The following is a 63,718-nucleotide window of genomic DNA, read 5'->3' as shown; positions in this document are numbered from 1 at the left end:
GTCTAAGATCAAGAAAATGCAAAGGCTGCTATTTCTCTGTGATAGAAAAATGCAGATTATTCATAATATAACAGGAATGAATAGTTAAAAATGAAAGTGAGCACCCTTATCTGTATACTGGTACATCACAGGAATATTATTCAGCACCAACGCTGCATTGACGCTACTTTGACCACCTCAAAGAAAAAGCTGTATATATGAACACAGAATGATGACCATTTTACACAACTTTTATTGAACCAATTTTCAAGGATGACAGCAGTGAGATCAAATGCAATGCAAAGCTTTGACCAGCAGATGTCACCGTCAAACACTTTGAAACAAACTTTTGCTTTAATTAAATTTGCTTGAGTCACTAGTTTTCCCTCCTGATGAGAAGGTTCAGTGAGGTTCTGTTCTGGTTTCAGGAAATTGGTACCATCGACTGGACCCATCCAGCGTTTAAATGACCTCCACAAAACACAAACATTAGATCAACAGTGAAACAAGGACACAAGGTTTCAGAGAGCTAAAGAAGAAGTGAACAGATGTTTTTACTGTATCTGTGAAATCTAGTGAATATGCATAACCATGACACCTTCCTATGTTAACAACAGTCCACTGTGAGGACAGGACAAGATCCTACTAAGTTATTTGCCTTTCTAATTTGGACAGGAAAATAATAAATAAAAAAAACACCATGGAACGGAGAAGGCAGGTCATGAATCAAAGGCCTGTGCTTTAAAAACACTCTCACTGAGATATTCCAGAGAATCAGTGAATTACTTATTTGTGAAAGACAGTAAAGATCAGATCAGACATTTAAAAACATAACTTTGGACTCTGGGACATTATAAACAGGCATTTTCCCCAACTAATTTGTCTCATTAAGAGACATGATTAATTGAAAATTTGAAAGACATAATCAGATGATTAACCAATAAAACAGTAAAGATGCAGCCCTAGTTCTAAACATTTACACAAAATGTAAGCAAAAGAAATGAAATTTCACTGACATGAGGGCATGAAGTTACTGACTAATTGTATTTAACAGTGATGGGACAAGCTGGACTGAATGAGGCTGCTGGAGCAGCAATTAGTTCCTGTCACATTTGTCAACAATGCTCCTTTAAAATTCATCCTCCCACTGAAACAGTAGGTGCTGTGAATACTGTTAGGATTGTCATTGCAAAAACAAAAAACGTTATTCAAAGTAACAGTTTGATTGTTTTAAGACGACACTTCAGCCAAAAACAGAAAAAAAAGACCTCTCCATACACATTTTAGTTATCAGCTGTAGCTCTGATGACTTCACAGAGAGCAGAGATTCAATTATCAAGATCAATGATGCTCATGTTGACTTTGTAAGACGCATCTAGTCCCTAAATAATTCAATTATAATATTATCTCAGGATCTGTCATTATCGTGGATTAAATAACTGCATGTTCTGTCCTTTTTTTTTTTTTTTTAATCGAGTCGTTCTTCTCAGCCTGAAAGCATCGAAGAAGAAAGTGAACAAATACAAAAGTTCAGTTTTTTTAAATGGATACAAGCTGCACAGCTCGTGCTTCAGTGAGGCAGGTGAGCTGTTCTTGGGTTCAGAACCTCAAAACTGAAACATGCCAGCTAATTTCCCCTTTTCCCCTTTTTCCCCCAAACATTTCTCAAGTCTCTGACTGGCTCAGAGTCACAGTGTTACGGGCCTGGAAGCTACAGTAACTAAAGTACGAAGCTGTGGAAGAACAACATCAGCAGGAAGATCATTTGAAACAAAAGAGCAATTTTCCTCTCAAAGTAGAGACAAGCAAGACAATCCTATTGAGTGATAGAATGTTTCATCTTTTCACCTATTTGCATTTGCGTCCCTGAACTGGATCAAAACATTTCTCTGGCTCCTTGTTTCCACTGAGCTTTATCTGCTTTCTCAGAAATACTGCAAACTCACTCCAAACACGCAGACAGACGTCTCTTAAACTGTCCCTTTAAACCTCAAATGGACAGATTTAGGGAGGTGTGACTTTCACAGTAACCGTTTTGTTTAAAAAAAAAAAAAAAAAAAAAAACAGCAGGTTGAGTAGTTCAACCCTATAAAGAGGCAGTGATGGATTGTAAATTGTCCATCTTTGCTTTTGAAACAAACCACTAAAGAGCAAAAGGAACCTCGGAACTGTGCATGCGTTCAGACCGACTGATTGCCATCCACAAGTTGTCAAACTGTTACCAAAAGCTAAATTAAGACAAAGCATAGATAAACTGCAAACTAAAACTCTTCCCCCACAACAAGGGAGCTGTAAACAGCGACTAACCTCGTAAGAAGGCCGAGGAGTCAAACACAACCAAAGCAAACTGAAAGCCAAGAAGCTGTGATGAACACAAACATGAATCCTCCTAACGTGGCTCCCTGAAGACTGACGAAGAGCCGGATCACTGGTAGTTAAAACTGCTCAACTTTTATGAGGCCGCTGGATCACACGTACAGTGAAAAACTGTAGATTTTGACGCAGACAGATCTCACCAGAAGTCTGGAAAAATCTGGATCAATCATTTCCTCCCAGAGAGACAAGCTCACTCCAGGGCCCCATTTCCAATAGTGAATGCTCCCAGGGTTTGAGTGTTGTCTTTCCACTGAGCTGTTGGTTATACTGTATTTTAAAAAGTCTTACAAAGCCTTTAGGATACACCTCTTTAGCTCTAAGATTCTTTGGGGGAAATGGGGCCATGGTTATTTGGAGAAATGCACTGTGGTGACCTGGTTACTGGTCCAAAACAGAAAAGAGAAAGCACAGAACTATATACTGCAAAGCCACATAAGTACAGTAAACAACAAAGCACCGTCATGACTGTTTGGCTACAGTTTGGCTAATGCAGCCTGGAGAAGCATCTTTCAGCTTTAACAGTGATGCTGTGACACATGTAAATGTGACATCAATTTTGTCATCTGATCTGTTGATCCATTGTGTTGTTAAACCGAATATTTCCTCTGGAGCAACATGAACTACAGTTTTAACTAGTTTCACATCTCTTCCAAAACAGTCATGACAGCTGATCAAGTTGCTATTTTTGGCTCCGGGGTTGCAAATTGTGCAAATGCCAACTGTTCCATGTCACTGCACTCCCAGGGAAGTATGTTTTGTGTTTGCTTGTTAGAGGTGTGTTCGTGGATTATTTTTCATAACTGTGTTGAACGTCCTGCTCTGTTTTACGTCTGTGTGAGCCTCTCACTGAAAGCTGCAGCTTGGTAAATGTGATGTGGTGAAGCCTCTAAATGTTTTCCCCGCATGCATTTCAATACCGTAATTACCTTCTATATCTGAAAAGGTCTATGGCTGAATAGCAGGTTTTCCGGGTTGCATGGATAATTACTGCATGAAGGATACAGTGTGCAGCTGCGGAGAAATATGTAAGAAAATAATCCATTGTCACGTTGAAGAAATTCTGGGAAGAAATGAGTGACTTTCCGTTTTTTCCAGACTTTCCAGTTGCCCTATTAGCGCTTCAGATGTAAAAGGAAACGGAGCACACGAAAAATGTTCAAACTGAAGGTATCGGCCTGTGTGAGGAGCTCCTACACTCCAGCAGATTGGAGGATCCACCCTTGCTATTACTCTTTTAAAACTGAAGTGAGCTCTCAATACACAAGCACTTTCCAGCCGGAGTGGACAAAAGAGCAGCCAAAGAAAAGGGAGTCCACAGCTTGGTCCACCAGCCAATCAAACACCACCTCCCGGTTCCCTGAGCCAATGGTCACCCTCAGCTTGAAGTTGCCCCCCTCACTCAGGTTGTTGTTGCTGATGGGGAACAGGTTCACCACTTCCATGTCAAAGGTCACAGCAGAGCCCACTGTGATGGCGGGCAGCTGGTTGGTCATCTCTTTACCATTTACAAATACAGCACCTGAGAGGAGGGACACCGATGTAGAAATGTTACATCACCTCATCACAGTGTAGGAAATACTTAGCTCTCTTAATCAGTTTAAAGTCTAAATCTGTATCATCAGCCTTAGGCTCTGACATCCTGCTGCTCCCTAAAGGTAAACACCACCTGGTTTATATGCACAAATGAATGAAAGGATTTCCATCACATATCAATTTGTGGCCAAGAGATCAGGGCTGTTTTTGGTTGACAATTCTGAAAAATGTGAAGTCAAAAATGTGTCAAGTGAGAAAAGGGTACTAGAAATGACAAATGTCAAAATCTCATTCACGTTTGACCTCAGCATACCATTGGTGGAAATGCAGACGGCCTGGTCTCTCTGAAGTGACTCTGCTTCGCTCTCATTGTCCACGCAAACGCCCAGACTGTCCCTCCGATCTATCTGACCTGCAGCAGAGATCCTACACACACACAAATTAAAAATATAGCGAAACATTTCCAACTAATTTATACATAAAGTACAGGACAAAAGATAAGATAGCCACGTTTTGTGTGTGTGTGTGTGTGTGTAAAGTACAGGACAAAAGATAAGATAGCCACGTTTTGTGTGTGTGTGTGTGTGTGTGTGTGTGTGTGTGTGCGTATGTGCGTGTGCGCGTGTCTGTCCATGTATGTACATACTTGAAGGTCAGTGTCTGCCCACAGTAGTAGGTGGGTGCGTTGGAGTAGAGGACGGGGCAGCGTGATTGGGAGGAATCATTACGCAGGGCAATGTTTCTCCTGCTGCTCAGGATGTAACCCTCGGTGCCCGGACACCACTCTGTTATAAGAAAAAACATACACACCCACACACACATTAATAACTGCAGTTTTGGGGAGTAAAGAATCCATAACTGATCTGCATTTCATGTTGCACAATGTGTGCGATTAAAGGCTTTAGGTTTCTATGCTGTAATTCTAAAAATCCAAAAAAAAAAAAGAGAAAAGATTATATGCAGGCTTTTAACTATACAATATGTACATCTAGTATGAGTCATTCAGTCTCTTTTGTGTTGGGTCCATGTGCCCTTGCCAAACCGGATTGAAACCTTTATAATAAAAACAGTAGCACAGTGACAAGATGGGTCCGTGCTGTGGAAAAAAAAAAAAAAAAAAAAGACGTAAACATGTTTTTGGGGCATTGGAATTCACGCTGGAAAAATGGGACAGTACCCTGACAAGCATCAACCTGCAAATATGTATGTGTGTCAACTCGCAAAGAAAGCAATGGCTGTGTGTGTTTTGACGTGCATTGTATGTGCCTGTTTGTCGACAAAAAAAAAACAAAACAATTAGCCCAGCATATTCCTTTATGTTCAAATCATTTAACTGTGTGTATTCAACAAACATTTTTTGTAATATCATTTTTTAAGGCTGTGATCAGTGTGTGGAGCCACTCTCCCAGTTTGTGGGTCACAGCCCGGACGGTACCGATAACCGCCTTCACCTTCCACATTTTTTCTAGTTCTTCTTTCAGCCCTTGGTATTTCTCAAGCTTCACATGTTCCTTCTTTCGGATGTTGCTATCACTTAGGATTGCTACATCTACCACTATGGCCTTCTTCTGCTGTTTGTCCACCACTACTATGTCCGGTTCATTAGCCATCACCAGTTTGTCGGTCTGTATCTGGAAGTCCCACAGAAGTCCCAGAAAAGTCAGATGAGAAGTCGTCACTTACCATGTGGTACCAGTGTGGTATATCCTGTCTGAGGGATGCTCCAGGGGCTCCACTCTGTGCGACCGTCTCCACGGGCGCACACCCTGAACAGATACTCTATGTGAGGGTCCAGGTGGAGAACCAGGAACTCGCAGTCCCGACCAATGTAGGAATCCTCATACTGGCTTCCCCCAGTGCCAGAACGCCGGTGCTGCAACCGATAATCGGCTGCAGCAAAGTCCTCATCCACCTGACGCATACATAACAATGCTGCAAGTGCTTTCCACATACATAAACATATTCACTGTGTACGTAACTACATTTTTTTGCATTGGTGTCCCTTTCCCTTGCTGACCTTACACCAGCGGACCAGGATGCCGCCTGGCCTTTCTTGCAGCTCTTCTATTTGGACTGGTGGGTGGGAGGAGACTGAGCCATGGCGGGACACCCGTTCTCGCAGCAGCCCCAGCAGGGAGTCATCCAGCTGGGCTGACACACATGGCACATCCACCAATGCTGGCACTTCTGGTAGACTGGAAAACACACAGGCCCAGTTACAAAAGATTTCAATAGAATAGATAATTAAAAACTCCTATTATGAAACACAATGTGTCTGTCCTACCTGTCCAGCTGAATGTGCATGGCCTTCTTGGTGAAACTCCCGAGTTTGTCCTCCTTCTCCCCAAGTCCACAACGCAGAGCTGCTTCCCCTAGAGTGAAAGGAAGAGAGATGCTTATATGTATGACTTTTTAACATCATCAGAAGTCAAATAGTGGACTGTATTTACATTTCATGATTAGACATCATAACAATTAATACTGCAAAGCATTCCTTTACTTCGCCCTGAGAAAAGCACTTTGCAGGTGTGTTTGTGGTGTCTGTCCAATTACAGCAATGTTAGAGCTGTATTCATGGAACCCACCCTCTCTAAGCAGCTCGTCAGCCTGGCCCACTCCATGCTCGATAAGACTCTGGCAGTCATCTAGCGGACTAACACTTTCGGCCTCGATGGCGTCCACCTCGGCCAGCAGGGTGGTCAGTCGCTCAGTTAGCAGCCGAGTAGCTACTGCCTGCAGCTCTGCAAAGTGCCGGCGGAGGGCCTCACGGGCCTGACTGGAGCTTCCCCGGACCTACAGAACACAGAAAAGAGGAAGAACATAGGAAAGGTGAGGATGTGAACCTGCAAAGGAATGAGATAAGTAAACACCTCTCTGTCCTTAGTTAGTTTTATCTGTTTAGATTTAAGTTAGATTTAACTTAGTTTAACCATACTAGTGTACTTAATATTACTGACATAGCCCAGAAAAGTCCTGTCCGTTAAAGTTTGCTGTTACTCCCATGACTGCCATGGTTCCTAATGGAAATGTACATTTTTAATAGTTTTTAAAAAAAACGGTTCAGTAATTCCACTGAAATTTGAAGCAGGCAAACAGGAGGACAAAGTGTATTTTGGGGGTTAATTTCAGCATTAGATTAGCCCACATTTTGTGCCCCAGTGAGTATTTGGGTTGGCAGAGTGGTGGTAACAGTGGAGCTCTAGCACATAGCATACTGGGCTTTGGCTACACAAGCATTACTACTATAACATATACCATACACAGTGACAGCACAGGCTACCTCACTCACTGACAAGTAGTTTTGCCAGGAAGTTTTCTGGCTTGTCATCAGAGGTAGAAGTCATGTTTTCACTTCCTCCTCACAAAACACACTTTTATACACAGACCCACAGGCACACACATTCAAGGATTTCACAATGAGTACACCAAGCAAGTGTTACAGTGAGCAGCAAACGGAAAGACGGCTGACAACTGCTGCACTAATAAAGCAGTGTGATGAGGAGAACGGAGAACACACACATTGGGTTTTTGCCAGATTACACACTAAAGTTTGCATGTTTAAGTGTGTATGTTAGGCATACACAGGACATCCTCAAACAGCAACATCTCATCACTTCCTGACGACTAATGACAACCAATGATCAATATTATGGGCGTAGTAAAATAATAATCAAACTAAAAATATGACCAAATAATTTGTCATGTCAACATGGGACGATATGAAATGACATCAGATGAGACAGAAACAGATAGTTTTTCCCAAATATTTGGACTGTTTTTCATATGAAGACAAGATGTTACAGTGATAGCATTGTCTGGCTTTTGAAAAACACATTCTCCTATCTCGTTTCTTTCGTTTCTCACTCTGCATGCCTGTGTGTGTGTGTGTGTGTGTGTGTGGTGTTTCCTGGATTCCTACAACCTAGTCTTGAGTCATCCCCACTGTGGGAAACAAGGAGGTTATGAGAAAGAAACCCCACCTCACACTGAATCCAAGATAATGTATGACGGAGCAGCTGTGTTGGGGTGGAGGGAAGCTCATACACACAAACAAAAACATTCTGTGTGTTCGGCTTGTGTACAAAGCTTTTTAGCAATTCAGATGACTAGATTCTCTATCATGCAGTACCATGAGAAGGCAAATAATTCATTCTGCAGCATGACAACCAGCCCATCAGAGTCAGAGGGGCCTGGCATCAAACCTGGTACAGACAAAAATGTGTCTGTAGCTGTAATTATATTTATCATGATTGACAGTTATTTAAGAAATGTTATATTTGAGCTTCAGTTGGCTTAAGGTTTGGTGTCAATATTGTTTATACCATTCAAAGCAAAGCAGTTATATAATGACATATAGTTATGCATTCAAAACAAGACCCACTTTACTTTTTAGTTCCAGTGTATACGTAAGTGGTCTTTTAAAATTAGTCTAATCTCTGTGTTGTGGTCCTTTTCCCCTTTCCCTTCCTTCATTTCTCCTCTCAGGCTTGCTGTCCATCCATAGCAGCAGGAAATAGCAGCATTGTTTACTGTGAATGGTTGGATGGGTGAATCTACACAGCTAGAGGAAGGAAGAGATAGCAGACAGAGGGACAGCACACTCTCCTGGGACTGTTTTAGGTCAGGAGCAAACACACATCATGTTTAACTGGCCTGTTTGAGTTGAGTTGGGAGATGAAGTAGTTGAAACAGACAAAGATGATGGTCTTGGTGGAAAATCCATCACATCTCAGGCAACACTTTTGGCTGCAGAAACATGATCTACTTTTCTTCACAAGTGCACCAGAAAGATAACTCTAAAAAAGTTTTGAGCTGAAACATAAAGTGCTTTCTACACGACCAAATGATAACAGCATCCATACTGATTCGTCTATCTGAAATCTGTAGATGTGTGGAGGGACTGATAGGTGGCAGTACCTGTTTCCGGGCCTGGTTGAGGCCATGCAGGCGCTGCTGGAGTTCACTGCGGTAGTTCTGGGCCGCCTCAATGCTTTCATTTGCCTCCTGCAGCAACGCATCCACCTCTACAGACATCCTCCCCCTCCTTTTAAAAAAAAACACAACTAAAGATGCAGCACATCAAACTAGACACAAACAATTTCCCGTCCTGTCTTAAGCGTACTGGACACTAGCACTTTGTTGCTCCCAAAAACATTTTGACAGCATTTAATTCTACACAGGAACTACAAATAGCTTAAAATGCCATTCTTTTTAGAAATGTTTTAAATGTCGTGTTTACACGTGTTTAGTGACTACTCAATCAGTTTAATAATCAACATCTGTGAAGATGGAAGTTGGAAATATCGAAATGATCAAACAATAAAATTGCCTCTACTGTGTCTACAATGAAAATGATGCACCAGGAGAATAATAAAAAATGTTTTTGGAGACAAAAATTGTTTAAAAACCTGCAATCCCTTCAACAAAAACTATAAGGCACAACACAACATGCGGAGCATTTTGACTGATAGAGGATGTGTGGCAACAAGAAAACCACTTCCTACAGCTACCAGTCAGCAATCTACCCGTCAGTTAACAGCACTACTTGATGCTTGATTTGGTTTCTGTGCCCAGCAGTATGTGAGTAGACTGATACTGGCCTTCAAATACAATTTGGACAAGGATGACTCAGGGTGACACACTTCTGACACAACATCAAAACATAACAAAAAAACAACAACAAAACACACACGCACGCACGCACACACACGTACGCACGCACACACACACGCACACGCGCGCGCACACACACACACACACACACACACACACACACAACATAGGTGTATCCATTTTGTATACACAGCTTATTAATTCCCATCCTCTAACATCAAAGATCACAGAAAATGCTGCTGATACACTGGTAGCACCATCATACCCAGCAACTCTAACTAAACCTTTCACACTACATACAAAATGAAACTGAAGAGGACATGAATTTCCTTTTACACTACCCTAAAAGCTTTCCTGTCACTCTATTTGGTCAAAGAATCAAGGGGATATGAAACACCAACACATGATGTTATCATTGAATCTATGGAATATTTTGTATTACTTATTTCAATCAACACAGAATACACATTTTCATATTCGGTAGATTGGAACATGCAAATTGCATTTGTGCATCATTTTAAGTTTTCCTTTATAATGCTTTTTTTGTAACAATACCAGTTCCTCAGTGAATTCTCCATTACATTTGTTTTCAAGTGCACATTATGTGCTCAATATGTAAGATGCGCCTTTTGGGGAAAAACTTTCCCTACATCTCCCCATAGACACATTTCTGACTGTGGACTTTATATGATTTAACCTCCTGTACATCCATTTACCTGCAGTGTTCCCCGCCATATTTTCACGTAAATAAGCAAGCTACTAGAAAAAATATTCCCCTCAAACCTGCAGACTCAAATGTCTTTTACAGTCAAGATGATGACTGCAGATTGGCAGTTACTCTGCCCTGATGAAAATGTGTCAATCGTGTACTGGACTAAATGTCTGTGAGCTCACAATCCGTGTTGCTGTCAGCTTCGTCCTCCTCACAGCTGTCATCAGTGACACAACCTGGCCTCCTGCTCCTGCTGTGGTCGGCTAAGCTTCCTTTACAGCATCTGAAGAGGAAGTTGCTGACAGACCTCATGCTTCTGCCACATTCATATGTGTAGTATCATTATGAGGCTCAGGGGAGCATCTTGCATTACACAATGGTAAACGTAGCATCTCAACATTAAATATAAAAATTTGTTAATCAATGCTCAATAACCCAATGAAAACATTCATTTTTGAAAGTATCATAAAAATCCAAAACTGGAACGTCTCATTTAATTAATCTGAAAATCAACACTGGGTCCTACTGTACAATAATTGACTTAGGAATGCCAATATTACTACGGCTGATATAATGGCATAGTAAGTCGTCTGTAAACACTTACAAAAAATAAAAATCAAAGGGATCCATTTAAAGATTTAATGTTAACCTATCTGTTTATGTAAAGAAAATAAAAGTATTGCTTTAGCTCCCCATTACGGAAGCAGAGAATCTCAGCATATCTGATATTCTCAAGATAACAGCGTTTTCTTATCCTAACAGGATTATTTTTTCTAGTTCTGAGAAAACATTGTCAGCACCTGATCATGAGATAAAATAACCTGTTATTTTGAGACAACAAAGCCTATTTTCACAAGGTAAGATGATAAATGGCCCCATTATGATGAGAAAGCAGGCATTGTTATCTCAAAATAACTTAATAATTATCTTTCAATCTTGAAATAATAGGATAGAAAATGTTACTGCCATTCTCAGCTTCTGTACTTTATATGCTTTTTATAGGAATGCTAACAGAAAACCCTTGAAGGGACCTAAATCAGCCATCACAGAATATTTAATATTATATTTATATCACACACAGTGACACTGTACCTAAAAATACCTCCAGCATCCACATGAATAGAAATGTAGAGCCAGAGATGCACTCGCTCACTCGCTTTGACATAAAAACCCACAACTAACATTTGTTGTCCCCTTTCTCACACTCCTTTCTTCTTGCTAAACAAAACGGTCAGAACAGCAGGCTTTAGTCCAACCATTAGCAGCTACCCAGAACATGGATTTTTCTTTTCATTTTCACCCTTTAAAAAGGGCGCTGGCCCTCTCTCCTAATCCTGTAGTTTATAATCCCTTGTTTTCTCCAAAACCTACTAAATACTCTAAGTGAATGCTGGGCACTTAGCCAAGCAAACATCAAGCTGGGTTTCCAATAATACAGAAAATCTCTGCATATTTATATGATGCAGGTGTGGCTAGAAAGAAACTAGCAGAAATCTTCTCTTTTTATTTCTTTTATGCCTTTAATGTAAATACAAAGCCATGGAGTGCAGTCAGCAGCTTTTAGAGGTATTTAGGTCAACCTGCATGGGACGATGTCCCACTGTCCCACTTTCACGTCTGTGAGACCATTTACAGATTCAGACATATGTGCTTCATAAAACATAACTACTAACACTACCAAGTCTTACCTAAAAGGAGAAATACGAACAGAAGAAGATCATAATAATATTGATGCAACTAAAAATTATTTTCATTATTGTTTCATATTCAAATTCCCCGAGCACAAGGTGTGATCTTCAAAAATGTCTTGGGTTGTATTATTAACAGTGCAAAACCCAAAGAACTTTGAACTCAAAATAACACAAAAAGCATTATGTTTCATTATTAAGCATTACTGCTTAAAAAGGGACCAAAATGACATGCTCAATGACAAAATAACTGCTGCACAAACTGCACTAATTTGTTGTTCAGCACTTGATTGTCTCAAAGTGTTGTGACCCAAACTGAATTTTGCAAGTTTCATGTTTCAACATATGTCATGAATAAGGACTTTAAAAAAGCTGCATGAGGTTCCTTCAGGAATGCTGCACATGCTCTGACCAACAACACAGTTATGAAAGACACTGGAGTGCAATCACACAGTACATTATTAGAGCATATCACTGACAAAACGAGACAACAGGAGACATCAGACGTGTCTAAACTCGCTCTCAACTTCCCTATTTTGGCTCTTTGGTTATTTTCATCACGTTAAACGTCCGCCCACCAGCACTGAGTGGGGCTGCCCTCTTGGAGTCCAAGAATGTAAAATATGTAATTACACAGTCCACGGTGCATAATTTCTTGCATTTTCACGTTGGATTGATTTGAGGAGGTCGATGGTTCTAGTCACCGTCATCTTAATTTGTCAGGGGTTTGGCGAGAACGTCTCCCAAACCCCGTTAAGATATTTCGTATTTTAAAGTTATCGTTGCTGTCGGCAAAACTACATATACCATAGCAACATTAAGAAATAACTTTTCATAAAAATAATGTTTTTGGGTCAATTCGGCAAAGAAAGTTTCCCCCAAACAACACTTTAATCCATGAAAAACCAACTTTAGTAACTGGTTGGCGCTGTTTGTTACGGTGTCGTTTAGGTGGAACAAGATAATGACTATAACAGACAAACTTGCAAAGAAACGTGTATCAGCTGTAATTAGGAATGAAAGGGAGCTATTAGTGTAGCGGATATTAGTTAGAAAGCCATATAAAGTTTAGAAAGGGGCCATTTGTCAGTTCGTGAGGTAAAATTTAACGGACTTGTCGCTCATTTATTTCTAAGGTTAAAACGTTACGAGTCAGAAGGAAAGCTGGGACTAGCTTGTGGCCAAAAAACAATGAAACTTGAACTATGCTTGGGAGGGAAAACACAACGCCACTGTTAACTACAAAATCAACAACCGCCATTGAGTGAAATGTAAGGAGAAAGGTTTTCTAACGTACCTGTTTTAATGCTTTCTGGTGGCCATTTCGTTTCGAAAGTTGCGAATCAGCTCGAAGCCGCCGCCACACCACCACTCGATGTGCTGAAGTTTTGCTCGAGTCCAAAAATGACACTTCCGAGGCTTTAAGACCAGCAGCAAATCACAGGCAAGAGATTTTGATTGACAACAACGACAGCCAGTCAGATGGAGATACGCACCGTTCACCCCTCCCTAATGAACCGACCTCTCAAATCAAAGTTGAACTGATGAAATTAGATGATGTGTGTATCTGACTCACCAACCGGGCAAAGCAGGCCACTGCCCAGCCGGTGGCCCACGTGTACTCCATATCAGTGTGTCCTCATAATTTGATTAGGTACTAGTACTAGAAATATGGACACCTAGCACTAAACCACTTCTGTCCTTTATCCGATCTTAGCCTTTTTGTCGAGGACAAGTGTGTCATAGGCTACCTAAAATATTTTAGCTTATATTGAGGTGATTTCTTGTAAAGGTTTTCTTTATCAGTTTGATTACATATCTTCTGTGTGTCACATAATTAGAAATACAAAAGTGACACCCAGTACCCTTTTATTTTGTTGTAATAATAAAACATTTAGTGTATTATTAAAAATGCATTTAGTACATTATTAAAAATACCAACGAGTAAGGGGTTAGATGAAGGCAGCAGTGGCCTGACAGTGAGGGTGAACAGAAACAGCAGTTTCTATTTTTCTCATGAACTCAGCTAAGTGTGGAGTGACATCATCCTCTAGTGGTTTGTAGTTGGCTGCTTTACTTTGCAGGAGGATGTTAAGGAGCTGACCTTATTTCCTTATTCTGGAACACTCTGCCATCTGCCTTCATCATTGATTATTTATTGACATTCAGGGGCTTTTTAAAATTTGTATTATTTATTTATTTGAGCCAAAGTAATTGAAAAAGGCTGGTGAAGATCTTGGCCAAATACATTGGCTCCTCAAAAATCCACACGATCCAGATTTTCATACTTTAATATTTGCTAGTCCCCGTTTTCTACTGTACTTATTGGCCAAAGAAGAGCGATTTGAATCTGTTAATGTGGACTTTGTTGAATATTGTCTGATATTTTATACACTGAACAGTATTTGACAAATACACTGCCAATCTTGCCACAAGTTGCTCCGGGGGTAATTATTTAGTTCACACAGAAATCATTTAAAGAAACTGGATTTTTTTTTAAAAGAGCTCAAAATAAACTAAAACCATTCAGGTTTTAAAACTAGATTGTAGGTGTATGTGCACACCTCATAAACAAAGGTAGACAAAAAAAAATACATAACATTCTGAATAGTTTGTAAATCGTCCACCTGTTGTGGCAATGCTGTGCGTAAATTCACGCAAAGCGAGGCAGAGCAGTAACTGTGCTGAATGCAGGTTTGTGCGCCGCTGATCTGACAGTGCATGGACCGGCTGAATGTGCGGTACAGGGCTTTGCAAAGCAAACTGCTGCTGTTAATGTGGGCGACACAGTTAGACGGAAAGGGACAGCTGAGCAGCCCGAGACAATCAGATAACCTCAGATTATCGCTTGACACACAGGATTTGTTGTAGAAGCACTTCGATCAACTGGAGTGACACGACGAGTCAGAGAATAGTCTACAGAATGATCTAAAGTGTATCCTTATGTTCAGGAGCCTTTCCTACAAGCTTCTCTGTCTTTATGCTGTCATGGGATCCGTTTTACGCACGTAACTGTAGAACTGTGGGCTACTTTGAGAAAATCCATCCCCAAGTGATCAAAGTGGATCTATGGCAGGTTTTACACAGTGCGCAAATATACCGATTAGACTGTTTGATAAAGTTACTTGGCAGTGTCTGCCTTTCTCGATAGATGCTGAGACCTGATAATGTCCGGTATTTCTGCTGCTGCCATTGGAAACGTCTAATCCCTCTCTGATTACCCTGCATAATGTATTACGTACTGTCGGCCATTTGGCTTGATATCACAGCCTATAGTCAAATGAATTTAACCGCTATGCTGGGGCCTGGATTGTTCGATCTAAACCATTTTGTGCAGTTCAGCATCATTTTCTAAGTTTCTTCCTGCGGTACTAAAATGAGGAAGGCTGTGCTGAAGGAAGCCGTCAAACGATTCCCCTGGCTGGCCAATGTCACTTTGTACGGGTGCTTATTCGCCGGTGGTGACATGGTCCATCAGCTCATCGCTCAGAAGGACCGCATGGACTGGAAACACACTCGCAACGTGGCCATCGTGGCCATCAGTTTCCATGGAAACTTTAATTACTTCTGGCTACGAGCCCTGGAAAGGAGATTCCCCGGAAAGTCTGCCGGGATGATTTTTCGCAAACTCCTGCTGGACCAAAGCTTCGCGTCACCTTTGGCCACCAGTGTCTTCTATACAGGTAAGAGGACTGGGCTTGGAAAAGCTGCATTTAACAAGCTCACACTCTAGTTGAGAGTCGAGAGCAGAAACTGACGGGTAAAGCTCCTTTGTTATAACATACTTTCAGTTCAAATATCTATCAAATGCTAAATACTAAAACATTTTCTCTCACATCAGGACTCAGATGGACTAATCATGGCTAACGTGTCACAGCCCACATCATATAAAAACATCAAGTCACAGAGAAGACAAACGGAGAAATAAATATATGAGTGCTATATGGGAATATTTAAATATAAAGCCAAGAGGGAGTTGATGAGGCTTCTTAAGGTCGTCTCTCATCAAACATCATGTGGGCCAAGATTAGCGCTTACAAGTGTTTTTTGGTTGTGCGTAATGACGCAGTAACTGAAATCTCCCCAAACTCTTCCTGGACCTCTGCTCTGTCCTGCAGGGCTAAGCTTCTTGGAGGGCAAGGAAGACATCTTTGAAGATTGGAGGGAGAAGTTCTTCAACACCTGGAAGGTAATGAAGCAAAGGAAAGTCACCTTCCCTTCAGCTGATGCTGCTGTGAGATCACTACCAGATTAACCTAGATCGCGCACTGCGCAATAGCAGCAGTGGGCACCATGCCCGGCAGCAAGCGGGGTAATTCAATCATGACTACTGCCAGAGGATAAAAATGTCAACGAGTTTCAGGACGCTTAGGAGATGAAATCCTGCCAAATGGAAATCACAGTAGCCTACCATTCTGCTGTAATTAAAGTGTAGCATTCCTTGACTTCGAGAAATGATGAAAATGCTGCTTACACATTAATGTATCATCCAATAATATGTAAGAAGATAAAACTATACTTAGAGGAGCCATTTTGTTGCGCATGAAGTACTTCTGGTACCTCTGTCTGTTCATACACTGTACTATTGCTTAATATGCTTTTGAAAGCAGGAATCTTACCAAGGTTATAAAAAAAAACATGTACAGCTTTTCTCACCATAATGCATTTACAAATATATTTTGTTTCAGGAATAGTGCATTAGCTAACCAAGTGTTATTTTCCTGATACCAAAATGACACATCTATATAACCTCTATAAGAAGGTTCCATGCTCAACACGTTCAGTCTAATCATTGAAATTGCATTTATAAACCTTATAAACATTGATCTCTCGTAATATTAACTTCCAGGCAATATGTGGACTCTGACTTTATGCTCAAAAGTCTCCTAACTCATTTATTATGGTCATTTTCAGACTGGACTTATGTACTGGCCATTCATGCAGGTAAACATGTAAACAACTGAAGATTTTAACATAATGTGTGATAGTACATTTATGTGATTTAATTTCCCCATCCTGTTCCCTGTTCCGCTCATCTGATCTTAGTTCCTGAACTTCGTCCTGATGCCATTGTACATGCGAACAGCCTTCATGGGCTGCTGTGCCTTCCTTTGGGCCACCTTCCTGTGCTTCTCTCGGCAGAATGGTGATGGCACTGCTGCTGTGGCACTGGCCTTTGTCATGGACCCCCGTAAGACCCTGGAGGAGATGCGTGAGGCCCAGTTGGCCCGAAGAAAACAAAGGAACCAAAGGAAAAACTGACGGGAGGCAGAGGAGGGGGACAATGTTGGTGTCAGTCATCCATCCACCCATCCATTCTCTGTATCGCTTAGTACAATTCAGGACCATGGTGGGGCTGGAGCCAGTCCTAGCTGACAATGGGCATTATGTCAATCATGCCTTTGAGTTTTGATTTGCTAAACCAGCACCCAGAAATTAAAACCACTGTGGAGAACTGAAAAGCATATCACTGTTTGGAAAGAAAGACTGTCACTGAGTACATTGACTGTCACAGCAGTCACACAACAGTTTGGCTGAAAGGGATTTCACAGACCGGTTTAGACTTTGTCCTCCTTACTACTTCCTTACTATATCCACGTGCATCAACTGAACAACTTGAATGCTTTGTCCTGATTAAAAAATGCTTTTTTATAATTGTTTTTAGAAGTTAACAGCATTTGTTAAGAAAAGATCCTGATTTTTAACTACTGAAAAAGATAATGCTAATAGTCATTAATTATATTGTATATAATCCAAAACCCCAATGTAGGGCTCAAGATGTGTCTCAACCAAGCTGATGCTGTTTTCAGCGAAGGACTTTAGTTGTGAAGGATGACTGTAGCTGGTGGTTGTGCTGATGGCATCAGTTTGATGTGAACCCACAGTGCAGTGAAGCTCCTCAAATCAGATTTAAGGGTTTGATATTTTTCTTTTTCCCCCACTGTGCCTTCATTTGGTGAACAAACAAGTTGTCCTGACCGTTGGCCTGCAAGCTGGCAGTGTTTGGCTGCTTGATGACAGTAATAATCGATGCACTGACATATACATATATCTTTTTTGTGTGAACAATTTTAGTTTGTGCATTTATTTTGTGATGCACTACAGCACGCTAATAGCTTGAATAAGACAATAGGTGTCAGTAGTTTGATGTTGGAAAGCTCATATGTTATGCAAAATCAAAGAAGATCATTATCTGGGAAGAACATTATCAAAGAAGAAGAAGATTTATAGCTGATACATAAACATAGCCATTCTCAAGACACATTGTCACAGAATAAAGTGTGGTTCAAGGAGAAACTGGACATGATGGTGGTCCTAGAAAGAAAAATCAGGAGGTCCCCAAAGTACATTGGAAACAACATACTGTATAGGGAATATAAGATTGTCAGCACCTGAATCAAAACATTGGACACACAGATAAACAATAGCTGGATTTCTTAGAGAAAGCCATAGTATTATTCCCTTTCTTATAGATGGATAGGAAATTCCATGCCATGTTTATATCTGTGTGCTGTGTTTCCTAGTTGGACCTGTGAAGCTACAGAATCTTAATAATGTCCACTTACTTGAAACATCAGATATGTTGCCATCAGTCCAGATACCTTATCATGTAACATGTCACTTACTTAATCAGACCCTTCAGTGATTTATCCTTTCATGAAGCTTAATGGTTTGTGAGTTTTAGTTTTTTTTTATTTAACCAAAAGACAATCAGATTTGACAGTTTCAGTGGTTAATATACAGTAAAAATAAAAAGGTGAAATGCCTGGCTGCATTCTACATAAAAGTGGACTTTTATGGATATTGTTAATACATATTTGTCTGTTACACTAGAAAGGAGCAATTATAAATGCACATCTATAAGTTGGACACAGCTCGTATGTATATCTGTGTTAATTGAATAAGATCATTGAAAGATTGTGTAAAACCTTTTCTCTAAAATAGTTAGCACAATATCATCACATTAACTTTCCAATGAGTGAAAGAGTCAAACATGAGGTTTAGTGAGATTGGATGAGGAAACTGTGTCAGAGTTAAGCCATGAACAATTACACTGTAACACTATTACTGGATTACCAACCAAACAATGACAGCAACTACCCAGGAGCCCCAGACCGCAGGAGCCCCAGACCCCAGGACCCCTCTTAAGTCCCAGGTTCTCTCCATATGATTTCTTTGTACGTCATTTGATTAATCACTAATTTCTCAGTAACCTGCACCGCTGATATACAATTTTAATTCTGACAAATCCTCTGTCTGCTGTCTTGAAGAAAATCAGTCAAACTCTAAATTTAAGGCCTCAGTTGTTTTAGTTATACTGAGTTCATGTGTTGTGAAGTTGTTTTATCATTTGCGTAAGTTCTTTTTGTGTGTTAATTAACACCAAGGGAACCACAAGCAACGCTGTATTGCTCTATCACTGTATAAAACAATCAGAGCCACCTCATCTAACTTCAACACCTAAATGCTAGTTACACATTAATGCACTGGTTATAATAATCCACCCGAATACTGTACAATAAAACCCTGACTGTGGTCATTTTGGTTGAAGGAAGGATCTGAGTACTACATTGGTTTTTCACAGCTCTATACCAAAACCTGTGCTCAAACGTGGATATGCAGTAATATATATTGTTATTTGAGAAATAGTTCCAGCATGTAATTCCCTCTACAACCACAAATTCTAGTTTTTATATTTCTTCTTAAATAAGATACATCATGTTAACCAGTGATGTTTTAAAGGTGTTGGTAGACGTGTTTCTGGCTAGTGGTTTCCATCTGCAGGTCTAACTACATCCTGCCTACAGCTGTGTACCTAACACATAAACATGGGATTGATATCAATCTTATTATGTCTTCCTCAGCAAGAAAGCAACTAAGGATATGTCTCAAAATGCTCAACTATTTTAGTATAATTATATTTCAGTTTTATTAAACATGTCAGCATTCCCTTCTGGTATCACAACGTTTGTAATCTGCTCTCAGTGTAGACAAGAAAACATGCAGCCCAGATATTAAGCAAAGACAGAGTGGATTGGAGTTTTGTGTGTGTGCATGTGCGTGCATGTGTTATGCTCTAGTGATGGTGCATTTGGCTTAAGCAGGATCAGATAGACCTGCTTAATCCCTCTGAAAGGACAGTGTTGACCCAGTGTGATTTATGGCCTCAGCAAATGTACATGAAATTCCCAGAGTCAAAATTTAAGTCAAACTCTCTAAGTTCTCTGAAATTATGAAGTTATGCTTTAACAAATGACACATTAGGATATATTTCAACAATAGCAACCTCCCCAAATACCAAATCATATTATGAGAATCTTTATTATCCTACTGTATTACAGCTGTTTGTATTGAGCTGCGGGTTGTTGTACAATATTTTGATTTGGATAAAATATTTTTGTAACAATTTAATATGACCAGCATTTGGGTATGCATAAAGTAGGTCTACCACTGATACTTGGATTGTTACACTAAAGGAATTTATATTTCCTTTATATTCCTTTATATTTCCTTTACCTTCAGCTGACCACCCTCTAACATAGGAACACTTTGGCAACTTTATTAAGCCCCTGATGTTTCTGGCAGCGCTAGGAGGCAGCACCGGACTGTGGCAATCCATCAAAACGTCGAGAATATGCAAATTATGAAGATGCTCCTCTTACCCGATATGACCACTCTGATTGGACAAGAATCCTAATCCCGCCTATCAAAACATGAGTGACAGACAGTTGACTAATAGCAACAGGCGACGAGGGTGTCATCTAACTTGTGATTGGTGGATTGGTCGGGACAATATGAATGGTAACATGTATTGTTCGACGTCTTCCCAAGGCAGTAGTAGCAACTTTGAGGCTTCCAACTCCAGGCAAGTCAACCAGCTCATAGTTTTTTAATCGTTTGGACTTTAAATGTATCCGACAAACTTTGTTGGTAGTAACACCAGCAGACGAAGAGGTTTTAGAAAACGAAGGTGGTTAGCGTTAACGCGGCTAGTTAGCTGTTGATAAGTGTCGCTGCCTCAGCTGGGATTTAAACGGTTAACGTTTACTCCGCTAGCCCAGCCAGCTAGCGTTAACTAACTTATTTTTACAGGCTAACCATAAGATCATTCTTCCAACTTTTTTATGGTGTGTTGTCTAGTTAACTCTGAGACATTATTAGATGGTCGTTCAGGGTCATTGTCTGACAGCTTTATAAAGCAGGTGTAACTAATAACAAACCACATGACCCGTTATTTTCTAGGTAAAGTTGGATTAGTTAGGGTTGTTTCAGTTTTTAGTTCAGCTTCCTCCGTGTAAATATTGATGTATTATTATATTTTTTATTAATGAGTAGTCTGAGTTACACTTTATTGAATGTTATTAATATTAAATATGTTTTATGAATCACTTATTTCTGTCAGTTCGGCATACATTTACTATTTTGAGAAATATTATTTATTGACCTTGAAAACATATTTGCCATTTCCCCCCCGTTGTCTATCCTAACTAACGTTAAGTTAGCTAACCTAAGCACACCATCTTTACCAAATCAAGAAGCCGAGGTTTGATCTGAAATGTGTTGCTTCTTCGTGGTTCATTTATTTGCCGAATTAACCAGAAAATCCTAATCAATCGTGTGAAATCATGTCTCTTGATAAGTTAAGATTTGCAGTCAACAGGTGTCACGTTAATTTTAAATTGCACTGTTTCTTAAAGGAAACTCTACAGACCGGAACTTTTCTAAATGTGTTTTTAATTAAATCACTACTTAGTGTTGGTGCGTGACAGACGAGTAGGCTCTCCACCAGCTGGGCTGGAGATGGGGGATCCGCAGCCTCCAGAGTTTGGGTCCTTGGAGAAGGAGCTGGACTACTGGAAGGAGCAGGCTGCCAGGCACCAACAAAGGTGTGTCTGCCATGTTAATATTGTTTTCAAGTGACTGGATCCATTTTTACTGTTGTTTCTTGCAGTTCCTTTACCTAAAAGACATGAAAGATTCTTAAACTGGCCACAAAAAAGCTGAGACATGTATTTACACAGTATCAAAATATTAGGGTATATTTCTTGATTAATTTGCCTGCGGTGTTGTGTTAATGTATCTTTAACTCTCTTTATTGCTGACCATTTGAAATCATGTTTCATATTTTGACAGTCAAAATTAGGTTCTTATGCCCTCCGTGAATAAGTTATGCAACCCATAAAGTCTAGTTTTCAGTTTATATTTTGAATAAACAAGTTATGTATTAAAAAAAAACCCAATCAGTCTCTGTGTAGAAGTTTGAATTTATAGACATCTTGCAAGATCAGATATCATGAGCCTCTAGGTGTCTTCTTTAATAAAGCCTTGTGCTCCCCCTGTTTGTGTAGAAATTATGTGAGAATGTTATATAATTTATGCTGGGAACCTTGTTCTTAAACAGCTTCTTGGTGGTCAAATCGTTTTACGAATAATTGTTATCTTTTGTTTTCTTAATGTGCTTTTATGTTTTATTTTAATTTACTTTAGTTGATTTAATTTTATTTTATGTTAAATGTCTTTATTTTTAAATGCTCTTTTCAATGCTTTTAATGCTTTTAATGTAATTGTATGCCTTGTAAAGCACTTTGAATTGCGTAGTGTATGAAAGGTGCTATACAAATAAATTTGCCTTTGCCTTTGCCTTTACCCTGAAAAGTGAGAACTGTGTTCTTTTGAGCTGAAATAAGACAACTGACAGTTATCCCACCTGTCTGCAGCGCGGAGGAAGCCCAGGAGGAGCTGCGGGAGTTTCAGCAGATGAGTCGGGACTATGAGGTGGAGCTGGAGACAGAGCTAAAACAGTGTGAGACACAAAACCGTGAACTTCTTTCTGCAAACAACCGCCTCCGCATGGAGCTGGAAAACTATAAGGTACCGAGGACACCACTTTTCAGATATTATCCCAGCATTACAAACTACCATCAGGGCATTTAACACAAAGACATTACCCCTGGAGAGTGTTCAGGCTTTGAGAAACCTCTGTAATGAGATATCTCTATATGGTTTTATAGGTTACACTGAACTATAAAGCTGCTGTATCACAGTTGTTCAGGGTTGCAAAATTTAACCAAATGTCCAATTGTTAAAGTGGATTTGACTGAATATTTCCTTGTTTATCAGCTGTTATTTCTTATCAGTTTGGTTTTATGGCTCTCGTTTGCCTGTTGTGAATAGTTTCAGTGATGCCCTTGTCTGAGCATGCTCACTCACATTCACATACTTTCACAGAGGATTGATTCAGGGCACAAAAAGACAGCTGGTGACTCCTGCTTAGTCTGTGTCTGGAGGGGATGGCAGTACTTCCCATAAAGCCTAATACAGCAATGTCATAAGCCTCCTTTTTACTCACTAACAAAAAATGTGTTTGTCTTTTTTCTGAGAACATCGCAGGGACATTCCCTGGAATTTTGATGGGCAGTAGCTCAATTAATATGTTGTTTTCCAAAATACCTAGTGAAGATAATGCTTATAAAACCTGATTATTAGATATTTCAGGGCTAAAGCTTTGCACTGGTGCAAGGCTGTACAGGCTGTAAGTGACGTCATTGATCCATGTGTATTGGAGTCACTGGCTTCGCAAGTCATTATAGCACATGGCTGCAAACCACGCATTTCTTGTGCTTATGCTGTGTTTTGTGCTTTAATTCATGGTTTAGCTTAGAATAAGTCATGGTGGTAGGACGATTAAGACTTGTAGTATGTTTGTAAAATATATAAGTTGTGGCAGTCGTGGCCTAATGGATAGGGAGTCGGACTTGTAACCTGAAAATTACAGGTTCCAGTCTCAGGTCTCAGGTCCGGCAGGAATTGTCAGTGGGACAGAGTGAATAGCCAGTGCCCTGTTCACGATCACGAATACCACGATTGAGGTGAGATCCTTGAGCAAGGCACCAGACCCCTAACTGCTCCCCGGGCGCTGCAGAGTCGTCCGCCCACCGCCCCGGGTGTGTGTTCACGGTGCACTTTAGGTGGTAATGGAATTTCCCCATTGTGGGACTAATAAGGGAACCAAAAAAAAAAAATGTTTGTCATCTGCAGAGGCCTCCACCATTCAGTCTGGCAGACACTGTACAAATTTGCCCCCAGACTGTTGCACTTAACTAATTTTAAAACTTTTACAATTGCTGCAACAACAATAATAATTTCACCAAGTTAAAAATTATGAAAGTATATTTTAGAATTATGTTCATTTGTTTTGGTATCATGCATGAGGATATAATTTTTGGTGGTCAAAATGTGGTAGAGACACTTATAATATTAACTATAATATGAATAAGAAATATAGGAGGCAGTGCTATGCTTCATGTTACTGAAGTGGTCTTGTTTAGAAAACGGGTTTAAAGGAATCCAGTAGCATGGTGATGAACATCCCAGGATCAAGCCAAAGTATTAATAATCCAGTATAATCCTGGTTTTCTTTGAATAGTTTCTTCTGCTGATGTGTACTTTCTTTAAAATTGACATGGAGCTTCATGTTCCTGTACACCAGAGGATGGTGTTTGAGATATCAAGTTTTTGACTAGTCAGTGTAATAGCTTTCATCAGCCTACAGTTCTTTTAATTACTAAGGTCATGTTTTGTATGTTTTTTGGTTTATTGAAATGTTTTGGACATTTGAAGAGATTTAGTTATGCTTTGATGTTAAAATTTATCCTCTTGGATTTTTGATTGACTGTTCTGTCCGCCAGTTGTCATGTTTTGTCTTTCTCTCATATTCATTCATTGTTCTGTCTTCTCGTGTCTCCTCCTGCCAGGAGAAGTATGAGACGCAGCACTCTGAAGCCTGCCGGCAGATCTCCAGCCTGGAGGGAGACCTGGCTGAGACCACGGCCATCAGAGACCATCTTCACAAATATATCAGAGAGTTGGAACAGGCCAATGATGACCTGGAGAGAGCCAAGAGGTCAGGACTCAAACAAAGAGCTCAGTCAGGCCACTTAAGACATTAAAGAAGCTGAGATTTTGTGAAAAATAAAGTTATTTATGTATGTAAAATCTGTGTTTCTATCACAGTCTGAGTAAGAATATGTTAATGTTTGTAAAGCTAAGGCATGAGAAGTAAGGCAGGCCGTTTAACGAACCTTACTTTTTTCCTTTGAAGTAAAAAGTGAAAAAAAGCAGTGTTACTAATTTTTTAGTTTAAGGTGCACCTGCACTGCCTTTTCTTAATTCAAATAGTACAGTGCAATTAACAAAGAATTCAATTCAATTCAATTCAATTCAATTTTATTTGTATAGCGCCAAATCACAATACAAATCATCTCAGGGGGGGGGGGGGGGGGTTAATCAGTGCTGCGGTGGGCGTCTGGGGGCATAACTAAGGGTGGGGTTGGAGGCCCTACTATGCGCTTATTCAAGAGAAGGTTTTAAGTCTAGCCTTAAAAGTACAGAGAGTGTCTGCCTCCTGAACCCAGGCTGGGAGCTGGTTCCACAGGAGAGGAGCTTGATAGCTAAAGGCTCTGCCTCCCATTCTGCTTTTGAGAACTCTGGGAACCACAAGTAGGCCTGCACTCTGAGAGCGAAGTGGTCTATTGGGATAATATGGTACTATGAGGTCTTTAAGGTATGAAGGAGCTTGATTATGAAGGGATTTGTATGTGAGAAGAAGGATTTTAAATTCTATTCTATATTTTACAGGGAGCCAATGAAGAGAAGCCAATATAGGAGAAATATGATCTCTCAGACCAAGACCTCTTAAGCAAAGACTGCAGAAAAATATGTTTGTCCTGTTCATTGCAAATAAAAAATCAACATGTATTAGAATTTACTACCGTTAATAAAGATGCTTTCATTGTAGGCTTTCACCAATTGTAATGTCTCGTGTATATTCACAGTATCCTATTGCCTGTGTCCTTTTCCATAATGTTTGTCTTAATTTACAGTTCTGGTAACTACTACTAACAGTAGTAATAGGTTGTACTTATAACCTCTATTTGAGGAAAAAAACAATATAACAAAAAACTTCCACTGCACCCAGGGCTATCCTTTGCTTTCAGGATGTGTCTGGAGCTTTTTCCCAGGTTTGGTTCAGGAGCAATGAGGAGCTAACTTGATGTTGATGTTTCAGGGCAACCATCATGTCACTGGAGGACTTTGAGCAGAGGATGAACCAAGTTATAGAGAGAAATGCCTTCTTGGAGAGTGAGCTGGATGAGAAAGAAAATCTTTTAGAGTCTGTCCAGAGACTAAAGGATGAGGCCAGAGGTACAGCTTGGTCTGATTTATTTATTTTTTCTTTCGTAAATTAAAAAACTTACCATAACCTTCCTCATTTTTGCAGTATAAACAACTGATTATCATGTTACTTACTTTTATGAAATGAGTCAGTAACAAAATAATTTGGTAATCTTTGAACAGATGTAAGAAGATTGATGATGGTACCAGAGAATAAAAATCATTTTAATTAAGCAGATGGTAAAGTTGTGCAAACAGAATTTACAGTACATTTATAGCAAGGTAATGAAGGGAGCTATTAACATTCACTACAAATGAATTATTACATCTCAGAAAAAGATGGTAAAAAAAGTACATTAATGTAATTCAAGTCAATATGTTATTTTGGGTGTTTACTGTTTTGCAGACATATGTAAAGTGTATACATCATACAGCCAGACATCAAGAAAATGAGTAATGTTATGTGAGAATATAATTTCTTGTCAGGCAGCTTGAAGGCTTCTGATCTTCTTGTAAAGTTTCTGTTGCATGTCTATAACTGCTCTTTCTTTTTTATTGTGTGTGTGTGTGTGTGATAGACCTGAGGCAGGAGCTGGCAGTGCAGCAGAAACAGCAGGTACAGGACAAGAAGCCAACACTCAGTAGTGCAGTCAAAGAGACTTCATCATCCTCATCTTCTTCAGCTGGGCTACCGACCCCACCTCTCACCCCGCCAGACAAAAGGACTGAGGATAAAACCACATCTTCATCCTCTGCCCAGCCTGTCCACTCTGCCACCACACCGTCCCGGCCTCCAGCTGCAGAGGACCCCATCAGCACCCCACTGTCCTCCGCCAGCACTCCACTGTCCTCCGTCAGTACCCCACTGCCCTCCATCAGCAGAGGTTAGTTCTTGTGTGCTCTCCCAAAGGACACAATTTCCATTTCCTAAGGTTTCCTTCTTTTGCTTACATGTGCTTTCAAAATGTTATTTTATTATACACAAAAATGTCTTATAATAGTCACTGGGAACTGGATATGTTCATCAGCTGGTTTATTTCTTCAGGTGAAAGCCTTTCAGGGACTCCTCTCACCACGTCAGCGAGAATATCTGCTCTGAACATAGTTGGAGAGCTGCTGAGGAAAGTTGGGGTAAAAACCACATTTTTAAGCCATTTCTCTCATGGACCAAGGAAATTCCATGTTGAATGAATTGTATTGAATTATCCTGTTTGGGCTTTGTTTTTATCAACCGATAACTTACTATCATGTGACGCTGCAGGGTACTTTTGTGGTAACGCTTCCTTTTACAGTCCCCTAATTACTAAGAATTTATTTGGTAAATAAAGGGAAACTTACAGTATGTGATGGGTAACTACCATCTGTAACAAGTAGGTAAATACAGTGTAACCAATTTACCCATCAAGTACCTTTCAGTTGTAACTGGATTATGTTGGTAATAACTCAGACATATTTATAAAGTAAAACACAACTATTTACTAGGTAAGTGAGCTGAAACTGGACTGTAAAAGAAAGTCTCATCTGTTTTTCCCAGAAATTACTGCGTTCTTCCCACATCCTTTTAATATGCTTTTCTCTTTTAACATTCAAACTTGTTTTATTTTCACTTATTGCAGAACCTGGAGTCCAAGCTGGCGTCATGTCGGGAATATGCCCATGAGCAAGCAGCTAACCGCAGGGGCCACACTGGAGGACAGGGGGCAGCAGCAGGCCAGCACACCTCCTCAGATATCCATCCTAGCAATGGCCTGTACAACAAGGGGTGAGTCTCCTGTCCTACACAGTGCAGCAGTTTAACACCTTGTACCACTGTAGGAACTCTAAAATCATCATTCTCTGCATATTCTTCCCAGACTTTCTTATGTGTTAGTGAGTAGATTTTGAACTCACCACCATGTTACCATAATTATATGCAAGTCCTCTGAGTAAGAGTGGCTCTATGCAGAAACAGCTTTCTGAGTGTGTTTGCTGTGCTATACAGGCTGGTGAAGAGGTTAGACTTTGGCGCAGGACCCAAGCTGTTGCTGTAAAAGTGAAAACATCCTCTTCCATAATCCACCTCTGGACTGCTTCATCCTTCCTGCTCACCCAAACGTGTAACGGTACTGTGTGTCCCACATTATACGAGTGTTTTCAGACTGACTGACATACCACTCTCATAGGAAGTTGCAGTGATGAAATACATGAATATTATAGAGTGGATACTTTGAGATCTAAGTCTAAATTACTGGACTGGTGCTCAATATTACCATTTCACAGCTTGTGTTTGGGTTTACCAAATATATCATCTGTCCCTTTAAAATGTGTGTTTATACTGAATCTTTTGTGCACAGTGTGTTTTAGAGACTGCATTAGTGAGTCAGTAAAAAAACACTAACAAAGATGGACGATAGACTAATTTCAGTGTAACATTAAGAAAGGGGATAGACCCCAAAGAGGTTATTACCACAGAACTCGCACTAATGTATTAGACTTTGGTGGAGGAGCCTTCCAATATACTGTACCTTTCTGTAAGTCCAATTTTTTAATGAATTGTTTTGTTTTTTTTTATTACTATGGCAGACATTAGGGAAAAAAATAACTTTTAAAATAAATTTAGAATTTAAAGATATTTGGCTAGTTCACACCTTGGATTTTAAGATGTTTGAAGTGGTTCTGCGTCTTCTATCTGCCTTTAGTTGATATAACAATGAATCAAATATGAAAAAAGTTACTCATAGTTATGAGGCAATTTATCACCTTTTAAATGAAAATGGTGTTAAACTCCTTGTCAGGCTGTAGTTTCAACTTTCGTTCAATTTTTAGCAATTTCTTTTTAACTTCTCCTGCTCATAGTGCTTTAGTCCTTGACTATCTGTGGTTACAGAGTCCAATCCAATACTTCCATTTACCTTAATGGTACAGCTGCCAAGTGCACACTCAAGATACAACCTCAAAACAAGACAAAATGAAAGTAAAGATTCTCAGCACAGCATAAGATATGTATTGCTGATTACATTTGTACCTGGCATACTTAGTCGTTCATGAGCTTCTTGGTGCAAAATGATTTATGTATTCATCTGATTTAGTATGTGAAAGGTGAACTGGGAGAATGCAATTTATGTTGGCATCAGGTAGCTTTATTAGAGAAGAGAAATGTGACCATCTGGATCACCATCTGGACATTTTGAGACCAGGCTGTAAGAACACAAAGATCACTGACTTGTTCATTGTGTAGCTAATTCAGAACTGTAGAGAGCATAAAAATGTATCTTCTATGAAAGTGCTACCCTCAAAATGTACTCCCCCCTCTTAAGGAGTGTTTATGCTTGTTTACTCATCAGTATGTTTAGTCCGTCCAATACTTCAAAATTATGGCATGAAATGAACATAATAGATTTAACGCTCTGCTAGTAGAGCCTTATATTTTCAGTTTTACGTCCTTTTTGCACCATTGTAGCAAAATAAATAAATCCCTCTGCAGAGGTCCACTTCTGTCTTTCCAGGAGTGAAGTTGGTAAACTCCTCTTGTTAATGAGGAGATATGGATACTTCAGTGAAGGCTATTTGTGTTTTACGTTAAAAAAAGAAAAGTACGTAATAGATTGTAGTGTTACAAGCTGTACCTCGACTGTAAGGTTACTAATGTAGGTTGAATATATGTAGGTTATGGTTGCTTGAGTCTTTAGAGAGAACTGACTAACAAGTAGCTACTCAGGGTGAGGATAGCAGCAGCAGACTGGACCTTCACAGAAAGGTCAAAGGTTAGTGAGGAAAAACAGGTTAAAAAGTAAGGCTTGGATTTTTTTTTGCCTTATGTGACTGAAAAATACTTACATGCTCTCAAATGAAGTGCTAAGACCATTTCTGTTCTTTGTTGTTTTTAACTTGAGTGCTGCTTATGCTTGTGAAAAAGCAATAAAACTTGAAATTGAAAAAAAAAGCCTTTTTTTATATTTCAGAAACTGAATGGACACACACCTGTAAGGATTTATTAACAGTTTAATAGCACTTCACTGGTTCACAACGCACAAAGTCCTGCATCATGGCAGCTATTGCACAAATTAACTTAATTATATATTGTGTATCTGTGGTTTAAATCACACTAATCTCAAGAATGAATATACAGATCTTCACCGATCAGCCATAAGATTAAGACCTCCTGTTTAATGCTGCGCACATAGGAGTAAGTGCAGCAGTTGGCTGGCACTCATGTCATTTGTGACAGGTGCCAGTGGTCATGATGTTATGGCTGATCTGTGTAGCTTTACATTCAGCTTCCAAGCTATCAGCGTCTCTCTTATCATTTGTATCAGGACCTGCATGAAGAGGAAAGTCTGCCACATGTATTGTTGTTACATTTGAGATTCTGCCATTTAACAGAAACCTTAAAGTCTAAGAATCTACATGGAAGAAACTCTTATTTTCTAATCCAAACAAAAACTGGAGCTGACAATGACAGACTGTGTCCATAACAATTTGCACATCCTGAATAAATGTTTTAATGTGTTAATATATTTCTTGTCAGGCTAACGAGAAAAGAGATGTGGCATTTTTCAAAAACAATTTAAAATTATTAAAGTGTAAGACGGAGACCAAGCATTCTGGATTCCGTTTATTGACCCGGATTTTTCAAAGATTGGGTACTTCTTAGAAAGAAAAAAAAAAAAGAATTTATGATTGCAATGTAATGGGTACTACATGAAAGACATAAACTGAAGCTAGGAAAACTGACATTTGGGAATTTTTTAGATATAATAACTTAGATATAAATAAATATTAAATTCATTTAACTTATGTTATCAATCCACAAACATTGAAATAAAACATTTTCTTTGCTTCACTCTAAAAAACTAAATGAATTAAGATGGGAATCTCATTCAATCACTGGAATGAGAAGCTAAAATCCACAGCATTCATACAAATGCCTTGGTCATTGTATAATAAATATTTTCACACATGCTGGTACATCCAAAACTGGGGAAGTATAGAAAGTTTTTCCAGCTCTTTGGCTGTTTCCAACAGCACAGTTTGCTTCAGAGTGGTACATTCAGTATTAGTTATTCTGAGGTTGAGTTTACCTTTAACTTAAAATCAACATTTAATTCTTTCTTTACTGAAAAAAACTGGATTGAGGCTGCTGGGATTTCTTGCCAGTAATTCAGTATAAAACTGATGGTTTTAATTAAGATAATTAAGACTGAAACCAATGAAAACTATTTATTTTCCCTTTAATAAATGAAACATGTTTTGTAGGAGTATTTCAAATCTGGAATTACAGTAAAACTCAAAGAATTTTGCTGTGAAACTGTGGATCCCAAGGAGTGCTGATCTTTGCAGAAATTCAGAAATTAGATCACATATATTAAGTGTCAAGGAGTTGTTTCTAATGAAAGATTCAGTAATGTGCATATTTTAAAAATCAAAGAAAAATATACACAGAGCTTCTTAGAGCTACAACTAAAGACACTTGTAGATTAAATTCAGATTACTATAGACACTCATTTTGTCTGTAAAATGTCAGCAAATAGTGAAAAAAGCCCCAGTATAATTTTATATATGACAACTGAAAGCATCAAATTTTTAAAACTGAGAAACTGAAACCAGTAGTATTTCCTCAGAAATGGCTGAAATGATTAAATAGATTAATTCATTTATTTCATCCAATTCATTTAATAACATTTTCATGTCTTTAAAACATGTTGGGCCCAAATATAAAATGTACAATCAAAAGTGGCATGTCGGCATTAGTATGACAGGGAGTATAAAAATCTTTGGGGCTGTATCAAATTGTTAATCTATGCTGGATGTTGTTTTCTACTGTTTTAGGGTATTGCTTTTTTTATTTTCTCTTTCCCTCCACATTCTCAGTGCAAATCATTTTAATTTTATCACAAAGCTTCAGTGTTTTCAGGGGCTTCAGGTGTTTCTGTATTCAGCAGCACTGAGGTTGTGAGAGGACACCTGAAATTTTAAATTTAAAGTATAGATGTTTTTCTGGAACAGGTTGTCATGCTAACTTTACTTGTGAAACATTACATCTGCTCTGTCTACTCATCAGGGGAGCAGGCATAGGGCTCCTCACAGGCTTCCAGGGGGGGTGTGCAGGCAGGGGGAGACGGGGACAGAGGCTCTTCCTCTTGCAGCTCCACTGAGTTTTCTTTGATGGTGCTCCTCCGACTGAGGCCTCCTCCTATCCCGAAGCTCCTGATGCTGCCACCGCCACCTAAACCGCTGCTGCTGCTGCTGCTGCTCCGAGGACTGGGGCTACTGAACACACCCTCCCCGCCACCACGCCTGGGAACACCCGACACATCAGGAGGAACAGGAAGAGGAGGAAGAGGAGAATCAGAAGAACAGAGAGCGGCGAGAACTTGGGGCTTAAAGCAAAGTGAGATTTAAAATAAAAAGGTGAAGGCCCTGAAATCTTTCAGCAGAAGTAAACTGGAGAGATTAGGACAGCAATGAGAAAGTATAAAGCTTGTTAAGGAAGAGCAGAATATTCTCTAGAAGCTTTGGGGACAGTTTGCAGATCAGTAGTGTCTGAGGACAGGTGTGACACAGGAACAGCCAGACATAAAAGGAGGACAAGGAAGTTTAAAATCACAAATGATCTTATGCCTCTTATCTTTTCATCACTGTAAAACCATTATGTTTACTACTGCAGGAGAATCTGGAAGGTTTAATAAATAACCTAAAATAGACATAGATGAATTGAAACCTGCTGAGAAAACCCCAGATCTTTTCCTGTGGGATCTATTATGTCACTCTACTGTCTTCAGGTTGTCTGATTTTATTGTCCCTGACATAACAATGAGACATTTGAATCATGCTACTTTTCAATTTTGAATCCTAGAAGAGTAGAAACTTGATAGAGGACAGTTAGACTCGGTAACTTACTGGAAATGATACACTTGAGGCTGTCACTGATCTTAATATTTGAGTTTTAAAATCAGATTTAGTTTCCATAGGGTCGTAGTTACAACCTGCTCTGTCCCAGAGTTCAGTGGGACCTGCGGTACCTCAGTTTGGTCCTGAGTGACGCCATCTCTCTGTTGAGGGTGTCGTTGGCCTCGGTGGCCTCGTCCAGCTCTCGCTGCAGTTTCCTGCGAGCTGCTGCTACACGCTGAGCCTCCTCTTCCATCTCCTCCAGCTGGTGCTTCAGCTGCTTCACCCGCATGTTGCCCTTCTCTGCCTGCACGGAGCCGAGCCAAGCGATGCTTTTGTTTTGGCAGGCACATGACTTCATTGCTTATTATAATGGCTAACATTTTCAGATTACAGCCTTGTTACCTGGTCTTTGTATTGTTGTGCCTGCTTCCTCTCATCTTCCATCTGGATGGTTAAATCCTTCAGTTTCTTCTCCTTCTGACGCAGATTCTTGGCGTTGGTCTGACGTTCTCTACACCACACAAGTAACACAATCTCTTTATCTTAACATTTTAATTTTTAATCTTATAATGTTGTAGTGCAGTTTATTTTCTGTGTCCCCTTGCTGCATTAGTTAAATGTGAATTGGAAATAAAATGTACTCCAATGAACTCCATTTCCCACCATGCACTTGTACCTGCTTTCAATCTCCAGCTGCTCTTCAACTTCTCTCAGCTTGGCCTCAAGAGCAGCAATTGAGGATTTGAGTTTGGAGCGGCTCTGGCCCTCGGTCTCCTGCAGTTTGGCTTTCAGCTCTCTGTTCTGCTTCTCCAGCTGCTGCTTGGATCCCTCCCTGCTCTGAGAGGAGGCTCTCTCTGCTGCCAGCTCTGCACCCAGCTGCTCCAGCTGCAGCACAGCATTCAGGTTGGGACAAGGTTAGACAGAAGAAAAAAAAACAAGAAAAAGGAACATACTGTAGCTTGCATTCGAATCACACCAGCAATAATTTAGGCTTTTGCATCTCTCGTAATGTGGACCGAGGTCTGAACCTACCAGCTGCTGGCTCTTCCTCAGCCGGTCATTGAGGCTTTCCACATTGGCCTGCTCTTCCTCCAACTCCTCCTCCAACTGGCTGATTTTAGTCTCCAGACGACGCTTCTCATCAGACATCATTGATCTAAACAGAGGATGGAGAGACAAGAGGTGTCTTAAAATACAGAGCACTTTTTTTATTCTGACAGGAAATTACTGGAAAACAGTCAAATCTAGAAAATATTTTCAAAACCCTTTAGTCTAAAAATTGAGATGACTTGTCTTTACTATTATCATCAACAAAAATGATCACACAAAATTAATACATTTCAAAAAATGAGACACCAGACATCACAGAACCTGGTGCATGTGGATCTGATCTTCGTGAATTTTTCAGTGAGAAACAAGAACAGGAAAAATTCTGAAATTGTAATTTTCAGAAGTAACACTTATCTAATTTGATCTCATTCCCTGGAGACTTCATATAATGTTTAAATATAACGTTTATTTTATTCGTTGTTATTTGCAACTTGTGGCCATCAGTTTAAATCTACATATTAGACAAGATACCAACTTTCCAGAGGAGTTACTGGCCAGTTCCTCAGACAACTCGTCTCTCTCCACCTCCGCCTGTTTGCGAGCTCTCTCCGCTGCTGCCAACATCTGGACAGAGTGAGGAAGTGAAAGAGATATTGTTATGAGGAAGATAAGAAATGCTTTACCCTGTTTTAAGACATTGATGTCTTAAGCAAATTAAAATAAATACATGAGCTTACTGACAACAAGCTTTTACTTTGAAGTTGAAGTGCTCAGATGCACCACTTGACCTCACCTCGTGGAGCTGGATGATGTCGGCCTCCATTGCCTTGGATCTGCGCTCAGTCTCTCTGGCTGAGGCGAGGACGTCCTTTTGAGCTGCACGAGAGTCCTCCAGCTCTCTCTGGAGATCCTTTACCTGGCCCTGTGAGGAGGGCAGCAGGGCCTTGTCAAGTTTGCAATTGTTTTCAAATTACAGGTGCATCTCAATAAATTAAAATATCACCAAAAAGTTGTGGTGAATTTTGGGTTTGCATTAGCTTGAAGTTATAATAATCAAAATTAAAAGAAACAAACACTTGAAACATATCAGTCTGTGTGTAATGACTTTATATGAGTTTGACTTTTTAAATTAATTACTGAAATAAATCAACTTTTTGATGATATTCTATTCTATTTCTTGAGATGCACATGTATGTCACAGACTCTTACAGTTACTAGCTGATAAACCACTCAGAGAAGCATAAAAACATGACATCATATTTTAGGTATATATCTAAGCTAAAATTGCTTCTTATCAATGTAAAAATACTGAATGTTAAGGAGAAAAATCATAAATCTATACATATGTGCACACCTGGATCTTGCGCAGCTGCTTTATTGCCTCATCGCGCCCCCTGTTGGTTGCCTCCAGCTGATCCTCTATGTCCTTCAGCTCCCCCTCCAACTTCTTCTTCATGGCTGATGCCTGACCTCGCTGCTTTCTCTCCTCCTCCAGCTCCATCTCCAGCTCACGTACCTGACAGAGAGGAAGAAGAGGACACTTTCTATAAACACATAGCTTATCTTTTTGCTGTATATTAGACTTGAAAGAAGGCAGTGAGGTCATTGAGAAACTAAAGTGTCACCTCATGTAGCAGGATCAGCATAAACAGCAGCAGTTACAGTATATTTCACCTGCTTGAGGAGCTGCTTCCTCTTCTCTTCACCCATCTCATCGTGGGCCTGCAGCTCCCTGTCATGCTGAGCTTTGAGGGCCTGACTGTTGACCTCCAAGCGCAGTTTTGCATCTTCAGCGACCTGCAACTCATCCTCCAGCTCCTCCATCTGGGTCCTCATCTCCTCTATGATGGCCTCCAGACCACGCTTCGCCTTCTCAAGGTCATGGACCTGACAGAAGAAGAAAATATGATCAGATCAGAAATTATGTCAGTTTTTTATAATGATATGACATAATTCATCGCACTCTTACACTCTTTCCCACGTCATCTTTGGAGCTGATGAGATCCTCCATCTCAGCTCGGAGGGCCTTCATGGTCTTCTCTGCCTCCTCCAGAGCCCTCTGGCTGTCCTCAAGTGCTCTTGCCAGAGCTAACACGCGAGTCTCCTTCTCCCTTGCCTCTGCCTCGGCCCGATCCCGCTCCTCTGCAAACTTACAGGACACAGCTCGTTCCTCTGCCAACATCTGGCCAAAAAGAGGGCAAAGGAGATCACATGACATTAGAGGTTAAGGTGAAAGAAATGGTAAAAAAAAGACACAACCTCTTCAGTGTGTGTGGAAGGATTTCAAAACTTCAGACCTGATCAAACTTCTTCTGCTTCTTCTCCAGGTTGGAGACGAGCTGTCGCTGGCTGTCCAGGTCCATGAGGACATCCTCCAGCTCCTGCTGTAGCCGGCTCCGACTCTTCTCAAGCTTGTCATACGCCGAGGCCTTCTCGTCATACTCGCTGTTGGCCGCCTCTAGCTCACGCTGCAGGCGCTTCTTTCCTTCCTCCAGCAGCTCCACTGTCCCTGACATTTCATCCAGCCTCTTCTTATAGTCGGACAGCTGACACAAGGTGGGAGAGCAAGAACAGCATAAGTAGCAGCTTAAGTCTTTTGACTGATCTTCTCTCAGTGTTTCAGGTTTCATTTCTATGTGCAGTTACTGACCTGCATATTGAGGCTGGACACCTGCCTCTCTAGGGCACGTTTGGCCTCAGTCTCCTCCTCCAGCTGCTCCATCAGGCTGTTCCTGTCTTCCTCCATCTGACGCAGGCGTCCAGACAGATTCAGCTTCTGACGTGTCTCCTCTGACAGCAGCTCCTGAAGAACAACAACGAGCAGAAAGTGGAAAATATGTCAGTTGATATCAGCTCGACTAAGCAGAGGATGAACTCTAACTAACATTAGACATCCTCTGACTCTTCCTGTAGGGTAACCACGAGGGTTAGGTGGGAAACAGTTACTGGATGCAAGAAATCAATTCCAAAGACTCTGATGAGCCTCTGTTTTATTCTATAGCACCACCAGTGAATCAAAGTTTCCATTCAATGCAATATTTTTTTCATGCCCCAGGATGTTATAATTATCATTGTGATCATGTTTGCATGCACCTAGGTGGAAGCCCTGTGGTGCCTTTAAATGCAGCCTCACAGAGCTGCTATTAGGCTGTAGAGTCTTAGTCTTGTTAGATGTAAGTTTGTCCTGACTGCAGTGAAGCAACATCAACAAGTTCAAATCTGGCCTTGCTGTGGGAAGTTGGCACTCCCTCTGTCTGTGTGGGTGACGTGTATATTATTTACAGGCATTTACTGTATTTGGTGTGTCCCTCACCTGTGTGTCCTGGAGCTGAGAGGACAAAGTGGAGATGTCTTTACTGAGCTTGATGTTCTTACCCTCGGTCTCGTTCAACAGACCTGTCACGTTGTCCAGCTCCATCTGGTGGATGGGAAAGAAGAAATGAGATTATTAAATGCAACACAGATGAATGCTTGTTTGAAACTGTGCTGAAACGTTATTGCCTAATTTCCAATTTGATTTATTGTTTTCAGCTGCTTATTATTTAGCTTTCAGCGCTGCTACACAGTATATATTTACAAACAAGCACCAGCTGATATTTAGGCAGTAAAGTGCTTCAGTATTTATATTCATTAGAATTTGTATGACTCACAGTCATCTTTGAGACTCGTTCCCCCAGCTCAGTCCTTTGCCGTTCACTCTCATTGAAGCGTGAGTGCAGGTCATTCAGCTGACCCTCCACCTTCTTCTTCTTGTGTTCCAGGTCCTGTTTGGCACTAGCGAGGGATCGTAGGTCAGCGCTCAGGTCTGCTGACTCCTTTTCCAGAGCCTGCTTGGCTTTCTCCAGGCCAGCTCTAACCTGAGAGAGAAGTAGCATCGAGTGAATGATAGAAACTCTGCTTCTTTACTTGGTTTTCTAAACACTGTGCACTGGTCACAGCAAAGCAGGTAAAAGGCAGTGATGACTTTTCATGATGACAGTTTCAATTTCAAGTTCATTTTATCATTATCATATCTGTAATTTTTATTTAGGTCCGGGTGTGTGTGTGTGTGTGTGTGTGTGTGTGTGTGTGTGTGTGTGTGGAAGGGGGTTTTGCATGTACCCTCTTAGCCTGCTCCAGCTGCTCAGTGAGCTCCTCTACAACCTGGCCATGTTTCTGTCTCAGGTCCTGGATTTGAGCCTCGTGGTTCCGTCCTTCCTCCTCCATGGCTCTCTTCAGCATGGCTACCTCCTGCTCACGTTTTGCCCTGTCAACCACATGCATATATCACATTACAACAAACAACCTAAAAATCTGACTACAACACCTTGTTAATGACAGACATCCACTTTTATGCAGAGGACGCTGTGATTTATTGTTCGGCACCATTTAATGTCTAGTTTTTAACACTTTATTACCTACTAAATAGTTTTAAATTGATTGATTTTAAATCGATTGACTGTTTATAAATTATGTGGATCAACTGCATGTATATGAATCCAATTTATTTTTACATTATATCAAATCAAACAGACCGTAGCTCCTGCTGGGCAGCAGTGGTATCCAGGCTGTCTTCCAGCTCAGTTCGTAGAGCATTAAGCTCCTCCCCAAGGTCCCGTCGAGCAGCCTCGGCCTTTCCTCTTGCTGCCCTCTCTGCATCCAGGTCCTCCTGCAGCTCTGAGAGCAGAGACTCCAACTCCCTAACCCGCTTTACTGCTGCTCCACGCTGATTAGTCTCCTCCTCCAAACTGGGACATAAAACATGTTATATGAGGTGAGAAATTATTGGAATGAGAGTTTCACCTCTGAATGTAGGTGTAAGGACAGAGCTGCAGGTTGCTGGAGAGTACAACTTTTCAACAACTACCAGCCAGGTCGACATGATGTCTGCTGTAGATATTAATGGTTGAGTGAGAATATATCCCTAAAATTTTGCTGACCGTTGCACTACAACACATACCCACAAGAACAGCTCTAATAGCATGTGTAATATAAAAGGCTATTTCTCATAACATTTACTGAGTACATTTATTCTCACCAGAGCATGAACTCTGGCAAGGGATCACAGGTCTGCTGACTACTTTTTCAGTTGTCCATGGTGTTTAAAAAACACATCATATTCACATTTTAGGCCTAATATTGTTATATAATATGCTTTCAAAATAATGAAATCATCAGTATGCTGTTTCTTATGTCCAGCCTGTGTTGCATTGTGGTGTAGTACCGAGCCTGTGTGGCCTGGAGCTCCTCTTCCTTGGCAGCTAGCTGGGCTCGGAGTTCAGCTAGTTGAGCCTGCAGGTCAGCAAGCTGCTCCTGCAGGTCTGCTAACTCAGCCTCCACCTTCCTCTTGGCCTTCTCCATGTCCTGACGACCCTTCTCCTCCTTCTTCAGACGTACTGCACAGATCAGATGAAAGACACTAGTTAAACATCTTCAAAAAATAAATAATTAAATGATAAAGTTCTTCTGGCATTAATAAATCTAAAGCTGAACTGTCAGTTTTTAAGCTGCATTATTTGATATCTGAGCAGAAGTAAATAGAAGAGATTAGACTGAGGTATCTGCTGACTGACCCTCCAGGTCAGAGATCATGGACTCATGTTTGTTCTTGAGTTTGGTCAAGTTCTTGGACTTCTCCTCCTCCTCTGCCAGGTTAGAACTCATATCTGCCATCCTCTCCTCCAGGAGCTTTCGCTCCTAAAAAACAGAGTCATGAGAGTAGATGAGTATAAGATGTGCTGTACGTATGAAACAATACAGTTCACTGGGCTCATTCATACCTTCTGCAGCTTATTATTTTGGTCCTCCATAAACAGAACATCCTCCTCTAGTTTCTTCACCTTTCCCTCCACAGCCACTTTTTCCAGCTGCAGGTTCTGTCGAGCATCTTCTTCCTGTGCTATGTGGGCCTCCATGAGCTGCAGACAAACAGCATGTTCAAAAAAGGTAAAAAAAAAAAAAAAAAAGTTTAAAATTAGGGGAGACAACAATCTTATATAACTAACAATTTTATATTATACATATATATATATATATAAGACCACTGTTAGGTATTTATCAAACAAAGAGTAATGTGAGTATTTTCGACCCTCTTCAGACATTTATTTCATTTTTTCTCATATTCTATATAATAATAATCTGTAGACTAAAGAATAATAAAAATAATTATTGGTTCCTACCCTAAAAAAGACCAAGTACTGCTGTATGTTGTACTAATAATATTTTTGTCCACCTGTAGCTGCTGCTCCATGTCCTTCTTCTCCTGCCGCAGGGAGTTGCTGTGCTCCTCCTCCTCCTCCAGCCGAGCTTCCATCTCATGCAGCACTTCCTCCAGCTCCTGCTTCTTGGCCTCCAGTCGCACCCTCATCTCCTCCGCCTCGGCACACAGCTCCGTCTCTGCCTGAAGCTTCAGCTCCAGCTGGGTTCGCTCCTCCATCAGCTATGCACAGAGACTTCAGTCATTTCTGAGAATGAGATGTTAGAGGTGGAAAACAGGCTAAAAATCTGCATTTATTTCACCTGGTTGTGTTTCTGGGTGATGTCCTTCAGTTCAGCTTCAGTCTTTGCCGCCACATCTTTTGCTGCCTTTAGCTCCTCCTCCTTCTGACCCATTTCCTCCTCTTGCCTGGTTACCTGCAGCAGGGGCTTCACCTGATTGATGGACAGGTCACAGTATCGGTTTATATTATTATATATTATTTACATAGTGCATAGTTTGATGTAATTTACAGGAAATGTTTCAGAAATATTGGCTCTGAAAGTCTGACAGTGTCTTCTTCAGTTTTGTGAATCTTAGATGCAGTCAGAGGATGCATCCCTCAGTGGATGTTGTCAATCCCAGATGAACTTTGACCCTGCTGTGCTGCTATTAGGCTGCAACATGCTAATTTTAGCATTCAGTCCAAAGCACAGCCGACATTAGCATTACAATAACAATGCAAGTGAAAATGCATGTTGATACTGGATATATTTAATACTTTAGCATGTTGTTGGGAACATTCAACACTTTTTTGTTTTAAATCAAGACGAAGAAGATGTTTCAAGCCCAAGCATTGTAAATATATATATATGGTAATTATCATATTTACACAGTTGCAGTGTAATCATTTGTAAAACAGATTATTTATAAAAACCTGTATGTGAACACTGCTGAGTGTGTGTTTGTGTGTGTGTGTGCATGTGAGAGAGACCTTAGTGAAGAGCCTCCACCACTGCCAGTTCTTGAGTTTGAGGTAACAGGCGCAGTTCCTCTGAATCACCTTCATAGCACTCAGCTGTTGTTGACGTTTATTAAATGCCCTGAAAACACACACACATAAAAAAAGAAGATATATGTTTGTGTGTGACTTTATTTTATGCACTGGTTTCCAAAAAACGCACAGATCTATATATATCACAGAACTATTACTTGGTTCAAATATCAGTCTATTTCACGTACTTGCGAGCCAGGAAACCTCTTGCTTGTCCCTGGAAGGCGATGATGATGACGGTCAGTTTGATGTCTCTCTCCTCCTCCAGCTGGGCCAAAACTCCTGTCCTGAAGAACATCTTACTCTGACCAATGCGGTACAAGTTAGGATCCAGATCGAGATGCTTTACCTGGAAGAAAATGAAGTGATTTAACATTATTTTTGAATCCTCTGTCTCTTACAACACCAATTAATAACCAGGATTACAATTCACTGAAGGAAAAAAATATTTAACCAATAGTAACATGATGTTACACACAAGCTCACCATCAGACAACACGCCTGTTTCCCATCCATGAAGCCTTTAGGAATAGCATTGGCAGCCAAGATCTCATATCTAAAAAAAAAAAATAAAAAAGACAAAAATGGTCACTTTTACTGTAACATCAAACAATCACACACTGCACTGTTTAAAACAAGCTATGCAAATTTTTACTTCACATGAGTAACATACAGTAATGTTGTTTCTAGAATATTAGGCTAAAATTCAACTACATTTTAAATTAAAGTGATTTTTAATTTTATACATCCATAAATTCTTTTTGTTAATGCAAGAGATAATGCTGATAATGCTAATGCTGCCCACAGTAATACAGTAAATATAGCAATGATGTGATGGTTGAAGTGCTTTAATGTCAGGATATGTAGCATTCCCTTCTCTAACCTAAATAAAAACCAGCCTAGACTCTGAAGTTTCAACATTTAGAGAAGCTGTTGGAGACCAGACCAAAAATGTTCTTTGACCTACGTAATATCTATATTAATAATAGTAACATCAGTGTAATAAACTCAATATGAACATGATTACAAAATTGATATATGTTTAATTCTTCTTGGTTAACATACTTAGTGGTGGACAGAACATGTCTGAACTGCAATGTCCTATGGTTTTATTTTGAAAGTGTCTTATATTGACACTCCTTGAGAGTAGACACAGCGTCAGTGCTGGAGGAGATGGCAGGTGACCTCTGTGTATTTAGAGCAAGTGTTCACTGCCATCCAGTGGTTACAGTGAAGTATTGCAACAACACATATGAATTCATGGCAAACTCAGTGCCAGTATAATTTCACTGTGTTTGATATTCATTCCAGTACACAGCACATTCACAATGGAAGTGTTTGTTACAGGCGGGTTCATTGGAATGCATTACATGGTGCAGATATTTCATGTTTATTAATTAAATGTATTATTCCAACGATACAGCCTAGTAGTTCACACAGAACTATGAATACTGTTATTGTTGTTACTGAGGAATAAGAATAATTAATATAAATGGTCACCTCTGCCTGAACTCCTGGAACACGATGCGGTTTGGAAATCCCTGCCTGCAGATTCGGATGCCCTCTAACACCCCGTTACACCTCAGCTGCTCCAGCACCAGGTGGGAGTCCATCTTACCAGCCTGCAGCACAGCAGCCAGCAAGCAGAAACAGAATCTAGACAGTCTCTTTTCTGTACACTGAAAGTTAGCTTAAATTTTTTAAAAAAACCTACCCTTTTCTCATGGTTGGGAATGATGCAACGGACAAAGTTGGGCTGGGTGTTGTGCAGTGTGGTCATCAGCTTGCCCAGAGACTCCTTGTGTAGCTGACCCACTGTGCGGAACATGCCCTTCTTGGATTTAGTGGAGCTGGGAACTGAACTCTCTGACATCTTGGTCATGGTCTCCAGGCCCACCACTCGATCCACTGGGACAAACCAAGGAAAATGTTACACCACATTTTATTATTATGACTAAAACTCTGAGGTGATATTTCTGATTAAAATCAGGTTAATGTGGGAAAAATGCCTGACCGTCCTTCCACAGGTCCTGGATGAAGCTGTTGGAGGAGTTGTTGAGCAGAGCTGTCACATTGTCATTCAGTGGGTCCATGTTCTTTGTCAGCCAATTAGCAGCATTATAATCGACCTAAAAATGTATATAGAAGTCACATGTTTGTTGATTGTTCCAATTGCTAAAAACTGAATAAAAGAGAAAAACTAAATTTAAAAGAAAATGCTGGTGATCCAAACATTTTTCATCAAATCACATGAAAAGACAAAATGTGTTTGTCTCCCAATACTTTCTCACCTCTTTACTTTGGTTGCACGCAAGCATGAACCCACACACACACACACACACACACACACACACACAAATACACAATACATTTCAGTAAGGCACATTCATTGTTGGTTTTGATTTGCCAATATAAAAATTTTGCCAATCATTAGGATTATCTCTAAAACTATATTATACAGTGATTATGGTGTCATTCCTCACCTTGCCAGCATAGTGCATAACAGTGAACATCAGTTTATCCTTGTGTTTGGATTTGGAGAATTTAGCATGACTGCTGTGAGTGTTTAACAGCTTGTCCACGAAAGAAACATCAGTGGCTTTTGGGAACCAGCACTCCTCATCCAGCAGGGCCAGGATGCCTGGAGGGTTGTTCTGCAGGAATATAATCATATATTATATATATTGAATCACTTAGAGCATCACAAATGTAAGAATAAAAGGAACAACCTTGGCTTCTATGGATGATTTTGAAATGCACTAGTTGACCCTGTGCACATCACCAGGCCAGAGTGAGAATTTGTGGGCAAAAATTCAAAACTTTTACTTATATCTAATAAAAATTAGTCAGCAGAAAAACAGCCTTATAATAATGAGTCAGTGTCAATGTTGTTATTGAATCTGTTTTTGAACTAATAAATCTATACATCTATCTACTATGAATCTATAAATTCATCAAACTTCTTGTTAAATTCGACTGTGTCAGCTCGTGTATGTCGGGCTGCAGCTCATCCTGACCGGCCTCTCGATGAGCTCGATACAGGGCTGCAGGTCGAGGCCAAAGTCGATGAAGTTCCACTGTATGCCCTCTCTTTTGTACTCCTCCTGCTCCAGGATGAACATGGTGTGGTTGAAGAGCTGCTGCAGGCGCTCGTTGGTGTAGTTGATGCAGAGCTGTTCGAACGAGTTGTCCTGAGCAAGAGAAAAATGGCAGTATCAGATAAGTGTTTAGACAATAACGTGCAAAAAAAATCAAATCATATAAATGTTTGGTTTCAGTAAGCGTTCACCTCGAAAATCTCAAAGCCAGCGATGTCCAGGATGCCCAGGAAGGAGGACGACTGCCTTTTACTCTTGTCCAGGGTCTTGTTGACTCTTGCCAGGATCCAGCGGAACAGGCGCTCATACATGGCCTTAGCCAGAGCCTCCACTGCAAAATCAGCCTGAGGGAGGAGGAGGGTGGAGGTGAAGAAAGTCAAAGAAAGCTCTTTGTTGTGTGATTGGATGATTTTATATCATTGGGAAGTGATGCAACAGAAAAGATCTACATCATACAGAAAATTAGCTCTCTAATAAGAGCATTTATTCAACTGCTATGCTTTAAAATCTTTCTCTACTACATGTTCTTTTGCTTGAAGAGTCTTTATTTTTGTATTTAGCTAATGAGGTTTGGTTTGAGGCTACCTGCTGCTTGGTCTGTGCCTTCTGCACCACCTCCCTCCCCACTTTGATTCGAGGGGTAAGGATGGCGCGGGTGAAGTCGGTCACATTGATGCCCTGCAAGTGGCACAACTTCTGGGCCGCTGGGGTTGATGGGTAAAAATCACAAAAGGAGAAGAGGTTAGAAATATTTAGAGGCTGACTTACGGGAACTGATGGTGGTATTTTTAAACTCATCACCGGTGTTGTCAGGCATGGTCGCCTGCTCACTGTTCCTCTCCTTCTCAAACTTGACGTTACCCAGCTGGAGCACAGTGGACACCACCTTCAACATCCCTGCAGGGAGCAAGAAGAAAACAAAACACACAAGAAGATGGTCATTAAATCTTACCAAATGTAACACACAGTTTTTTGGTTTTTTTTACCAATCCATGAAATAAATTTAAGAATATTTCATACAGACAGGAGAGACTTTTGAGTTAACAGTTGTGGCATCCTTCCTCCGAAACGTGTATCTAAAGTGATGTTGTAATCAGCTCCACCTGTTGAACACTGTTCTGCAACTGATTCTACTGTTCCGACTGGATGGACGTTTCTCAGCCTGATGATTTGATCTAGTTATATTACTGCCGTAATGACACATAAGAAACGAAACACTGTTCTTAATATTCTGATGCTGGTGTGAAAATGCTTGGACGCAGCCCTCTGGGTTAAAGGGTCTGGGTTTTGTTCAGCTCCTACCTAGTCTCTCCTCTTCCGTGAAGCCCATGATCTCCATGGCCTCCAGGGTCTCATCAAATATCTCGTCATCCTGCTGACCGGGAATCTCCACATGACCTTCCATCAGGAAACGATATTTGCTGAAGTCCTCCAACAGCAGCTCCTCTACATGCAAACACACAATTTAACTGGTTAACTGGTTATTTAATAAAACAAGGAATGAGACTACTAGTTTTGTGCCATCAAGCATGAAAGATCACACGATCCCACAATCCCAAACATTTGTCTTTACAGTGGGAAATTAAATAGCACCACATGTTACAGTTGCTCACCTCTCATCTTGTCTTTGGCTCCTGCCACCATGTAATAGAAGATGTGAAAGGCTCTCTCAGTGCTGGCCTGACGAATACAACGAGACTTTTCCAGCAGGTCTGATCAGGCCAGGAGAAGGTTAAGCAGGTATCTGACAATATTATTTGGCGATCTAGTTTATGCTGTATTTTCATCCATCCATCCATCATCTATACCCCCTTATTCCTAACCAGGATCACAGGGATCTGCTGGAGCCTATCCCAGCTCTCTTTGGGTGAAAGGCAGGGGTCCACCCTGGACAGGTCCCCAGTCCATCACAGGGCCACATAGAGACAAACAACCTCACACACTCACACTCACTCCTATGGGCAATTTAGAGTCACCAATCAACCTGACATACATGTTTTTGGACTGTGGGAGGAAACCAGAGTACCTGGAGAAAACCCACACAAGCACAGGGAGAACATGCAAACTCCACACAGGAAGGCCCCTGATGGGTTTCAAACCAGGAACCTTCTCGCTGTGAGGCAACAGTGCTAACCACTAAGTTACCACCTCCAAGTTATTTTCATTTCACTAGAATTAAAGTTTACTCTGAAAAAGGATACAGGTGTCAATATTTGCACCAACAAGATAGCCCGTCACATCAAAGTTGAGCTTGATGAACTTTCCCTGTGGACAGATGTGACAACAGTTACTTGTCAGCAGTAGTTACTGAGGGAGCTACACCCTGAGAAACAGTGAGTGTAGCTGATATAAACTGATATAAAATGCTTACAAATCGTGAAGAGTTGTCATTCTTGATGGTTTTGGCATTTCCAAAGGCCTCCAGGATGGGATTAGCCTGCAGCAACTGCTTCTCCAGCTCCCCCTGCACCACATAATGACATTACACTATTCTGTCTACACAGTGAGTGTGTCTGCGAGCCATATCTAACAGTAGGGGACACATGGCATGTGTGCATGCTGTTACATAGGATGCTAGTAAAACTTTTGTGTCAGGTCACATTTTTTTGTATCTGCCGTCATTTACAACCTATTGTCTAAATGTTTGAGAAAGAAACTAAGTACATTTATAAACATATACTCACATAGGCCAGAGATCCTGACTGCTGCTGCTGCTGGAAGACAAATGGACACAACACAACTGTTTACTAAAATTAGCAAGATTCACTCACAGGAGCCTTGAATCTTTTCCCTCTTAATGTTTTCCCAAAATCGGTTGCCCACATGACAACTTGAAATGCAGCAGAGCAGCAGGATGAGAAGTCAAGCATCAATAAAGCTCAGCTAAACAGCTGAGCGAAGGAGGATTTCAGAGAAACCCCAATTCAAACATAAGTATAGCTTTTTACCTTTAATGATTTGTTGCATTTTTGAAGACATTTCTACTCACAGTGTTGACGTCCTTCTTGCCCTTGTGTGAGGAGGCGACGACAGCCAAGTACTGAATCACCTTCTTGGTGTTTTCTGTCTTCCCTGCTCCAGACTCACCCCTGGGTGACACAGCAGAGGTGAGGATGGAGGGATAAAAAATGAGAGGAAGACAGACAGATTATAATAGAGGAAAGATGGTAATGGAGAGGAGACAGTATGAGAAACGTTACTCATTTGGATTGTTCAATGGTCACAATGCATTTTCATTGATTATGTGCAAGAAATAAGGACTGAAACAATTAGATGATCAACAGAGATGCAAGCAATTCTGATAAGTAGGTTGCAAAAAGTACAGTTTCTCAAATGTGAATATTTGCTATTTGCAGTTCATGTGATATCCCCTCCCCTCCTTGTGTGTGTGTGTGTGTGTGTGTGTGTGTGTGTGCTCACATGCATGTACAGTGTGATGGAAAAGGTTTTAAGTATTGTATGTTTTGACTCACGTGCAGAGAATGGACTGATCCTCACGGTCTGTGGAGAGATGAGAGGGCTGGTTAGAGGCGGACATAATGTGAAATGTTGACTGAGCTGAACTCATTAGTTGAAGCCAAGCTGAACAGACCAAACATGAACTCTGAGTTGGACAGGAGAGCCCTGAGATCTCGTTCAGAGGGAGATTAGCCTACATCACTCATATCATCTAAAAATAGCAGGTGGATGCAGGGCTCTGTTGCTGTAATCTTGTCTCACTGCTCCATGTATGGCTATTGTGGAGCTGAATGGAAAGTACAGAACTGGTCCGAGGTCACCAGTGGACCATCAGGAGACTAGATGGCACGCTCTGAGACGTCAGTGAAGGATTCTCTTTGCCACCATTCAATTATCATTTAGTTCAAATGTGTGTTTATTAAAATATTTGTAAAATAGTATATAAATAGGAGAAAATATATGAAACAAATCAAAATAAAGCATGCAAAGTACTTAAAAGTCAAGTAGAAGTAAGTAGAAAATCATTAGAAAACTAAGAGGCACTGGGAGAAACAGGTTCACTTATGCTGCACTGAGCTTAAGTGAAAAGTTTCCCAAAAATAACAATAACGACAACAATAATAAGTTCAAAAACAGCAAAAGATGTGATTCTTTTTACACAAAGACATGAGCTAAATTATTTCTGACAAGGTATTGCTGATCAGTCATCTCCAACATCACACACAGTTACCTTGCAACATGTTCCTGTAGGCGTTGTCTGTGATGGAGTAGATGTGTGGTGGCACCTCGTGACGTTTCTTGCCCTTATACATCTCGATGATCTTTTCAGAGTAGATTGGCAGCATCTTGTAGGGGTTCACTACCACACAGAACAGGCCCGAGTATGTCTGGAGGAAGATGGGGGAGTTAGAACTCTTAGGTAACTATGGAGGGATCTGAACCAATCCACCGTTGGGCCCGGCTACCGAGTTGACGTCTGTGTGAACCGACCTTGGACATTCTCCATTGTTAAACCTACAATCACATTTGAAGCATTTATGCCTTGGTTTATCTGTTTTAATGTGAGTGTCATTTTAGGTGTCTTTGCTGGAACCAGGGATGAAGTGGACATGGACAAGATACATGTCATGTCATTGCACTAATGATTTTCAGGATTGTTTGTTGCTTTTTGGTTTGTTCATGTGGTTGGAAGCATTTGGCTCGACTGAGTGATCAGCAGAAAATTATGATGAATCAGTTAGTAAATCATTTCAAGCAAAAATTCCAAATATTTCCTATTTCTAGCTAAATTTAACAACACCTTGGGGTTTGGGTAAATTTGGGTCAGTTTAATATTTAGATAACCAACAAATATTTAAAACTGTAAGTGATATATAAACATAGTGCATTACACAAACATTTAATTATGTAATATTATTAAAAAATATATATTGTTACATTAAATTTGAATAGTGCAAACCCTATAGCTGATTATATTTAACATTTCAATTTAGGTTACTATAAATGTTTTTTTTTTTTTTTTTTAAACTTTAGCTGCAGGACTCGTATTACCTTCCAGAGGGTAACAACTCATATTTCTTGATATTGAGCTAGTCTTGGCTGCTCAAGTACTGTCTGCTCATATAAGGACTGGAGGGACTGGAGTTCTTGACCTCCAGTGATCTTCATGGCAGTCTGTACTAGATGCATAAGCTTGGATTTTAATTTTTACATCCCGTACCTTATTAGACTTTGTAAGACTGACAGAAAAAATAAAAACATAAGCTGCTGATCTTTCCAGTCTATGCAGAGAGCACAGTGTCTGAACACAGCCCTTAAACAGGGACTTCTCCACCTGAATGTGGAGTCAACATGGGGTTTATAAGGAGAAATAAACAGGTCTGAGGTCACCTTGGCTCAAGCAGCTTCTTTTTAGTAAATAGTTTTCTTTATATTCAGGTTGATGTGCTGCTGTTGTTTCTTTTTCCACAGATGGTCAGATTAAAATATTCCAGTTTAGAAAAGATTTATATTCTAAGTCAAGTTTAAAAGTTTAAGCACCTCATTCACTTCGCACTGTGTATGTCCCATTATCACATAGCCTTCTTTATTTTACATTTTGAATATATAAAGCCTTTAATGTGCTTTCTAACAATGAAAGATTCACTTTGTATTTGATTTTGTGTACCCAAGCATATAAGTAGAATTGTCTGACTCTGAGAGAGAGGAGAGAGAGAGAGAGAGAGAGAGAGAGAGAGAGAGAGAAAGATGCAGTGTGTGTGTGTGTGTGTGTGTGTGTGTGTTTCTTACATAGATCAGGCTGGAGAAGTATCTCTCTCGCAGGTTATGGAGGACAGAGGCTTCGTTGAGGAAGGTGAGGGCGGCCATGTCCTCCACCTTACTGAACTTGGGTGGGTTCATCTTCTGGATGTCGTCTTTGTTCACTGTCACCTTCTGACCATTGGAGAGCTCCACCAGCACCTGCAGTCACAATCCCATCCTATAATAAGACTGTGTCTATACTCTGTGTCATCTTTGAAGACCCTAATTTTCCATAACGTTACCTCATACTCGTTGTGATACTGAGTAGTTCAGCATTTGTTTTATATGTTAGACTTAATAGGCAACAATTTGAACTGTAGAAACCTAAAATGTACTAAAATGGGTAAGCAGCTAACTTTGTTCAAACACACACAAAGGAAAACTGAAACACTGCCTGAATTAATTAATTTTTCAACCTTTGTAATGTTTCCTAGACATGTTTTATGTCTTCTTAATTTTGGTTACTGTATGACAAGTTAATTTTGAAAAACAATTTTTATTTTTTATTCTTATATAAAAAAAATGTACACGTTGGTCTCACCCAATTAAAGTTAGGTGAAATGTCCCTTAACTCAATTTAGCACCCTTTTCTTGTAAACAGGCATGTCAATCATTTAGTATATCATCACATTACCTCATCCCCCTTCTCCTCCTTGATGCTGGCCTGCTCAAAGCCCTCCCTCTCTGATGGCACCCACACCATCTTCTTGGCCGCCCAGTCGGCTTGTGCCATCCCGCTGTTGCGAAAGTCGTTTTCCAAGAAGAGGTACTTGCCGTCGTCAGCGGTCTGGTCAGCCATGTTAGAAATGTTGTTAGGCGATGAACTGAGCTCTTTGGTGCAAGTGGTTAATTCAATCTCAGAGGGTTCAGAGGTCGTCGAGATGACGTCCGGATCGTCACTGGAGACTGGTTCAGCCTTTGGTGTGGTTATTGGAGTTGAATTAACCTTTGACTCCTGTTTGGCCTCTGGCCTGTTGACATACAAGAGAAAATATGAACTACAACACCTTTTTTATTGTAAAACAGTGAGCACTCTATGATTATGTCATTGAGTGCTTTTATATACATTTACTTTATTTTCTTTTTTCCTGAATATGGTCACTGATTTGCCTGAGAAGCATTTTCTGTGAATAAATGTCTGTGTTATATAAATAAGAAAAATATGCTTTATAACATTGTTTTAAAACCAAAACAAGTTTGAGTGTAAAGAGCAGACTCTGTAACAAGGACAAAAAAATATCAGTCACAAAACTGAAGATATTTAGACAGTCACAAAGCTCCTTCCCTACACCTCATCACACAGAAGACCCAGAAGTGATTAGGACAAACAATCATCAGTTAAGACTCATTACTACATTTTCTACTCCTATGTCCCCTCCGCTATGACTCAAACTGCTACCATTGCATCTGGATGTTACAGAGATCATTTACATTGGGTTTTAGTGAACTGTCTGACAAATTACCAGAGATAAGTACATTTCCCTTTAGTTTGCATTGAGCTACTTACTGACTTATCCTTGGCTCTGCCTCTTCATGTAGGTCACAAGGCTGCTTTGACCTCCCATTGAACAGAAGGCAATAAAACATGAAAAGCAGCACACAGATAACCCCTATAATCGAACAACTGAGCTGCCATGCTAGAATGCCCATGTTTGGCTAACCCTTTGCTCTTGGTAGCTTGGTAGCCCAAAGACGGATGCTAGGGACTTAGCAGGCATACTACCTTATAAGGTGCAGCTCAAATGTCCAGCCAACCTTACCGTTTACACCAAAATGGTGCCATGTCATAAGGTGCATCCATGTGTGGCTGCCGCCACACAGGCAAAACACAGCAGGTATGTGAGCAGAAATCATTATTCCACATCTCTCACTGAGATTTACTGGGAAATTTAAAATGTAACTAATGTAAGTCCATCAGCAGACCACATTACTAATTAAAACAGCAATCTGAAGCTTTTTTAAGCTTTGCCTACATGTTAATAGATTTTGGATCCTTCAAATGACTATTAGTTTTGAATTAGCTGTTTACTTTTTCACTTGGTTCTCTTTACCAGCAAATACAATATGCTGCTTTTCTTGTGTTTTAGTTAGAGGAGTGATGTATATGAATTTTTATTCTAACTCAATAAACAGCGTAGCCTAATTATTTTGCAGGTTTAGATGACATCACTAAACATTGAGTTGAAACAAAATAAACTTTGTCTACTCACCGCGCAGAACTTCAGTCCTCAGTGCAGGATGGAGGCTGACCTCAAGGGAAGTGAGAATATCATGTCAGGTAAACGAAGTGGCGATGATGATGATGTGATGATGATGTCCTTCCTCTTCCACACTACTTAAACGTGTCCTGTGATACCTGGGGTGGAGCAGCGGGTGTGAACCTCCTCGTTTCCAAAGTTGGCTTCATCGCACGAGCAAGCAATAAAAGGTTTAGTTCATCTGCCTTCAAATTAAGAGCACTGAATTGTACCTACATACTGAATGTATGCACAGGCTGTGAATTGTTGGTGGTACCACAGTATTTCCATTTTTTGTTATTTTAAACTGCATATTGGCTACTACATATAATCTACTCAGTAATAAATACACTTTAGTGCTTTACTCAGTTTCATTGACCTGATAGCTAGTTGATGGTTACTTTGCAGATTAAGATTTTTACATAGGAAACATATTTAAAACTAGTATTTAAAGTACCCTGTATAGTCATTTCTGCCTGGCTCCATTAGCTGCAACATTAAAATGCTTCTTATATTTGAAAGAATGTAGCAATTTGTGTTGCAGGGAATTATACATTTTATTTTGTTCAAATCTAATTAATTTGACAATTGCTGTTAAAAGGATACAGACAGAAACTTTATTTTACAAAACACCATAGGTAACAACAGTATATGAAGTCACCTAGTTAAAGTTAGCTCTGCATCTACCAGCTGCAGCATTAATGCATCAAAATAATAGTAATATTTAATAAAGTCACCATAACAGAAGCTATTTAGCTTAATAATAATGAGGCACCTTTTGAAACTGGGTGTAGCTGTCCATTACTGAAGTCACATTTCACAACTGTGTCTTTCAGCAAATACAGTTACTATGTTGTTTAAATGATAAATGTCAGTAATGTGTTTGTCTGCATTTATTTTGGAAGATTTACGCGGGAGGTTTGTCTCTTGTCCCTGAGGCTTGCCGTAGTAATCTCGTTCCCATGGTGACCACACCAAACAATGGCGCTTGTCATTCCTTTGAGATGGTGACAATTTCATGTTTACTCAGTTAAAATATAAAATATTTCCGTCCTAAAAGTTAAATGTCTGTCCAGCCTGAGCCTCTTAAAGAGGAAGACTTTGATAAATTCATCGTATTTGACGGCTCTTCTCCGGAGGACGTGTCCCATGCCAGGCAGCTGTGGAGCTCTCTGTCCCTCCTCCCACCGCAGGAGTCGCGGCTGGTGTCGGCAGATATCCATCAGAGGCTGCCGGTGTCCCGGCCTCAGCGCACCGCCGCCACCAGTGCTGCCCCCAGACTCGCCGCTCCGGGACCTCCGGATATCAGTGCTCTGCGGCAAAGACAGGAGGAGAGGCAGCGGTACGTGGCCATGGCTGAGCAGAGGAAGGAGATCCTGGCTCTGCTGAGGAGACAGAGGGAGCAGAGGATCCAGAAGGAGCTCCTGTCTGTGCCCTTCAAACCGAAGACCAAGCTCAACAGAGAGAAAGTGCAACCACAAAAACCTTCAGAGTCCGAGATGGACGAGGAGCTGGTTAGGCAGCTGCAGTAAAAACAAAATGACTTTGATTGAGTATGCATGTTTTTAAAGGCTTTACATTTTATACAGAGGTAAAATGTGTAAAACGCTAATAAATATTTTACTGGTTTGTTTTAAGCAGTTTAAGGTTTAAACCATTAATGTCCCACCTGATTATTATACTGAAACTGTATTTGGTGTGGCTTGAATTAACAATGATCAACACACAAAACACTTGATATTTTAATACTAGATTAGATTAGTTACTTTATTAGTTGATGGACACTATTATTTGAACGCCCTGATGTTCTTCAGGTATAATGTTTATATATTCTTAGATTCATATTGGATGTGGAGACAAAGAATGTCTTTAGTTTTATTTAGGCAAAAATTTTACATATGACCTGATGGGAGATCACAAGTAAAGAAATCACTTGAGTTATAGCAGTTTATCCTGAGGGGAACATGAATTCCTGAATAAAATACAATGTCAATCCAATATCTCTCAAGACTCGCACAGAACTACAAATATGTCAGAACATTAGGTGTACTGAGTGGAGGAGTCGGTTAAAAATATATATCTTAAATCATGCAAAGAAAGACTCTATAAAGTATCCAAGCTGTGATTTGCATTGCTACACACTGACATACCATAATTGTACATACATGACAGCTGAAAAGGCTTTGTACACCCACACAGCTGCCTGTGGCAGACCTGAGCTCTAGTTAAGTGAAGGTTGGTTGCTGGGAACAGGCTTTGTTTTTCCACAGCAGATATTTTGGCTCATCATAACAGGAAACACATACTCTAGGTGTAAACAGTCACATTAAGTTCCATGGTCTTGGCATTGTGCATGCTAGCTCGGTATAAATGAGTTACTTGGGTTCCTGAACTTTTTCTATTTCAAACCTTATAATTCATACAGAACTGCAACTTCTTATTGAACAAAACAAAATAAATGCATGGCATCTTGTTCACTACCAGAAGCTGACATTAGTATTTTCAGACACACAGCACCCTGTGGTCTCCCCTTGTTACTCACTGTTGTACTGGGCAACGTATGCCTTGTCATATTTTCTTGACTTTGCTTTGGAAATTGTGCTCATTATGGACTCATCATGTGTAGCTGGGAGCCCTCTCACAATCCTGTCTTGTGCTATGAGTGCTCTTACTAAGCCTCATGGGCCCCAGCTCCCTCTTTAGGAATCTTGACCCCTTACATGATGGCTACATTTTTAATTTTTGACTAATTCAACTTGACTCACCTACTACAGTTATTCGCAACTTATGTGAGAATAAATTCTGATTGTATTTCCTGTATTATAGTCTAACTGGTGTCAGTTATGAGATGATGTGTACATACAGTGCTGCAGGTCCTCAACAGAGCCAGTGTGCTGTAGTTGGTTTCAAACAGCATTATGTAAAATGAAGTGAAGTTTGTGTGGATATTCAAATTCCAAATGCCCAGAAGTGAAGGCCCAACCATAATAGGATAAAAGACTGCTGACTGTTGATTTTAGCTAATTTGGTTAAAGTTGTCAAAGCCCACAGAGCACACGCGAGTCTATAAATGCTCTTTAACCCCTCTTTGTCTGTGTAGTTCACCCTTAAGTTGCTCCCTTTCTGTACTGCTCTAAAAGGCATGTAGGTCCTTCACTGGTGAAGAAAAGTATGTGCTCAAACATTAAATTTGCACAGAGGAGAAAAATATTCAACCATTTTTTTAAAACAATGTTTGTAGTCTGCATAAAAAGAAGCTATGATTGATATTGGTTATGATAATCATAGAAACATCTTCAGAGCACTGCATCTGCAGCATGAACCACTTCTCTGTTCACTTAATGGGTCTTTAGCAGGCTGTACTTAGGCACATCAGTGCTTTGAGCTAATACACCAGCATGCTGATGTTTAACAGATATGATATTTATTATTTACCATGTTCACTGTCTTAGTGTGTTAGTAAGTTATCATTTGGTAATTAAAAGCAAACAGAAGACAGTGGCATATTGTTTGCCATGTTAACCTTAGTATAATATTGCTGAACTAAATAGAATGTGGATGATGTTCATTTTGCAGGTATTTTGTTATAGTAATTTTCATTAGATCAGGCCAGTAAAAGATGAATGATTGCAAAAGTGGTAACAGTTCATACAGGGAGAAACATGCATTGAAAAAAATAAATCATGATAGTCCATCTAAAAGTTGTGGAGATATTTTCCTCAAAACCACAAATGCTGCTGTCTTGGTCTCCAGCAGCAATAGAGCAGACAGTACTTGTCATTCTTCAAATTTTTCAAAGTTTTGAGATTAACATGTTGGTGGTGTAGTGATGTAAATTCACCATAAGGTGTCAACAAAAACTCATTTATTGAATTCAGTGCTATACGGTACAGCACAGTGTTTCTATTCCTGTTCAGATTGTGTAAGGCTGCATGGGTGCTGCTGCTACATTTAAGATGGGTAAATCAATTCCACACATAAAGAGGTGAGTACAGTGGAATTTAAGTTGTTCAGCTTCCTTATAAATTGGTTTGTGTCTGTGTGGCCACAAGTTGAACCCTGACTGTCTTCACTAGGCTAATTCACAAATAAATTCCAGCAACACTCTGCCCGTGCTGGCGGCTGATATCTCAGCCCAGCACTCTTTCTTCTCAGGGGTGGAAACAGATCACTTTAATATCTGTTTGCCAGCTGTTGCTCACTCAATTTGCTGCACTTCATCACTCCTCATATGAGAGACGGAGCTCAGAGGGAGTATTATGGTCAGTGGGAACTGATGTTCCTGATAATTAACTGACATTTCATAGAGAGCCTCAGGAGACTCTAAAGTGTGATACAGAGCTGATCAGATGAATGTTCCACTTTGGCAACATGTTACTTAGAGTACAGCAGTATCTCTTCTCCGTCAAATCTCTCATTGAGAGCTTGCACATGCTTTGAAAATACATACAGATATACTGCAGATAACAAAAAAAGAATTCCTATCATCCAGTGAATTTATATTTTCAGCAACCTTCATTGTGACGGTTAAGGTTGCAGTAAAGGTCTAGCAAATGCATTATATCAATGTTGTCCCAACCAATGCAAGAAATGACTGTGCCTGGGTGTGTTTGTCTGTGTGTGTGTGTGTGTGTGTGTGTGTGTGTGTGTGTGTGTCTGTGTTTGTGTGCTGTCTAGTTGGTCTAACAGTGCTAGGCATTACTCATTATATCACAGTGGCACAGCTTTCCCTGGTATGTATTTAGTTTCAGTAAACTTTGGCATTTAGTTGTTTGTTTCCAAAACAGTAGACACACACAGATGTACACACACAAACACACACAGAGAAACACCCTAGTCATGTATTTAGACGGCTACTGAACCTTAGAGGCTCAACACAATCAACTGGGATTGTTTATAAATGACTGTCAGACAGTCACATCAAATATAGACCCATCTGTTCGTAAAAAAAATCATGAAGACCCAGATTTTCAGAAAGCATTAACATTCTCTGTGTTTTAAGGTAAAGACCTGACAAAATAGATATGTCGTCAGTCTGAAGGTCTGAAGTTCTGATTGCTGCTGACAAAGGCGAAAGGACAAGAACAGACACACACACACACACACACACACACACACACGTACACTTACTAACAGACCTTGACCTTGTGTCCTCAGTTGATTAATTTGGCTGTGAAGTGCACACGTGTGTGTGTGTGTGTGTGTGTGAGGGTGTGTGTGTGTGTGTGTGTGTGTGTAACATCACGACAGTCCTGGCTCTAATTAACAAACTGCCGTTTCTCTCCATTTACACGCAGATGACAATATGATAAATGTGTATAAGGACTTCTTTGTGTCCTCAGGGCCCAAATGATAAGTAACAATGTGATATATAATAATTTTTATATTTCACTAAATATTTAAACTGGAAAACTCCATTGACTGAAATGACAAGGCTTGTTTGTACCCCCACACAGAATTATCACCAACTCTGCAGCTATGTTGCTCTCTGTCCTGTGAATATTTGACTAGGGACTTGCTACCACATTATCCATATTAACCCTTTTTCATATTTAAATTTATTTAGTCAACCTGCATCTTCAAGCATCCTGTTTTGAACACATGCCCTCCATCACTCTACAACTGAGCAACAAACTCAATGGGTAAGGTTGTCTATAAGGTTAACAACAACAACAACAAAAAAACACTGATGTTGAGCCACTACTGTCTGCTCAGTCTCCGCTCCATTCGGATCCCTGCAGCCGTCTGGAAGTAGGAAGATCAGCTACTTAAGGTTGTCAAGAGCATTGGGCCCAGGTGCTCCAGCTCAACCAAAGGATCCCCGGCCCACCTATTATCTAAAAAACAAGAGAGAACAAAGTCCTGCCAAGCATAGGCAGACATTATATAGACATACACATAAACATATGACAAGAGTGAAACCAATAGTGTAGTGAAAAGCACCTGATGAATTTTATTCCTCTTTGCTGTAGAGTTCCATTGTTGTTCAAAAACTATATAAAAAAACTGAGTGCACAGGCTGAGATGTTTCTTCTTTATGAAGGACATGGGTGTAGTTTAGATGTTTATGGAGTTATTCCCACATATGATATTCTCCAGTCACAAATACTAACGAGAGGACCACATCTGTATTAATCTACCTCTGTAAATAGTACCCTACATTTTCACTCTTACTCCTATAATGTCTTCTGAAAAGTACCATGGTCAGATTTTATTTAAATTATTGGTCGTTTTCTAAAAATGAAGTAATATTTTGGTTATCCAAAATAAAATTTGAATAACAAAAAAACGTCTTTTAACTGGGTGGATGGATGGATGGAGAAACTGTTCTTATCTGTCTGCATCTGTCACTGTTGCAGGCATTTAGCACAGTCAGTATGTGTGTAAATGAGAGGGACTCAAGTAGAACAGTGAGGTTACAGGGAGTAGAGGTGAAGAAGCTGGAGGATTTTAAGTACCTAGGGTCCAGAGCAACAGTCCAGAGCAACAGAGAGTGTAGAAAAGAAGTGAAAAGGAACGGCTGGAGGAAGGTGTCAGGTGTGATGTGTGACAAAAGAGTGTCAGCAAGAATGAAAGGAAAGGTGGACAAGACAGTGGTGAGACCAACAATGTTTTCAGGTTTAGAGACAGTGGCACTGAGAAAAAGACAGGAGGCAGAGCTGGAGGTAGCAGAGCTGAAGATGTTGAGGTTCTCTCTGGGAGTGACGAGGATGGATAGGATCAGGAATGAGGACATCAGAGGGACAGCTCATGTTAGATGTTTTGGAGAAAAAGCCAGGGAAGCCAGATTGAGATGGTTTGGACATGTTCAGAGGAGGGACAGTGAATACATTGGTAAAAGGATGCTGAGGTTAGAGCTGCCAGGAAGGAGGCCTAGAGGAAGACCAAAGAGGAGGTTCTTGGATGTAGTGAAGGAGGACATGAGGATAGTTGGTGTGGGTGAGGAGGATACAGAGGATAGGGTTGAATGGAGGCAGATGATTTGCTGTGGCGACCCCTGAAGGGAGCAGCCGAAAGGAGAAGAAGAAATATGACTTCTTGCATTTTTACCACATTTATACCAAAAGCACTTTCCCCCCTTTGGACCCATCATGCTCATGTCTGATTAAATAATACAACAGACCTATGTCATCAAAAAGCTGGCCCATGACGCAACCTCACAGTAATAGTCCAGGATAAGTAGCCAGCCAGCCTCCCAGAACTCTAAGTGCACACCCTACATACAGCAGCAGACTTAAGTGCAGAAGAGCATTGAGGAACTTAATGGGTATGTCTTCAGTATCTGTGAGAACCAGCTGTGTTATACAAGAACAAAGATATGGGGGAAAAAAGCAGTCAATGCCAGTAAATTGGAAAGGGACACATTTCACTGTGACACATACCTTTTCCAAAAGCACGTCCCTGAGCTTGACTTTAAAGGGTGGTGATATACAACTGTCTCCTCTCCAATAAAAGCTACATACCCAGCCCCAGCAGGATGTTTTACAGTTCATGAGTATGAGGAGCAGTCTTGTAAAAAGCAACACTTTTAATGAACAAGCTCTGTGGATGCTCTCTGACTTTGACTTGTCCTCTGGGATCCCCCACAATTGTCTCAAAGCTCTTTTTAACTGCTTCACTGATTTTTCGACATTGGGATGTTTGTTAGTTCTCATAAAGTGACATCTTTCTTTTTCTTGATCCTGTTTTTTGGCTTGAGCTACTAAAACCGTCTTTGGCAACAAACACTTCTGCACAAATTTGCTCGTTGTTAACATGAGAGCTAAACATTTAACAAGAGCATTTACCTCAGCTAAAGCTTGATTTTATGAACTTGTAAGTTTAACCTGTTACCTAAACACAAAGTGGCTCCAACTGATATTTCACACTAATGATGTATCAAATAATAATTTGAAAAAAATGTGACAGTGTGAAAGGGAGAATTCCTACCTCAGCTCATTATTTAATGAGATGAGATGAACTGAACTTTATGTAAATGTGAAAATGTAGTTTTCTTCTCCCTAAAGTGGAACTAAAAGTCCTCCAAAATCATTGCAGGGTTCCTCAATAACTTTTTATCAAATAAAATATTGTATTGTCGTCAACAGGACGTCAGGGCAGAGTGCAGAAAACAGCACAGAGAAAAGGGAAAGAGCTCTGAACCGATAACACCAGCCTGGCCAGTAACAGCAGTGTACAAACGAGTGCAGTGAATAGCCTCTAGTCACGATGTCACTGAGCGTTTAGAAAGAAAAAAAATCACAGTGACAGGCAGATTAATTTCACTGCACCACTCTCTCCATTTATAAAAGTCCTGTTAGGAAGTGTGTGTGCCGTTAACTGCAACACTTAAAATGCATTTCAGCCTGAATTATCCAAACGCTAAGCTTAAAATTCTGTAATATGTGCTGAAGATGATGGCAGGAAACACAAACTACAGATTATACCCGTGCACTTTTTAATTCTGACTCAGCTGTCAGTGAATTCAGCAACTATGATGCTTTGTTGTTGTGTTGTTCTTACCAATAATGACAAAGCCTTTTGCATTTACTGCTGCTGTTACACGTTTTCTTCTCCAAGACTACAGTATAATTGAAATGACTGGCCATAGCATAAACCTATAGGATTACTTCATTATTAAACCTCAAATGAAACAGCTCCTCCTTATTATTGTGACAGTGATCCTTCATATTTGAGACATCCAGCTCCACTGACGAGATATATAAAATGCCACTTTTAATGAGAACAGTTTTGCATTGATCACCTTCTGCAAAACTAAAAGAGGTGAGTCCAGCATGACGGATGGGCAGATGAGTTCATGATCATAACAGGTATTGATTGCTGGGATGTCTGGTTGGAAATTAATTGCATAGTTATAAATTTCTCCTTGTCTCTGGTGCGAACAGATAACCTGTTTCCCATTCTTCTTCGAGATACTCTGCTCCCAATTTGTATTAGTAATACCAGATTCACTGCAAACACATGTCCAGCGCTATATATCCCACCTCACTGGGGTGTATAAAAGCTCTGCTGTCACCAGCACTGAGGGTCATATTGCATAGTGAGCATATTCATACTGACTAATAAATACAGACCCACATTCAGAGGACACATTACTATCATCAAGCCCCATTAAGTCCAGGAGTAACGCAGAAATATGGATCTGATGTATTCTCTAAGGACTGAAACTGTCCTGTACCTCATGTATTTCTAAACAAGAGATTCCTGTAACCATTTGTAGGCTGTATAATGGTATCAACTAGGAAGACACTACTGGATAAAGTGTAATTAAAGCTTTACCCATGTCATCAAACACACAGATGTTTGTCATTACTCATTAATTATTTTATAATAAGATCAACCAAGTGACTAGTTGCAATGTGAAAGAGGTTGCTAATAGTGACCAACCCACAGAAACATATCATCAAAACCTGCAGTATATTGAAAGTATGAGAATTACAGTTGCAATAATATTTAATTATAATACTACACAGATGAAATGACTGATGTCATAGCCAGTGTTTGCCCACATGTTTCTTATCTCTGATAGCACCTGCTCTGCTCTACTGCTCTGTGTATCTGTGCATCTGTGATAAAACGAGACAGTGTAGATTATAAGGTCCAGTATTCATCATATAGTGTAAAAGCATCTTTAAATGTCTTATTTTAAAAATATGAATTTTATAAAGTGGACCACTTGGATGTATAATCAATGAATGGATTCATAAAAATGAATTGATATTTTGTTGCCCTCATGATTCAACACTGACTGAACCAATAGCCAGAAAGAAAAAGATTTATCATTAATGCGATGTCTCACACTACATTATTTTTAGTGTGGCTCTCTGCCTGTGTGATCCACCTCTGTATCTAGTAATGAAGAATGCAGAGGCACCATTGTTATAAATCCAGCTCATCTCCATTTACAACATCCAGAGATGCAATGGAACAGATGCTTCAGCCGCTCAGCTAATCTTCCTACTCTGCATCTCTGTCAGCCATACACAGGCCGTTCATCACACCTGTCAGAAAGAGCAGGTCTAGCTGACAGGAGATGAGCACAGGGAAGGAATCCATAACTCTGGGCGAGTGGGGAGCTTGATTCATCTTTAGAGGCCCTTACAAATGTTTACAAAACGCTTGGGTAATAAGTGGTAATTTGTTTTATAATTCACCTTACAAATTATTTATTTTGTTTTCATGCAATCAAATTAGTCATTTGCACCCTCATATTATTTAATTTGTTCTATTTAATCTTTAAAATAATCACTCAACAAAATAGAAGCCTGATATGTTTACCACCCAAAATCTGAACTATGGCTATGTGCCTCAGTCAGTTCAACTGTACAAAAAAAAAAAAGATTTTATATTCATAAATCCTGTGAACTCTGAAAGAATATGATCAGGAATAGAAGCTTACCTTTGCAGTTCAACGCCACAATCTGAAATACTGTACGTGAAACTGGAAGTTATGTATTCATTCTAATACAATACAATCCAGGGTGAAGTAGTACAGATGAGGTGCAGAGCTCATTTATGACCTGGAGTGTTTAATCATATTATTTGATAATATTAAGTGCATTGCTGCTCAGCTGTGACCCATCAGTTTTAATATTGTGACTTTTACTCTGCATCCCCAGGGGTCTTGAGGAGCAAGAATGACGACATTAAACTTTGGCACTGAAAAATAACACTTTGTACAGAAAGCAAAACCAGAACTCAAAACATTATCATTGAAAACAGTCTTAATGAAAAAAATACAATCTTAGTTTTTGTTTTTTTATTTCAGTGTCAGCCATTTTTTCAGTGACAGTTGTCTGATTTTCAGCGTCATTAGTTAAAACCCTAAACCCTAACACCATAAATTGTTCAATGCTAAAGTTTTTTTTTCAGTTTTGGATTTCTGTCACTTTTTCTGTTTTGGCATGGAGGGGAGGGTCTTGAAGAGTCATCTAGCCTAGGGCACAAAACAGCGAAAAAAAATACTGCATTTTAGTTATCCACAATGACATCTCTAATAGTGAAATTTGTGTTTTCACTAGTCACAATGGTAATTAATGGTACCCACAATAACATTCTTACTAGTAGAAACTGTATTTGAGGACATCTACAATATAGGAGTGGACGGCTAAGTAAAGGTATGAGCTGTGCAGTGCATCCAAATATGCAAATTATATGCAGGACATATAGTTTAGATGTTTTGGAGAAAAAGCCAGGGAAGCCAGATTGAGATGGTTTGGACATGTTCAGAGGAGGGACAGTGAATACATTGGTAAAAGGATGCTGAGGTTAGAGCTGCCAGGAAGGAGGCCTAGAGGAAGACCAAAGAGGAGGTTCTTGGATGTAGTGAAGGAGGACATGAGGATAGTTGGTGTGGGTGAGGAGGATACAGAGGATAGGGTTAAATGGAGGCAGATGA

The 63,718-nt window shown here is 40.1% G+C and overlaps 5 protein-coding genes across 6 annotated transcripts; 3 read left to right on the top strand and 2 right to left on the bottom strand.

Moving 5' to 3' along the window:
- Window positions 1-212: 212 nt before the first annotated feature.
- On the bottom strand, window positions 213-13,299 carry crlf3 (cytokine receptor-like factor 3). The gene is made up of 9 exons (XM_026324939.1): window positions 13,199-13,299; window positions 8,806-8,932; window positions 6,474-6,681; window positions 6,173-6,260; window positions 5,906-6,083; window positions 5,572-5,800; window positions 4,535-4,673; window positions 4,202-4,314; window positions 213-3,874 (listed from the first exon to the last, which is right to left on the bottom strand). Exons 2-9 carry the CDS (start codon window positions 8,920-8,922, stop codon window positions 3,609-3,611), a joined length of 1,338 nt encoding a protein of 445 aa, XP_026180724.1. The 5' UTR covers window positions 8,923-8,932; window positions 13,199-13,299; the 3' UTR covers window positions 213-3,608.
- Window positions 13,300-15,277: 1,978 nt separating this feature from the next.
- mpv17l (MPV17 mitochondrial membrane protein like) lies at window positions 15,278-17,163 on the top strand. Its single transcript, XM_026325792.1, has 4 exons — window positions 15,278-15,584; window positions 16,020-16,090; window positions 16,816-16,845; window positions 16,948-17,163. Exons 1-4 carry the CDS (start codon window positions 15,278-15,280, stop codon window positions 17,161-17,163), a joined length of 624 nt encoding a protein of 207 aa, XP_026181577.1.
- A 3,518-nt stretch (window positions 17,164-20,681) lies between these two features.
- LOC113141584 (nuclear distribution protein nudE homolog 1-like) lies at window positions 20,682-29,988 on the top strand. Its single transcript, XM_026326094.1, has 9 exons — window positions 20,682-20,767; window positions 21,656-21,788; window positions 22,620-22,773; window positions 24,657-24,805; window positions 25,970-26,106; window positions 26,655-26,960; window positions 27,122-27,207; window positions 27,693-27,838; window positions 28,058-29,988. Exons 1-9 carry the CDS (start codon window positions 20,701-20,703, stop codon window positions 28,104-28,106), a joined length of 1,227 nt encoding a protein of 408 aa, XP_026181879.1. The 5' UTR covers window positions 20,682-20,700; the 3' UTR covers window positions 28,107-29,988.
- A 2,117-nt stretch (window positions 29,989-32,105) lies between these two features.
- On the bottom strand, window positions 32,106-50,882 carry LOC113140512 (myosin-11-like). 2 transcript variants are annotated; one of them, XM_026324359.1, is made up of 42 exons: window positions 50,718-50,882; window positions 50,072-50,242; window positions 48,513-48,669; window positions 47,797-47,824; window positions 47,289-47,412; window positions 47,008-47,031; window positions 46,695-46,787; window positions 46,525-46,588; window positions 45,937-46,035; window positions 45,626-45,769; window positions 45,125-45,220; window positions 44,909-45,027; window positions 44,515-44,667; window positions 44,243-44,416; window positions 43,709-43,879; window positions 43,240-43,354; window positions 42,940-43,133; window positions 42,726-42,847; window positions 41,712-41,781; window positions 41,414-41,574; window positions 41,166-41,274; window positions 40,495-40,626; window positions 40,208-40,414; window positions 39,756-39,893; window positions 39,549-39,672; window positions 39,200-39,371; window positions 38,511-38,723; window positions 38,098-38,242; window positions 37,647-37,853; window positions 37,310-37,414; window positions 36,647-36,799; window positions 36,294-36,542; window positions 35,966-36,178; window positions 35,671-35,883; window positions 35,351-35,512; window positions 34,790-34,918; window positions 34,532-34,620; window positions 33,979-34,102; window positions 33,623-33,831; window positions 33,349-33,457; window positions 33,078-33,250; window positions 32,106-32,352 (listed from the first exon to the last, which is right to left on the bottom strand). In XM_026324359.1, the coding sequence occupies exons 1-42, from the start codon at window positions 50,880-50,882 to the stop codon at window positions 32,106-32,108; spliced, it is 6,066 nt and encodes a 2,021-aa protein (XP_026180144.1). The 2 variants fall into 2 exon arrangements, with proteins under 2 accessions (XP_026180144.1, XP_026180145.1); XM_026324360.1 differs by having other exon boundaries at window positions 47,008-47,034; window positions 47,313-47,412.
- Window positions 50,883-53,297: 2,415 nt separating this feature from the next.
- On the top strand, window positions 53,298-54,609 carry hoatz (HOATZ cilia and flagella associated protein). Its single transcript, XM_026325691.1, has one exon. The coding sequence runs from the start codon at window positions 53,385-53,387 to the stop codon at window positions 53,850-53,852; it is 468 nt and encodes a 155-aa protein (XP_026181476.1). The 5' UTR covers window positions 53,298-53,384; the 3' UTR covers window positions 53,853-54,609.
- The last annotated feature ends 9,109 nt before the right edge of the window (window positions 54,610-63,718 follow it).

The sequence above is a fragment of the Mastacembelus armatus genome, chromosome 8 (assembly GCF_900324485.2).
Source record: "Mastacembelus armatus chromosome 8, fMasArm1.2, whole genome shotgun sequence".
Taxonomy (NCBI): Eukaryota; Metazoa; Chordata; class Actinopteri; order Synbranchiformes; family Mastacembelidae; genus Mastacembelus; species Mastacembelus armatus.
The sequence above is the reverse complement of the archived record's forward strand: the minus strand, read 5'-3'. Positions and strand labels throughout refer to the sequence as shown.

What these genes read in the sequence shown, in the direction of transcription:
- crlf3 (XM_026324939.1), bottom strand. Translation starts at nt 8,922, where the DNA reads ATGTCTGTAGAGGTGGATGCGTTGCTGCAGGAGGCAAATGAAAGCATT. An exon ending in TCCTGGTCCGCTGGTGTAAG is followed by an intron (nt 5,801 to 5,905) that starts GTCAGCAAGGGA and finishes TGTATGCGTCAG; the next exon opens with GTGGATGAGGACTTTGCTGC. An exon ending in TACCACACTGGTACCACATG is followed by an intron (nt 4,674 to 5,571) that starts GTAAGTGACGAC and finishes TTCTTATAACAG; the next exon opens with AGTGGTGTCCGGGCACCGAG.
- mpv17l (XM_026325792.1), top strand. Translation starts at nt 15,278, where the DNA reads ATGAGGAAGGCTGTGCTGAAGGAAGCCGTCAAACGATTCCCCTGGCTG. An exon ending in AGTTCTTCAACACCTGGAAG is followed by an intron (nt 16,091 to 16,815) that starts GTAATGAAGCAA and finishes GGTCATTTTCAG; the next exon opens with ACTGGACTTATGTACTGGCC. An exon ending in TGTACTGGCCATTCATGCAG is followed by an intron (nt 16,846 to 16,947) that starts GTAAACATGTAA and finishes ATCTGATCTTAG; the next exon opens with TTCCTGAACTTCGTCCTGAT.
- LOC113141584 (XM_026326094.1), top strand. Translation starts at nt 20,701, where the DNA reads ATGGTAACATGTATTGTTCGACGTCTTCCCAAGGCAGTAGTAGCAACT. An exon ending in TTTGAGGCTTCCAACTCCAG is followed by an intron (nt 20,768 to 21,655) that starts GCAAGTCAACCA and finishes ATCACTACTTAG; the next exon opens with TGTTGGTGCGTGACAGACGA. An exon ending in AGCTGCTGAGGAAAGTTGGG is followed by an intron (nt 27,208 to 27,692) that starts GTAAAAACCACA and finishes CACTTATTGCAG; the next exon opens with AACCTGGAGTCCAAGCTGGC.
- LOC113140512 (XM_026324359.1), bottom strand. Translation starts at nt 50,882, where the DNA reads ATGGCTGACCAGACCGCTGACGACGGCAAGTACCTCTTCTTGGAAAAC. An exon ending in GACCATGCCTGACAACACCG is followed by an intron (nt 45,028 to 45,124) that starts GTGATGAGTTTA and finishes CATCAACCCCAG; the next exon opens with CGGCCCAGAAGTTGTGCCAC. An exon ending in AAGATGACGTGGGAAAGAGT is followed by an intron (nt 35,884 to 35,965) that starts GTAAGAGTGCGA and finishes TTCTTCTGTCAG; the next exon opens with GTCCATGACCTTGAGAAGGC.
- hoatz (XM_026325691.1), top strand. Translation starts at nt 53,385, where the DNA reads ATGTCTGTCCAGCCTGAGCCTCTTAAAGAGGAAGACTTTGATAAATTC.